Source organism: Nicotiana sylvestris, chromosome 9 (assembly GCF_000393655.2).
Source record: "Nicotiana sylvestris chromosome 9, ASM39365v2, whole genome shotgun sequence".
NCBI classification, from domain to species: Eukaryota; Viridiplantae; Streptophyta; class Magnoliopsida; order Solanales; family Solanaceae; genus Nicotiana; species Nicotiana sylvestris.
In genome coordinates, this window is record NC_091065.1 from 126,366,883 (window position 1) to 126,430,955 (window position 64,073).

Consider the following 64,073-nt stretch of genomic DNA (forward strand, 5'->3'; position numbering starts at 1 on the left):
TCTCAGTATTTTCTTCCCCACCTGAATCCATTCCGGAATGGTACCCGACTGAGCTAAGAACTGTGCCACCCAAGGACGAGCTTCCTCTTTCAATGCTAATTTCTCTCTGTACAAAGCGTCATCCTCCTCGTTGAAACCCAAATATTCGTTCAACGCCTCTGCCGAAAACACTATCGTCTTATCCCGCACTTTGGTTGTATTTGACCCTTCTTTGGTGTGGGCTACATTGAAGTAGAATTCCTTCACCATATGTTCATTTGCATCAGTCAGCACATCTTTAAAGAAATCCCACCCCACTCTAGTAAGAAATTGATCATAGACTCTGGGAAGGTAGGGTAACAAATCCCGGGTGACTATTCTTCTTTCTGGAATCAGCTTCTTCTTTAGCCACACTTTCCGAAATTTATGAAAGGCTACCTCGCTGACAAATCTGTCCTGCCATACAGCTGGGTTTCTACTTCTTTCAATTCCCCCAACTCTAGGTACCCCACTATCCGGGACCTCCTCATCATTCTTGTTTTTATCTTCTGCACTTTCCCCGGATTCTGAAGCTGTGGGGGAGGTGGAGTATTTGGTACTACCTGCTTCTGAGCCCTCAGACGACTTAGGTTGTATAACAATTGGAGCTTTAGCAGGGCCTACGGGGGCTTTCCACGAACCCGTTGAGAAATCCTGGGAGGGGAGGTACTCACTCCCCGACTGCTCTTCAGCACTCACCACCTGCTTTCTTGTTTTTAGCTTTGATTGGGGAGTGAGTTTCTTCAATTTAGCTTTACCTCCCCGGGAGGGGTCACCTCTTTGTCCGGGCTGTTTAGCTCCACGACCTCATTGTTTAACCATTTTCTGCACACAAATAATTCTAACATTGTTAGTTCAGGTAGCTGCAGAGTTTAAGTACAGAACAGAAACACAGATAGAGAATAGCTGACAGCAGTGCGGACCGCACAAACTAGGCATGCGGACCGCACTGACCAACTTTGGAATTCAACATCTCTCTGATTAGGGATCATGCGGACCGCATGAATAGGGTGCGCGGTCGCATGGGAGCCAACGCGGTCTGCACAAACTGGTCATGCAGCCGCATTGGCCATAATATTGAAAAGTGGTGCCCTCTGAACCTCACCCATGCGGACCGCGCAAACAAGGCATGCGGCCGCATGGAGCATGGCGCGGACCGCACAAACTCGGCATGCGGCCGCGCTGAGAGAATCAACCTTTGGGCTTAAGGTTTACGCGGACTGCGTAATAGACTGATGTGGCCGCGTGGGGTATGGCGCAGACCGCACAAACAGGGTGCACGGCCGCATGAGCTGAAAATACAGGGGCAACTAGGGCTTTAATTACTGGGCTCAAATCTTTCATGTTTTAGCATCCTACTTTGTCCCTACTCATTTATAACATGCCCATCATTTCAAAGAGCAACAAGAACACTATAGAACTATTCTAATCATGAAAAAATGAAAATCAAAAAGAAAAATTGAAGAAGTTATGACTAGGGGAACATGTATAAAGTTTAAATTAATGCTAAGTAAAGAGTAATGTGAGAGATACGTTACTAGGAAAGCGACGAAATTCCGTTGATATTAACACTAAGAAGGATCTCTGAAGATGAACAGTAACTTTTAGGGCTCAGGAGTGAATTTTTGCGAAAAGTTCTACTGAAGACCCTAATGGTCTATTTATAGGAAACAAGGGGGGGCCCATCACTTACCGTCCAGTGCGACTGCGTGAACACGACCGCAGGCCGCACTGGGGTTTAACCTTTTTACCTGAAGCTGCAGCGAAAGCACGCGGACCGCATAAAATAGGATGTGGCCGCATGAGTACTACGCGGGCCGCACAAAGTGGGACACGACCGCGTGAACACAGTTCAGAGACTTGGCAATAATTTCTTTGGCCGGTGCGGACCGCGCAAAGTGGGATTGCGGCCGCGTCGGTCACTGTTCAGAGACTGTTGTTTTACACAGTTGTTTTTGCACTGGTTCAATCGCAATTCCTGCAACATCTCACAAACCATTAGCTCAAAAATCCTAATCTACCACAGAAATCAAAAAGAAACAAAACGACATGGGTTGCCTCCCAAGAAGCGCCTGATTTATCATCGTGGCACGACGCATGTTACCATCAAAGTCACTTCAAATGAATGAGTGCCACCACGATACTGTCATCAAACTTTCCCAAGTAATGCTTGACACGATGCCCGTTGACCCGGAAAACTTCACCATTTTTGTTTTTGAGATCAATAGCACCAAATAGAGTTACACCGATAACTTCAAATGGACCACTCCACTTAGACTTAAGCTTTCCCGGAAATAACCGCAACCGGGAGTTGAAAAGAAGAACCATGTCACCAACTTTGAATTTCTTTCCTCGGGCATACTTATCGTGAAGATACTTCATCTTGTCCTTGTACAAGGACGAGCTGGAGTAGGCATGAAATCTAAACTCGTTTAGCTCATTGAGTTGCTCAACCCAGAGATTCGCAGCGACATCCCATTCTAAGTTTAATTTTCTCAAGGCCCACATAGCCTTATGCTCCAATTCCACCGGAAGATGACAAGCTTTCCCAAACACCAACCGGTACGGAGACATACCAATCGGGGTCTTGTAAGCTGTCCGATAGGCCCAAAGAGCATCATCTAGTTTCTTCGACCAATCGGTCCTATTGGCATTGACAATTTTGGACAGTATATTCTTGATCTCTCGGTTGGAAACCTCAACTTGGCCACTCGCTTGAGGATGATAAGGAGTGGTCACCTTGTGATTTACACCATACTTGGCAAGCAATGAATCAAAATCCCAGTTGCAAAATGAGAGCCACCACTATTAATGATAGCACGTGGAGTGCCAAACCTTGTGAAGATACTCTTTTTCAAGAATGCCACCACACTTCGAGCTTCGTTGTTGGGCAAAGCGATGGCTTCGACCCATTTCAACACATAATCAACCGCTACCAAGATATAGGTGTTCCCACAAGAACTTACGAACGGCCCCATAAAGTTGATACCCCATACATCAAAAATATCTACCTCTAGAATTGTGTTGAGAGGCATATCATCCTTTTTAGAAATCCCACCGGTTCGTTGGCATTCATCACATCTCTTGACAAAATCACCGGCATCTTTAAACAAGGAGGGCCAATAGAAACCGCAACTAAGCACCTTAGAAGCCGTCCTCACCCCGCCATGATGGTCACCATAGAGAGAGGAATGACAAGCCTCCAAAATACTCAATTGTTCTTCTTCCGTGACACACCGGTGATCACACCATCGGTGCAAATCTTGAACAAATATGGCTCATCCCAATAATAATCCAAACTATCCCGCTTGAGCTTCTTCCTTTGGTTAGAAGAGAGATCATACGGGATTATACCGGTCACAAGATAATTTTCCACATCAGCAAACCATGGCATATCATGCATAGATACCGCAAGGAGTTGTTCATCCGGGAATGCATCATTGATTTCAAGGTCGTCAGAAGGCCTCCCCTCTTCTTCCAAGCGGGACAAGTGGTCCGCCATTTGATTTTCACTTCCTTTACTGTCCACAATTTGGAGATCAAACTCTTGAAGAAGAAGCACCCATCTCATCAACCTTGCTTTTGAATCTTTCTTGGTCATCAAATACCTAAGGGCGGCATGATCGGTATGGATAATTACTTTGGCCCCCATAAGGTACGGTCGGAACTTTTCCATGGCAAACACAATAGCTAGCAATTCCTTCTTGGTGACTGTATAGTTTCTTTGAGCTTCATTCATCGTCTTGCTTGAGTAGTACACCGAATGGAACATCTTGTTGATTCTTTGGCCCAAGACCGCCCCTACCGCAACATCACTAGCGTCACGCATGAGCTCAAATGGCAAGCCTCAATTGGGTGCGGTAATGATAGGGGTTGTTGTCAACTTGTGTTTTAGCAGCTCGAAAGCCTCCATGCACTTCTCATCAAAAACAAATTTGGCCTCCTTCTCTAACAACTTGCACAATGGATTAACTACCTTAGAGAAATCTTTGATGAACCTTCGGTCGAAACCCGCGTGCCCCAAAAAGCTCCTCACCCCTTTGACAGAAGTAAGGGGAGGTAACCTTGAAATGACTTCAATATTGGCTTTGTCAACTTCAATACCTTTCTTCGAAATCTTATGACCCAACACAATACCCTCTTCTACCATAAAATGGCATTTTTCCCAATTGAGGACTAGGTTTGTATCTTCACATCGGGCCAACACTCGGTCCAAATTTGTCAAACATTCCTCAAAGGAGTTTCCCACCACGCTAAAATCATCCATAAATACCTCCAATATATCTTCCACAATGTCGGTGAAAATTGTCATCATACATCGTTGAAAGGTCGCTGGGGCATTACACAATCCAAACGGCATCCTCGAAAATGCGAATGTGCCGTAGGGACATGTAAAGGTCGTCTTTTCTTGATCTTCTGGGGCAATGAGAATTTTATTCTACCCCGAATACCCATCTAAAAAGCAATAGAATGACCGACCCACAAGACAATCAAGCATTTGGTCGAGGAACGGTAACGGTAAATGATCCTTTCGAGTCACCTGGTTAAGCTTTCTATAGTCCATACAAACTCTCCATCCTGTCACCGTCCGAGTAGGAATCAACTCATTGTTGGCATTGGTTACCACAGTCATCCCACCCTTCTTCGGTACGCATTGCACCAGAGAAGTCCATGAGCTATCAGAAAAATAGGATACACCACACCGGCGTCAAGCCACTTGATAACTTCCTTTTTGACCACTTCTTGCATAGCTTCGTTGAGTCTCCTTTGGTGTTCAAGTGAGGGCCCCGCATCCTCCTCCAATATGATCTTATGCATGCAAAAGGCGGGGATTATGCCCCGTATATCCGCCAATGTCCATCCAATTGCCCTCTTGTGCTTTTGTAGAACCGCCAAAGTGGCGTCAACCTGCACGTTAGTCAAACAAGACGAAAGAATAACAGGCAAAGTGAAATTAGGGCCCAATTATTCATACCTGAGGTGAGGAGGAAGTGGTTTCAACTCCAACACCGGCGGCTCCTCAATAGATGGCTTGGTTGGGGGAGTTTTGCGATTCTCAAGATCCAAAGATAACTTCCTAGGCTCATAAGAATACGAGCCCATACCATGCAAAGCGTTTACACATTCAACTCTCCCAGCATCATCATCAATATCCATGTTCAAGAGAACGGCTTCAAGTGGGTCTTCAACATTCACCATTGCACTTGTGTCATCCACTATCACCGTCGTGACAATGTCAACAAACGAGCACACCTCGGTGCTATTCGTTTGCCTCATAAATTTGCATACATGGAACACTACCTTTTCATCACCAACACGGAAGGTCAACTCTCCCGCCTCGACATCTACCAAAGCCTTCCCAGTAGCTAGGAAAGGTCTTCCAAGGATAATTGGAACCTCAAAATCCACCTCACAATCCAAGATAACGAAATCGACCGGCAACATGAACTTATCAACACGAACAAGGACGTCATCAATAATCCCCAAAGGTCGATTCATTGACCAGTCCGCCATTTGAAGCCTCATAGAAGTTGGACGAGGTTGTCTGATTCCCAAGGTCTTGAAGACCGAATATGGCATTAAATTGATACTTGCCCCCAAGTCACAAAGGGCTTTTGCAAAGTCGGCACTTCCAATAGTATATGGGATAGTGAATGCACCGGGGTCCTCAAGTTTCGGAGCCATAGAATGTACAATTGTGCTCACTTGATGGGTCATCTTGATTGTCTCACACTCCATTGATCTCTTTTTTGTAACCAAATCTTTCATGAACTTTGCGTATCCCGGCATTTGCTCGAGTGCCTCCACCGAAGGCACGTTGATAGTCAAACTCTTCATCATCTCAATGAATTTCTTAAATTGGTTGTCACCCTTTTGCTTGGCCAACCGTTGAGGATAGGGCGGAGGAGGTCGAGGTAAGGGTGATCGAGCTTTGGGCATCACCGGCTCGGGCATATCAATCACGTGTTCCCTAGACGGGTTCGCGGCCTCTTTTGTTTCTTTCTCAACCTCATGAATATCAATCCGCACATCATCTCTCACACTTGGTTCAACTACATCTTCAACCACCAAAGGTATTTCATTATCTCATAACTCATCTTCATCCACCGTAACTTGGTTTCCTCTTGAGGAATGCACATCACCGCCTCTTCCACTTCGCGTTGTCACTGCCATCACATGATTATTGTGCCCACCTTTGGGGTTTACTACCATATCACTTGGTAGAGCACCCTTTGGGCAAGTATTTAAAGACTGAGAGATTTGGCCTAATTGTCACGACCCAAACTGAAGGGTCATGACTAGCACCCGACCACACTTGCCGAGCACCAACGTACATTTCATCTAACTTTCATTATTATCTTTTAAGGCTAAAGAGATCAATATAAATGGTATACCTAGATCATGGACAACTAGCAATAAAATATGACGGCATGAACATACATAGCAGGGGATGACCAGACAATCAAGAAACTACATATAAGGTATGAGCTACCACGCTACTATGAAAGACTATACAACAAAAACTAGCCGACAAGGCATACCAAACTATACATGAGCCGACACCTGTCTATGAGCCTCTAAAAGAACATAAGTGTTGCAACATAGCTGGAACAGGGCCCCGACATACCCATAATGTCTATAACAAAAGTTTCATACCAAGACCAAGGCAAGTCCGGAGAAGGGATCTCGCCAATCACTGCTGAACTGGACAGTCTACTGTGGTGGGGGAGCTGCACCTGCCTGTCTATCAGGACCTGCAGCACGACATGCAGCGTCCACAAATAAAAGGACGTCAGTACGAATAAAGTACTGAGTATGTAAGGCAAGGAACCATAAATACGATCAGTAATGTAAGCAAGGATAGAGAATATACAACCTGTAACATCTTAGTACCTCTGAGGGCTACTTACATGAAATGCATGATACATATGTATAAATACATAAACCTTTAAAGCATTCGCCTCTGTGGGCATCATCATCATCATATCGTACCCGGCCATAATAGGCTCGGTAGAATCGTACCCGGCCACGTGGAGCTCGGTAAAACCCAACTGATCAGTGGTTGCACAATAGGTGCCGTACCCGGCCAACTATAGCGTGGCTCGGTAGAGTAAAATAGATACATATATATAATGCATGCTCGACTCATGGAATCACATTCTAAACCTTTCGGAGTGACGTAAGGTCGGTATCCTCTGTACACGTTATTAGGACTAACTCTTCACTATGAACCTTATAAGAATCAGGAAGTACCAACAACATTGATAACATAAGACTAAGAGAAGCAACATTAACATCAATCGTTCCATAAGAGGGAAAACAATGTAAGTACTGCTAGCTTCTAAGAGTAGAGTATCTTGGAAGATCGTTCATTACATTATGTACAATCGGAGTCGTGCAAAAGAAGGAAAGGGATAGCCTCACATACCTTGTATATACTGCCCCAATCTCAAGCTATGCAATTGTCAAAACTCCTTAGTCTACAATAAGAGAAACGATACTATCGTTATCATTTAAGCGTCATAACTATTATGTATCGACCACAACCTATTTTACGATGAAACGGACAGCACCTCCCCTATATATATGACCTCACACCATTCAAAACAATCACCAAACAGCCCAAACAACATCAATAATAAACATATTGAGCCTCCCAAAATAGTCCACACACAGCCTAATCACTCCATACATACGACGACCACCGTAGTCGTGTCAAACAACCTGGAAATGTTACGAATAACTATCAGCCCATAACCCTACATATATATGGTGTTTCTCCACACCCTTACTCCTCCAAAACTCCACAAGATAGTAGTAAAATACGCAGCCCAACAACAACGCAAAACAGTCCACAAAACAATAACATTACTTCCAAGCCTTTCGATATATATTTCACAAGTTCTAGCTTCAATGGCTTAGCTGCAACTTGGATAATCTTAAATACATATAGAGTAAGAGGTTCCTTACCTTTATACAAGAAATAACAACTCCAATTTGACCTTAAATTTCCATGAAATATCCCTCCAATGCTGCCACAACAACAAAAAAGTGAAACTAGCGATCAATTAGTGTTTTTCGGCACTAGAATCACTTTAGAAGGCTTGAAATCACCTAGGATTGATATTAAGAACATGAGGGAGTATTTACAGAACATAAACCCTTTAAAACAACCTCCCACACGAGCTGAAACGACACAAAAATGAGCAACAACAAGAAGAACAAGAGACTTACTAGCGCCACGGAATTCCCGACACTTGATTTGTGTTGTTTGCCCTTTTTTGGGTCTTGAATCTTGAGAGAACCTTGAGAGGATGTTCCTAGGGTTCTAAGGTCTGAAAATAGTGAAAATAAATGACTTAAAACGGGTTGGAGTCATCCTATATAGGCCCAAATATCTTAAACCGACTTAGGGGGCCCCATAGAGAGGTGTTTGGCGCAGTCTCGCGAAAACGCGAATATCTCTCTACTCCGAGATAGTATCGATGAACGGTTTAATGCGTTGGAAACTAGACTCCTAGATATTTAATTTTGTTGGTAGATCACCCCGTAATTCCTTGTAAATTATGAGAAAAGATTAGAAACATTTGACCCAATGTTTAAGTAAAATTATGAACCTAAGTTGCGACAACTTTTGTCGACTTTTGTTTCATAACTCGTTTGACTTCAAGACTTATGATATGGATATTATATGATTAAAATACCTTAATAAATGACCTCTTGAGTGTATTAAGCACCACTAGATTACCTGAAAATACGAGTTACAACATCCTTGATTCGTTTAACTTCTAATACTGGTTAATCACCCTTATACACTCTTGTATCACTTAAGACCAATAGGATTGACTTCTTATCATCTAAAAGATAATTCCTTCTTGGATTTATGTTAACTAATATATGGCATGAACTAACACATGTGGATATGGGTTGTAACACCCTCCCCCCCTTAGGAACATTCGTCCTCGAATGTAAGGGTTTATGGGGAGTTTAAATCATCGTGGATTCCAATGGAAATTTCCGATCAATTTTCCCCTATAAAATGGTCACTAGAAAAACTTGCGTGGATTGTTCGGTTGTTGGTACATGGGGGCCTTTGAAAACCTTGCCCCCGGTTGCCTTGATTCCCGTCATTGTTCCACCCTCCTTGATTGTTGTTGTTGCCCCAATTATTGTTATTACCATGCCAATTTCCTTGGTTGCCTTGATTAACCCCAATTGTTGTTTTGGTTGTTGTTATTCCAATTACCTCCGCCTTGTTGTTGATTGCCCCAATTACCTTGAGGACGCCATTGTTGGTTTGAAGAGTTACCTCTATTCCCTTGATAGTTGTTGACATATTGGACCTCTTCATTTTGATCATCATAGCACTCATTTGAATAACCACCACCATCATTGTTGTTGTTGTGAGCACGTGATTTTTGTTTTACGAGACAATCGCTCCAAAAGAAGTAAAATAATAACAAACGGCCCTGCTGTACAATTTTTTGGATTTTACATGGCACTTTGTTAATTATTTATGATTTTTGCCCATTTTTATTTTTTATCAAAAACAAAATACAAAAAAATGTAGGTGTCATGCGTAATTTGAACCGTAATCCGGTTTGTTAAATAGAAAATCATAAAAATACGCATTTTTTTTCCTGATTTGTTTACCTTGTTTAATTTTACCTACTTTTAACATTTTTTTATGTATGCGTGTAATAAATACATTAAGTGTTGATTAATGTTGTTTAGTTTTTAGTTTAATTAGGTTGTGTGTTTAAAATAATTTAGAAAATAAAAAAGGGGGGGTTGAAACTTGTTTTTAATTAAGTTTGGGCCAATTCCCATTGCAAAATCTGAGGCCCAAACCCCACAACCCAACCCAAAACCTGTGCTTGCCCCGGTCCAGACCAGCCTACTTCAAAGAACGTCCAAACGACGCCGTTTTAATCCAGTCTGATCTGGGCCGTTGATCTCAGATTGATCAACGGCCAAGATCACTTCCCCATAACCCACTGATGAACCCGACCCATTCCACCCGGACCGACCCAACCCCTCTAGTTTTGAAACGACACCGTTTCCTATTAGTTGAAGGATCCTGGCCCTTCATCGTGTCTCATCCGACGGCCAGGATCCGTTCATACACTCCATATATAAGCTCCCACTTGTACCCTGCCCCCTATCCAATACCCCAGCTTTCATCATCTTCACAAGAACCCCAAACCCTAGAGCCGCCCCCATCTCCCTTCACCAGAAACCCGGCAACATGAACGCCGGTGACCTCCGCCTGAACACCATAGAACCCCCTTACAACCCTGAACATGGATCTTTTAACCACTTAGCTCGAATCCCTTCCCACCTTCTCGAATCTTCATTTGAAGATTCGAGTCGGAACCTGACTTACACCGTTTGACCCCAGTTTCACACCAGACACTCCCCAGACCCCCTCGTGACCAAACCATGCTTGGTTTGGTCCGAATCTGACCAGGGAAGCATGAATCCCAGATCTGATTTTTGGAACCTTAGGGTTCCTCGTCACTGGTCCGTATCCGTTCGAGCCAAGGTATTTAGGGTCTAATGGATTTTAGTCGAAGTGTTCTCACTGAGAAGACTTCGATTAAAGTCCTTTCGACCCCAAGAAGGGCCTGTTCGAATCCAAGCCAAGACTTTTGATTTTTCGGGATTTATGGTGAGTTTTTGTTTTCCTCTTTCCTTTATTTTTAGTCCATGTGCTGATTAAAGGTCTGTTCATATTTTGTTTAATTTGTGTCCCTGAATTTTATCAACTGTGTCCTGTCCACTTTGCCTGAACCTACGTGTTTGATTAAGTCCCTCTTCTATTTACTGATAATGTGTATGTGTAAGCTGTACAATCAAATGAATTTGAATTGGTTCGTTCAATTAGTTCCCAGGGCCATTATGTATTAACACTGCAATCTGAACCCCTTGTGTGATACTCTTGGATTTCTGATTTTTGGCTACGATTGTACATGTTATGATTAATATAGTCGAGTCGACATGTGTCGTCAATTAGTTTTAACTGTCTGAACAATAACAAATTGACCTGTTGCTGTTAAGCATTGCCTGAATCTAATTAGGAACTGAGTCTAGTTACTTATAGTTATTAATTGGATTTCAGAAATCTAAGGTGGGGTCTGTAATTGCAAACTGAATTGATGGCATGTGCATTTGTGCACAACATGTGCATAAAGGCCCCCTTTCTGAATTAAAATAGTGTGACAGCATATGCTGTCAGAATACATTCTGCTGCCCATATTCTGCTTTAGTTTCAGAAATAATAAGCATTACTCAAAAGGTAAGCCTGCCAAGGGAATATCATGGGGTTGTGTTCTTATTTAAATAGTGAGTGGAAACTGAAAAGGGGTAGCACATGGGAGGGTGTTCTGATTGTCTAAAACAGGCTGTTAAAGGGGTGATTCGAGGCTTATAAAAGAGAGGGACTTCCATCAGTTTTAGGGGGGACAGGAGAGAGATCCGATAAAAGAGAAAAAATACATACACATACATACATAGACAGGCATACAGACCTTAAGATAGACATAGATACACACACACAGAGATAGAAAAAGAGAATACACAGAAAACTTAGTTTGGAGATTGAGAGTTGAAGTTCTGAAAAGCAGAAAACTGGAAAAGAACTCTGTTTGATAACACAGACAGACAAAACTAGAAATTGCATTCTTCTTGTTGTCTTGATTTCAATGGTCTTGACCTGTTTGTCCAATACTGATTTCTTCTAAGTCCAACTGAGTCTGCTGATTGTTTGTTGGTTTACTCTGGAATTTGGTCTAGCTGGGATCTTGGTTCTATTCCAATTACTTTGCTTGTTGCTGCTGCTGCTATTCTGTTTCTTGCTGCTGCTGATTTCCCTATCTTCTTCCTCTTCTCCTTTGCATTTTCAGTATTTCCAGGTACACATCTTAAGTCTCACATTGGTTTAGCTGAATGTAACATTGAAAAGCATGAATAGAAAGATTTGAAGGAGTTATAATCACCCGCTATTTACTGACTGCCTTTTCATAAATTTTGTTAAGTTGTGTAAATTTTAGTTTATAGCTAATAGAGAATACATTAGTAAGTTTGTACTTGATTAAAGTTTATGTTAATTTGAAACTGTGGTATTTGATTCGTTTACTAGCATACAGGATGTAAATATAATCAATGGAATGTGAAACTATCTAGTACGATTGTTAAAATTAAATTCACTCTTTCAGCATGCTTTGAATAAGTAGGGGCGAGTGGCTTTTAAACCTAACCAAATATGATATAGTTTTGAATCACCCAGTTCGATTTCCTTTAGGAAGTTTATAGGATTAGTTTTGAACATCATCAGTAACATCCTTTGATAAGGAATTCAATTAATCCTGCTTAAGCGAGTTAATTCAAATCCGACTTAAAGATGTTTGTTCGGATTAAGTGTTGTATTTCGTCAATCTCGCATGTAACTTCTTCGTCTAATTAAAGCAGGTTCCACAAGGTATGACGTCTCTCCATTTTATAAATAATTAATCAGAAATTGATAAGGATCCAGTTTAGGCCAAAGCATATACTTGAATTAACATGTATCTTTCTTCTTCTATTTAGACTGAACATAATAGAAATGTAGTCACTTTAGGGTATCCTTTCTAAAATAGAGACGAGCCTCGCCAAATAAAAAATGTAACATTGCGGGGCCCTCAATAACTAACCATAATAAGCATTTTAGAATTCAGGATAGGCCGTTTTAGTGAATTTCATGGCTTTCTCCGAAAATAATAATGCGTTAGACTCTTTAGGCGCGGCTTAATTTAACCTTCTTAAACACGGGTGCACATTGATGTGACCCAAATCCAAATCTCAACGGAGTCAAAATGTGTCGACGACCGCGGGTGCATTGATTGTGACGTGGTTTGAGATGCATTTTCACGACGTTGCAATTCTATAAAAATAAATGATAATAATAACAGCGGTTTAAACTTAATAAAAGCACATAAGTCACAACATGTATTTAAATCAGATATTTAGCCATTATAACAATTTAAGCGACCGTGCTAGAACCACGGGTTTCGAGGGTGCCTAACACCTTCCCTCGGGTCAATAGAATTCCTTACCTAGAATTTCTGGTTAGCAGACTTCATTTGGAAAAGTCGAAAATTTCCTCGATTTGGGATTCAAGATAAACCGGTGACTTGGGACACCAAAAGCCAAACCTTTCCCAAGTGGCGACTCTGAATCAAATAAATAATCCCATTTCGAATATTGTCACTTAAATTGGAAAAACTCCCTCGCGCATTTTACCCTTCGGGCGGGCGCGCAAAAAGGAGGTGTGACAGCTCTGGCGACTCTGCTGGGGATGATTAACCCAGAACCACTGGTTCAGGGTTCAAGAATTCGAGCTTAGAATAATTGTTATATTTGGCTTTATTATCTGATCTTTATTACATGTTTTTGCATAACGTGCTAAATGTTGTCTTTTACCGCTTTGATATTATCTGAACTGTATATAAACTGTGCCGAAACCCTTCTCTTCTTACTTCCGGGGAGAAGCTCGCTGGTCGGGACTCCCTATTCTGTTAATGTCAATACCTAAAATAAGAAAGAGGACGGACAAGTTACAAAGCCGGACGATCTCGCGGGTCCCCGGTACGTAGCCCCCTCCTCGACTCGAGTTGTCCGCTCGGGTGCACAGTCTAGAACAAATACCCAGGTTACGAACCTAGAATAACTTGACTTCATGCCGGATCCCTAGTAGGAACGCTTATCTGCATCATGTTGCATTTGACTTAGGGGACTCAACACAGGGGTTGGGTCCGTCTAGGACAGGCAGCCTGAAACGAAAAAGACCCCCTGGTGCATCCTATTTGTGTTGTGCATTTATTTGCTTCGGTTCCGCATGTCGACCGGTTCCTAAAAAGGGGAAAATAGCAGCGTAGGGGAGATAATTACTTATTCTTTTGAAAAAAAACCATGTCCGAGTAATATCAGACCTAACCGGAATTTTCTAAAAAAAAAAAAAAAAAAACTGAAAAAAAAGCTTGCCTTTCAGTTCGACTATTCCTTTTAATCACTTTCAAAATCAAAAAAAATATAAATAAAAAATAATTTTTTTTATTTGTTTCATTTGTAGCACCTCTTTAAAAGATTTTCAAAATTTCAAAAAAAAAGGAAGTTTAAAATGTGTAAATATTTCCTTGGTCTCTTTTCAAGAATAAATAATAAAATGAAAAAAGAAACATATAACAAAATTTCAAAAAAAAAATTATTCTTCTTTTCTTTCGAGGATTTTATTTTTGTTTCCCCTATTTGATCCGACCGAACTACGCCGGTTTGATTCTCGCATGGGGTGAGATACGTAGGCAACCCTCGTCGGGTCCAACCTCCCGTTTTTGCAAAAAAAAAAAAAATAAGTCTCTAAAAAATATCTAGATAATTTTAACTTTGAGTCTAATAAAAGTTTATCGCCCTAAATAAATGTGCAGGATGAGCACGATACAAAACGAACCATTTTCAATAATGACCAAGATCCCTTTTGAGTTGCGATTATGGTGGAACGACTTAGGCAAGGAGGGGCAAGGCAAAGTGAGGAAATATCTGAAAAATCTCCCGGATTTACTAGACATTCAGCCTCGGGGCGATATTATCAGATCATTGGTCACTTACTGGGATTCGGCGCACAATGTATTTCATTTCTCAGACTTCGAACTCACCCCGACGTTGGAGGAAATAGCAGGATACATTGGGGATAATGAAGCTCCTTTAAGGTTCAAGTACTTGATTGCACCTAGGGCCGTCACGGTACACCGGTTTTTGGATTTTCTGAAAATACCCCGAACATTTCACCATCCGGATCTTGCCAAAGGTTTCTGCAGTCTCCATCTCATATATTCTAGATACGGTCATGAAGGCGGGTTCAATAAGCCGGATTTCAAACTGTGTAGTAAAGGCAACCGACAAAAGTGGGACGAACACAGGCAGTTAGCTTTCATGACGGCCTTCTTAGGTCTTATAGTGTTCCCAAGGAAGGACGGCAACATCGACCTAAAAATAACTGGGGTTGTCAGTACTTTGGTCACCCAAGATAAGAGTACTCTAGCACCTATGATTATGGCTCACATTTTCCGGGCTCTCACTGCTTGTCGATCCAGGGGCGACTTTTTCAAAGGATGTAACCTACTGTTGCAAATATGGATGACCGATCACTTATGTCACCGCTCTCCTCTCTTGGGTTACGGTTCGCCTGAGAAGACTTGCATTGGAGAATTCTACACTAGAGTCAAAGGTTTCAATCTACCTGAGGGCGTCACATCATGGACCTCATTTTTCCGAACTCTCACTGCTAGCCAAATCCAATGGACGCTCGGATGGTCGTCTGTTGAGGAAATCATATACATGCCAGCAACCAGGCCCCACTTTCTGTTGATGGGACTTAAAAGCATCCAACCCTACGCACCATATCGGGTTTTGAGGCAACTTGGGAGGTATCAAGTGGTGCCGAAAGATGAAGATTTGAGTACCCAAGTGATTGAGATCAGTCCAGATGGTCATTTCCCCGAAGAAGAAGTTCGCCAAATCTGGAGTGAGTACCAACATCTGACGGCAAGCACTTGTGTGATGGATATAGCAAAAGGGGAAGTTGCCCCAGGGTATCACGCTTGGTTCAGAGGCGGCCTGTCTTGCAAAATACCAGCTAAGAGACCGCATCTCAAAGATTTTGTAGAATCATCCCAAGGGCAATGGAATTGGTTAGCAAAAGAAAAGGGGTATCGGGCAGAGATCGGTGATTTGAAGCTACAAATTGACAGTCTGAAGTTCAATAACAGCATACAAATCGCGGCGGATCGAAGCGAAAAGAATAAATTGGTCCAAGAGAATGAAGAACTTAAGGCCCAAATCCAAAAATTGAGATTGTCTCTTGATGAACAGCCCAGAAGTCGATCAGACCAGCAGTTGATTAAGGGTTTAAAAAGAGAAGTCGCGGAATGGCGAGATGGTTTAGAAGAATCGGGAAAGATTATGGCAAAGCTCAAGGCACAGTGGGGCATAAGAATAGAGAAGCATCGCCGACATTTGAACCAATCGAAACGCGACCACGAGAAAACTGTTGCCAAAATGAAGAAAGAGATGGCTATACTTGAGATCAAAGCAGCTGATCAGGCCAAGAATTTCCAAATTGAGAGCAGATACTGGTATGACTCATTAGCCCAGATGAAGTTAGAAGTACGGCGACTGAAGAATCAGCATATGCAGGATGCTCAGGTATTCAAGATATGTAGCGATCACATAAAACGCCTACTCGTAGAGAAGAAGCAAACCAGAGATAGGATCAAGGCCATTGCCCATGCCATCACCAGAAGATGTTTACAATGTGACAACATGACCAGCGTTATCGTCCTCTCGGCAGTGATGGGTTATGTCAAGCAGACTATGCATGAGCTGGAGCAACTTGAGAGGGATCTCACGCCTAGGACCGCGGCGAGGCCGAACGATGCCCCGCGAACACCAATTTTCAAAACCATAATGCACTCATAAGTCAAGTCTGTATCTTAGCATCTTCTGCCTGTTTTTCCCATCAGGGTGATTTTTAGTCTATTTTGAGTCTAGGTTTATTTTTCAAAGTTTGCTCTTTCTTTTGCAAAATGTAGTCTGTAATAGACCATTTCAACAATAAAGAGGTTGCTTCTTTTACGCTCGTTTGTGTTTTTTGAACTACGTAATGATCTGATTCACGTAGGCATCGTGATACGCAGGCAATCCTCATCGGATCCGGTCACATTTCTTTTACTGCAAAATGAAAACATAAAAGAAAAACAAAAAAAAAAGAAAGAAAAAGAAGAAAAAAAAAAGGGAAAATAATAAGAGGAAAAATGCCGGAACGACGCATGCTCTCGTAGCAAACATGTAGGAATCCACTTAACTGTATAGGTGCATCATGCCCAACGTGAGATTGCCTATCTGTTATTTGCTGCAAATTAACCGTGCGTTTGTCGTTGAGTACCTCCAGGTTTTGTTGGAAAAGATGGTTGGTTTGGTGAAAGTCTGGCCTCACACTCATACTTCACGAGGTCATGGGGAAGTGTTCAACTACCTGTTGTTAGGACCAGAAGCAGTACTCACATTTACTTCACCAGGTCAAAAGGAAGTGTGGAAATGTCTTCCGAGATTCCGTTGCAAACAATCCCTATTTCCGAGGAGAGCTCGATCTCAGCCGTCCTCACGCCCGAATCCGCAACTGTGGAGGAAAATAGAATCTTACGGCTCCGCATGTTGGAAATGCTGGACGACTGGAATAATGGGAAAGAGCCGCTAAGTGTCGTCCCCGGATTCCCTGAATTATTCTCCAGGTCAAGTGGGACTTCTAATGTCCCCATAAATTATCCTGCTACCCCATTCGGGTACCCCGCCACTTCAGCCTTCTCTGCTGGATCGCCTTCTGAGCCTCATCCCCGAATGTCAGCCACCGATGCAAGCATGAACATCTTTACTGCACCGCCTTACCCGATTACGGCACAGCCTGCTACGTACAAGCCAAGCTTTGACTCATCCTCTTTTACATTCCAAGCACCATCGTTCTCAATGGAACCAACTAGGTTCGCTACCAGCACTAATCCTCCACCGCCTCAGTGCGAGCTTGCACCCGGGCAGGATCAGAACCCCAGAATTGCAGAACAAAATGAGATTGCCAAGAGAATGAGAAGCCTTGAACAAAGTTTGAAGAATATGCAAGGATTGAGCGGACAGAAGAGCGTCTCTTACGCCGACCTATGCATGTTCCCTCACGTGCACCTGCCAGCGGGTTTCAAGACCCCAAAGTTCGAGAAATACGATGGGCACGGTGACCCCATTGCACATCTTAAGAAATACTGCAACCAATTGCGGGGAGCCGGCGGAAAAGAAGAACTGCTAATGGCATATTTTGGGGAAAGTCTAGTAGGGATAGCCTCAGAATGGTATATGGACCAGGAAATTTCCCGATGGCATATATGGGATGATCTCGCCAGAGATTTTGTGAAACAATTCCAGTATAACATCGACATTGCACCAGACCAAAATTCTCTGTCGAATTTGAAGAAGAAACCTTCAGAAACCTTCAGAGAATATGCTATTAAGTGGCGCGAGCAGGCGTCGAGGGTGAAGCCTCCCATGGATGAGGTAGAAATGGTCACTACTTTTCTCCAGGCTCAAGAGTCTGACTATTTTCAAAACATGATGTCAGCCATGGGAAAGCCGTTTGCAGAAGCAATTAAGATTGGAGAGATGGTGGAAAATGGTCTGAAAATAGGTAGGATTCTGAGTCAAGCAGCCATAAGGGCGACCTCCCAAGCCGTCCAAAGCGGGTCCGGGGGAATGGCAAGAGGGAAGAAGAAGGAAGAAACGACCATGGCAGCCTCGGAAGCAAGGGAATATCGTAATCCCAGGCCCCGTTTTCCGGAAAGAACCCCACAACACTACTACCCCCACTCAAATCTGGCATATGCTCACCAACCCTATATGGTCATGAATGCCCAGCCTTATGCCCATCCGCCGCAACAAGCCAACCGAGGCCAAGCTCCACCTCCCAGAAATCAGCCTCCTTACCGCAACCACTATAACCCACAACCTCCGCAGAATAACTTCCGCCCTCAGGAACCACCTAGAAGGCGGACTTTCACGCCCATCGGTGAACCATACTCTACTTTGTTCCCGAAGCTAGTCCAGTTGGGTTTCTTGCAACCAATCCCTCAAACGAGGCAAAACCCGACGTCACCTTCTTACAAAGCTGGAGTCAGATGCGCCTATCATTCAGGGGCCGAGGGACACGATACAAATGTCTGCTGGTCGTTGAAAAGAGTGGTTGAGAATTTGATAGAGCAAGGGAAAATAGTGCTAAGGGATGAGGAGATCCCAAATGTGACTAACAATCCATTGCCTGCTCACAATAATGGGCCGCTGATCGGGATGATTTGTGAAGACAAAGAGTTTGACCCTGCTCTGAAAGCTATAATCGCCATTGTCGACAGGGGAAAAGGCCTGAGATAGACCAGAAACCAGAAAAGGGGGAGGAGGCCAAGGCTATAAAAAGCGAGCCTGAAAAGAAGGTGGAGAAGAAAGTGATACCGGTAAATGTACAAAGGTATTCTCCAGAAAACTTTGGTAATGTACCGTGGAATTATCAGAAGACTTTGGTAATGTACAAAGGTAAAGAGGTCATGGGAGAACTTCCAGAAAATACTTTCATTGGAAGGTATTCAAATACCCAAGAGCTGAACAACGCCACACAAAGGCGCTTCCCACCAAAGAAGCCTGTAAGCGTTGAAGAAGCGGAAGTGTTCTTCCAACAAATGAAAATGCCGGATTACGAAGTGATAGATCAACTGCGCAAGTACCCCGAGCAAGTGTCCATGCTATCATTGTTGATGAGGTCGGCCGAGCATCAAAAGATCTTACTGAAGACCCTGAATGAAGCATATGTGCCAGTTGAAACCTCGGTTGAACAACTAGAGCGGATGACAGAAAGATTCTTCGCCGTCAACCAAATCTCTTTCAGCAAGAACGATTTACCCCCGGAAGGAGCGGCACACAACAAAGCCTTGCATCTAACAGTTAAATGCGAGGACTACTATGTCAAGCGGGTAATGTTGGATGGGGGATCAGGTGTTGACATTTGCCCGCTCTCCACGCTATAAAGAATGGAAATTGGGACCGAAAGAATCAGACCCAACAATGTCTGCGTAAGGGCTTTCGACGGCATCAAGAGAGATACCATGGGGGAAATAGACCTGTTGTTGGTCATAGGGCCAGTCGAATTTGAAGTAACCTTTCAGGTGCTCGACATGGATACATCCTACAATTTCCTCCTCGGCAGACCTTGGATCCATGCGGCAGGAGCTGTGCCTTCCACTCTCCACCAGATGGTGAAGTTTGAGTACGAAGATCGAGAGATCGTGGTCCATGGAGAAGATGAGCATGCTATCTATCGGGACCCATCCATCCCATATCTTGAACCGAGAGAAGGGAGCGAACATACGGTCTATCAAGCTTTCGAGATTGTACTGGCAGAGCAGCACGAAGAGGGAATACCCTGCCCCCAGCCTTTCTTGTCCAACGCCTCGGTTATGGTGTCCAAAGAGATGATCCGGCACGGATTTAGGCCAGGGAAAGGGCTTGGACGAACCCTTCAAGGAATAACAGAACCCATTACCTTGCCAGTCACCAAGAAACCTTTTGGACTAGGCTTCAAACCTACTCCAGCAGACGAAGAGTGGGCAAAGAAAAGGAAAAATGAGGGTTAGAAGTTACCTCGACCATTGCCGGATCTATATGCAACTTTCATCAGGCCAAGGTACGCCGAAGAAGAAGACGATGAGGTCTTCATAGCTGAGGAAATCGAGGAGATATGTGGGGCGATGAGAGGAATGCTCTACGAGACTCACATGGTTCAAACAGATGAAGGCACAAGAACTACTGAGATGCTGTACGTGGGGCCGAACGCCAAACTTCGAAACGGGGAGGCCACGCCATTCCCGACTAGACGGAAGTCCGGGTAGACCTGTCCTGCCACCTTTCCTGTGTCACAAGTTGTCTCCAGAACATAACTTGAACGTTTTCTTCCTTTCAATTGTTGTTTTGAATTCCTAAGTTGTAAACATTGTTGTCTTCTAATTTTCCAAAGAAAATAAAAAAAAGAAAAAAATCAATCATTGCTTTCCCATTCTTTCTTTTGTTCTGATTTTTGTTATTTTTCCTTTTATCTTTCCTTTCAGTTATAATAATGCTGCTTTAAATATGACATGCTTGCAGACTTCACGCCCAGATCACAACGAGCTATTTAACTGTGAATTAATGAACTCAGAACCAGAATATGACGAAGAAGAGGCTTTTAGGGAAATAAACCGAGAGTTGGAACATTTCGAGAATAAACCTAAGCCAAATCTGAATGACACTGAACCGGTAAATTTAGGAACCCCGGAAGAAATCCGGGAGACCAAGATAAGCATTCACACGGACAAGAAAACGCGAGATGCGATAATTCAACTTCTTTTTGAATTTAAAGACGTGTTTGCTTGGTCATATGATGACATGCCGGGACTAGGTGTTGATCTAGTGGTTCATAAATTGCCGATTCATCCTGATTGTCCTCCAGTTCAACAAAAGCAACGAAAGTTCAAAACTGAGGTCAGTGACAAGATTAAAGAGGAGATCACTAAACAACTGAAAACGGGAGTGATTCGGGTAGTCCAATATACAACATGGTTGGCGAATGTGGTTCCAGTACCGAAAAAGGACGGGAAAACTCGGGTATGTGTAGATTACCGAGATCTGAACAGAGCAAGTCCTAAAGATAATTTCCCGCTGCCCAACATCCACATCCTCGTTGATAATTGCGCCAAACACGAAATACAGTCTTTCGTAGATTGTTACGCTGGGTATCATCAGGTATTGATGGATGAAGAGGACGCCGAGAAAACTGCCTTCACCACGCCTTGGGGCACCTACTGTTATCGGGTCATGCCATTTGGTTTGAAGAATGCTGGGGCTACTTACATGAGGGCCATGACTGCCATTTTTCATGACATGATGCATCAGGAAATAGAGGTGTACGTGGACGACGTGATAGTCAAGTCCAGGACGCAGGATAATCACATCCAAGATTTGAGGAAGTTCTTCGAGAGATTAAGGAAGTATGACTTGAAGCTGAACCCAGCCAAATGTGCTTTCGGAGTTCCGTCAGGCAAACTTTTGGGCTTCATCGTAAGCAGGAGAGGTATCGAACTAGATCTAACTAAGATAAAATCTATCAGAGATTTACCTCCCCCGAGAACAAAGAAAGACGTGATGAGTTTGTTGGGCAGATTGAACTACATCAGTCGATTTATTGCCCAGCTGACAAGCACGTGTGAACCCATATTCAAGCTGTTAAGGAAAGATGTGGCGATCAAATGGACAACTGAGTGTCAAGAAGCCTTTGATAAAGTCAAAGAATACCTTTCGAATCCCCCAGTTTTGGTCCCCCCAGAACCAGGTAGACCACTTTTCTTGTATCTGACAGTCTTGGAGAACTCTTTCGGTTGCGTCCTCGGGAAACACGACATAACCGGAAAGAAGGAGCAAGCAATCTACTACTTGAGCAAGAAATTCACCGGCTACAAGGCCAAATACACTCTGCTGGAAAAGACATGTTGTGCTCTCACGTGGGTTGCTCAAAAGCTAAGACATTATCTCCAAGCCCACACTACGTTCCTCATAAGCAGGTTGGATCCTTTGAAGTATATATTTCAGAAACCAATGCCTACTGGGAGACTGGCTAAGTGGAAAATCTTGCTTACTGAATTCGACATAGTCTATGTCACTCGCACGGCAATGAAAGCCCAAGCGTTAGCAGATCACTTGGCCGAAAATTCGGTCGATGAGGAATACCAGCCATTGAGTACCTACTTTCCAGATGAAGAAGTAAACACCGTAGAAGTGGTCTCGGAGGACGTTCATGTTTGGAAGATGTTCTTTGATGGAGCCGTGAATGCCAAAGGTGTATGGATTGGGGCAATTCTGATTTCGCCTTCTGGTCAGCATTATCCCGCCACAACTAGACTTCGTTTCTTTTGCACAAACAATACAGCTGAGTATGAAGCCTGCATCATGGGCATGCATATGGCAATCGATCAGGATGTCGAAGATTTACTGATTATGGGAGATTCCGACCTGATTATCCGGCAAGTCCAAGGCGAATGGGAAACTCGGGATGTCAAACTTATCCCTTACCGACAGCATGTGGAGGACCTCGGCAAGCGCTTTACATCAATAGAGTTCATGTATATCCCGAGGTGTCACAATGAACTGGCGGACGCACTTGCTACTCTGGCTTCAATGCTACCCTACCCGGGCAACGCCCACGTCGATCCTTTGGAAATCCAAATCAAGGAAAGACACGGTTACTGCAATGTAATCGAGGCGGGATCAAATACGCAGCCTTGGTACCATGACATCAAGAGGTTCCTGAAGACACAAGAATACCCCGAGCACGCTACTGGAGATCAAAAGAGGACCATTAGGCGACATGCAAGTGGTTTCTTTCTGAGCGGTGAATTGTTATATAAGAGGACCCCGGACCTCAATCTCCTAAGATGTGTCGATATCGAGGAAGCGAGAAAGATCATGCACGAAGTACACGCAGGTGTGTGCGGACCTCACATGAACGGGTATGTCTTAGCGAAGAAAATCCTTCGAGCAGGTTATTACTGGATGACCATGGAAAAGGATTGCTTTAGCTTCGTTCGGAAGTGTCATCAGTGTCAGGTGCACGGTGATTTGATTCATGCACCTCCCACGGAGCTGCATCCCATGTCTGCACCTTGGCCATTTGTCGCCTGGGGCATGGACGTCATTGGACCAATCGAACCGAAGGCTTCGAATGGACACAGGTTTATACTGGTTGCCATCGATTACTTCACAAAATGGGTAGAAGCTGTCACTCTCAAGTCGGTCACTAAAAAAGCTGTAGTGGATTTTGTACACTCAAATCTTATCTGTCGTTTCGGTATTCCTGCGACTATCATTACAGATAACGCAGCAAACTTGAACAGTCACTTGATGGGAGATGTATGCGAGCAATTCAAGATAACGCATAGGAATTCTACTCCTTATCGGCCGAAAGCCAATGGTGCTGTGGAAGCGGCGAACAAAAACATCAAGAAGATTTTGAGGAAAACGATCCAAAGTTCCCGACAGTGGCATGAGCAGTTACCATTTGCATTGTTGGGGTATCGCACTACGGTACGCACATCAGTAGGAGCGACTCCTTATCTTTTGGTTTATGGGACCGAGGCTGTAATACCGGCAGAGGTAGAAATTCCTTCGCTTCGAACCATTGTCGAAGCAGAAATCGAAGACAGCGAGTGGGTCAAGACTCGGTTAGAGCAATTGACTTTGATTGATGAAAAGCGAATGGCCGCGGTTTGTCACGGACAGTTGTACCAACGAAGGATGGCCCGTGCTTACAACAAGAAAGTCCGACCCAGGAATTTCGAAGTAGGTCAGCTGGTACTGAGGCGTATTCTGCCGCATCATGAGGAAGCAAAAGGGAAGTTTGCTCCAAATTGGAAAGGCCCATACATCATAAGGAAGATATTGCCGAGATGAGCATTGTATTTAGGTGATATCGAAGGAAATGACCCCGAAACAACAGTAAATGCGAATGCAGTCAAGAGATACTACGTCTGAATTATACTCCGGTAGTCTTGACACATTTGAAATGACGAAGGTTTTATTCCCCACTACTCCCCAAACACTACCCAATTCTCTCTACAAACCTTTGAGCCGCTTACAAAAAAAACAAAAAAAAACAAAACATTGATTGAGGCCTGAACTACGTTTGACTTGATTCCGAAAGGATACGTAGGCAGCCTCTCCCTGAGGTTCAGTCACGCCAACAATAAAATCCCATTCACCCTGAAATTGAAACCGGGGCACGTCGAGCAGTTTAGAAGTTAGTATCATCTACCTCTCTTTACCAAGCACAAGCCTTCAGATCAATTACCAAAGATAGTGGGAAACCAATAAGCGTCACAAATGGAGACCGGCACACTCTGAATTGAGAGAGATAAAATGAGAGAGTCTCGTCGGTGAAAACCTTCGGGCACCACGAGGCGACGGGAGTAGAGAAACCAAAATGAGAGAGCTTGTTTAGTAAAAACTCGCAAAGAGTGCTATCAAGCGATGACAGGAAGAGAAATGAGAGAGGTCAGCCAGTGAAAACCCGCAAAGGGCGCTGTTGGCCGAAAAGGAATGACGCCACCCCAAGAAGGTCTCGGCAAAGTTCCACCGGTTTTGGAATCACAGATCTGTTCTGGTTCAGGAAAACGCAAGTTCATGGAAGGTCGGACGTCCAGTCCAAAGAGCATGTCATGTCATTTAAAGCCAGCGTTATCTTCCTCAGATAAGTCTTTCTCGTCCCGAAAAAGGACACTCCCTTCCTGATATTTGTTTTCTCCTTTCTTTGTTTCTCTTCGAATCCCTTTTATGTTTTAACCCCAAGTTCAGGATACACCGGAAAGGGCAGGTGGCAGGTCTGTTTTCACGGAATTCCGTTTCATGAAGGAAAACATCCCGTTTCGTTGGTACGTCTGTCCAAACTTGATGAATCATGATGTTTGATGGCGTTCGAAGTAAAGAGGAAAAAGAGAAATTTCCCCCAGCAAGTCCGCCTTCTGGCGAATCCCCACAGAGTCTCCCCTTGTACAATCCCCCACAGAGTCTCCCTAATATATATATATATATAAAAAAATCCCCATTGGAATTTCCCCAGCACATCCCCAGCGAGTCCCTTTGTAAAAATTCCCCAACAAGCTTACCCCAACAAATCCTAGAAAGCCCGCTTCGAAACAAATCCCCAGCATGCCCCATTGTACAAAAATCCACACAAAGAATCCACTTTGTAAATATTCCCCCACAGGGCTTCCTTTTGTACAAATCCCCACAGAATACCTCCAATAAAATCCCCGTTGAGAACCTCCAAGCAAAACGGGACACAAAAAAAAAAGAGCCTTACGAGGCAAATCATCACAGAATCTGGAAATACAAGCCTGAGCAGTCTAAAGGGTTTCGACATATGAATCAAATCAATGGCGGGACTTCGCAACAGAATGAAGACGCAACAAAGCAACCGGGAACGATCAAGGTCACCAAACCGACCGTCATTTCCGAACTAACAATTGTTCTTTGTCTAAAAAGTTGAAACAGGTTTAATCCAAGACAACCGTGCAAGAAGCAGGTGTCGCCCAAAGAAGAAGGTACATGGGTACAAGAAATATTTTGGCAATAAGGAATTCACTCGAAAGGTAAGTTTCCACGAAACTCATTTTTATCTTCTACTAAAACAAGAAAATTCAAAAAAAGAGAGGTCAGTTGTTGTTCTCGAATTTTGTCCCCAGCCAGTCAGCATTAGGGTTTTAAACCCTAAACTGAACTTTTTTCCATTCAGCCAGCATTAGGGTTTTAAACCCTAAACTGAGCTTTTCCATGCAATCAGTATTAGGGTTTTAAACCCTAAACTGAATTTTTCCTTTAGTCAGCATTAGGGTTTTAAACCCTAAACTGAACTTTTTTCCATTCAGCCAGCATTAGGGTTTTAAACCCTAAACTGAGCTTTTCCATGCAATCAGCATTAGGGTTTTAAACTCTAAACTGAATTTTTCCTTTAGTCAGCATTAGGGTTTTAAACCCTAAACTGAACTTTTTTCCATTCAGCCAGCATTAGGGTTTTAAACCCTAAACTGAGCTTTTCCATGCAATCAGCATTAGGGTTTTAAACTCTAAACTGAATTTTTCCTTTAGTCAGCATTAGGGTTTTTAAACCCTAAACTGAACTTTTTTCCCATTCAGCCAGCATTAGGGTTTTAAACCCTAAACTGAGCTTTTCCATGCAATCAGCATTAGGGTTTTAAACCCTAAACTGAATTTTTCCTTTAGTCAGCATTAGGGTTTTAAACCCTAAACTGAACTTTTTTCCCATTCAGCCAACATTAGGGTTTTAAACCCTAAACTGAGCTTTTCCATGCAATCAGCATTAGGGTTTTAAACCCTAAACTGAATTTTTCCTTTAGTCAGCATTAGGGTTTTAAACCCTAAACTGAACTTTTTTCCATTCAGCCAGCATTAGGGTTTTAAACCCTAAACTGAGCTTTTCCATGCAATCAACATTAGGGTTTTAAACCCTAAACTGAATTTTTCCTTTAGTCAGCATTAGGGTTTTAAACCCTAAACTGAACTTTTTTCCCATTCAGCCAGCATTAGGGTTTTAAACCCTAAACTGAGCTTTTCCATGCAATCAGCATTAGGGTTTTAAACCCTAAACTGAATTTTTCCTTTAGTCAGCATTAGGGTTTTAAACCCTAAACTGAACTTTTTTCCCATTCAGCCAGCATTAGGGTTTTAAACCCTAAACTGAGCTTTTCCAGGCAATCAGCATTAGGGTTTTAAACCCTAAACTGTATTTGACTTTTAATCAGCATTAGGGTTTTAAACCCTAAATTGAATTTTTCCTTCAGGCAACATTAGGGTTTTAAACCCTAAACTGAACTTTTTTCCCATTCAGCCAGCATTAGGGTTTTAAACCCTAAACTAAGCTTTTCCATGCAATCAGCATGAGGGTTTTAAACCCTAAACTGAATTTTTCCTTTAGTCAGCATTAGGGTTTAAACCCTAAACTGAACTTTTTTCCCATTCAGCCAGCATTAGGGTTTTAAACCCTAAACTGAGCTTTTCCAGGCAATCAGCATTAGGGTTTTAAACCCTAAACTGAATTTGACTTTTAGTCAGCATTAGGGTTTTAAACCCTAAACTGAACTCTTTCCTTCAGTCAGCATTAGGGTTTTAAACCCTAAACTGAACTTTTTCCCTTTAGTCAGCATTAGGGTTTTAAACCTTAAACTGAACTTTTCCCATTTAGTCAGCATTAGGGTTTTAAACCCTAAACTGAACTCTTTCCTTCAGTCAGCATTAGGGTTTTAAACCCTAAACTGAACTTTTTTCCTTTAATCAGCATTAGGGTTTTAAACCCTAAACTGAACTTTTCCCATTTAGTCAGCATTAGGGTTTTTAAACCCTAAACTAAACTCTTTCCTTCAGTCAGCATTAGGGTTTTAAACCCTAAACTGAACTTTTTCCTTTTAGTCAGCATTAGGGTTTTAAACCCTAAACTGAACTTTTTCCTTTTAGTCAGCATTAGGGTTTTAAACCCTAAACAGAACTTTTTCCTTTCAGCCAGCATTAGGGTTTTAAACCTTATACTGAGCTTTTCCTTGCAATCAGCATTAGGGTTTTAAACCCTAAGCTGAACTTCTCCCCAGTTGGTCAGTATTAGAGTTTCAACTCTAAAACTGAACTTCTCCCCAGCTAGTCGGTATTAGGGCTCCAACCCTTAACTGAGCATTTTTATCTTCCTTCATCAATTTTATGAACTTCCTGGCGAATAATTCACGAAATTTTCCTAGTAAAACTGGGGCAGAAAATTTCGTTCGTTTGTTTGTTTTCTCCCGCAGGTCTAACCTCGAGCCACACGGATCGAAACGGCCCACGAACTGAGTCTCAACTCAGAATCAAAGAAGAAAAAGTCAAAAAGAAGATGTCCCGAGATATCGGAGTAAATGGAAGGCAAATCGACTCCAACATTTGATTAAGATTCAGAACTCTGCAAGTCACGCCTCACTCAGCATCCCAGAGAATAAGCAAGCACCTACAACTCGCGAGCATCAAGATTCGGATCGAAGTCTACAAGCAAAGTCAGCTGAGACTCAAGATCAAGTCGCAAAAGAATCATAGATAGAGATCTTGTAACTAGCAGTTGACATGCATATAAGTATTTAGTTCAGTTTCAATTTTCCTTTGGTTGTAATAAGGCGGTCAGTAAAGCAAAGGTGACAACAGCAACAGCAGTAACAGCAAGCATTGCAGTCCCATGGTAGTCCCAGCTACCGAAACTTCCCGAACTACATTGACCTGATTCCTGTTTAGCCCAGGATATGTAGGAAATCTTTGAAGCAAGATTCGGTCAAATCTTTCAAAAAACATGCTTCACACGGAGTAGTCCATAGGCAAAAATCGCTCATATCCGCTCACTTTATCTTTGCACGAAAACTCTTCGTGTTTCCGAACAAAGAGGGGCAGCTGTGAGCACGTGATTTTTGTTTTACGAGACAATCGCTCCAAAAGAAATAAAATAATAACAAACGGCCCTGCTGTACAATTTTTGGATTTTACATGGCACTTTGTTAATTATTTATGATTTTTGCCCATTTTTATTTTTTATCAAAAACAAAATACAAAAAAATGTAGGTGTCATGCGTAATTTGAACCGTAATCCGGTTTGTTAAATAGAAAATCATAAAAATACGCATTTTTTTCCTGATTTGTTTGCCTTGTTTAATTTTACCTACTTTTAACATTTTTTTTATGTATGCGTGTAATAAATACATTAAGTGTTGATTAATGTTGTTTAGTTTTTAGTTTAATTAGGTTGTGTGTTTAAAAAAATTTAGAAAATAAAAAAAGGGGGGTTGAAACTTGTTTTTAATTAAGTTTGGGCCAATTCCCATTGCAAAATCTGAGGCCCAAACCCCACAACCCAACCCAAAACCTGTGCTTGCCCCGGTCCAGACCAGCCTACTTCAAAGAACGTCCAAACGACGCCGTTTTAATCCAGTCTGATCTGGGCCGTTGATCTCAGATTGATCAACGGCCAAGATCACTTCCCCATAACCCACTAATGAACCCGACCCATTCCACCCGGACCGACCCAACCCCCTCTAGTTTTGAAACGACATCGTTTCCTATTAGTTGAAGGATCCTGGCCCTTCATCGTGTCTCATCCAACGGCCAGGATCCGTTCATCCACTACATATATAAGCTCTCACTCATACCCTGCCCCCTATCCAATACCCCAGCTTTCATCATCTTCACAAGAACCCCAAACCCTAGAGCCGCCCCCATCTCCCTTCACCAGAAACCCGGCGGCATGAACGCCGGTGACCTCCGCCTGAACACCATAGAACCCCCTCACAACCCTGAACATGGATCTTTTAACCACTTAGCTCGAATCCCTTCCCACCTTCTCGAATCTTCATTTGAAGATTCGAGTCGGAACCTGACTTACACCGTTTGACCCCAGTTTCACACCAGACACTCCCCAGACCCCCCTCGTGACCAAACCATGCTTGGTTTGGTCCGAATTTGACCAGGGAAGCATGAATCCCAGATCTGATTTTTGGAACCTTAGGGTTCCTCGTCACTGGTCCGTATCCGTTTGAGCCAAGGTATTTAGGGTCTAATGGATTTTAGTCGAAGTGTTCTCACTCGATTAAAGTCCTTTCGACCCCAAGAAGGGCATGTTCGAATCCAAGCCAAGACTTTTGATTTTTCGGGATTTATGGTGAGTTTTTGTTTTCCTCTTTCCTTTATTTTTAGTCCATGTGCTGATTAAAGGTCTGTTCATGTTTTGTTTAATTTGTGTCCCTAAATTTTATCAACTGTGTGCTGTCCACTTTGCCTGAACCTACGTGTTTGATTAAGTCCCTCTTCTATTTACTGATAATGTGTATGTGTAAGCTGTACAATCAAATGAATTTGAATTGGTTCGTTCAATTAGTTCCCAGGGCCATTCTGTATTAACACTGCAATCTGAACCCCTTGTGTGATACTCTTGGATTTCTGATTTTTGGCTACGATTGTACATGTTATGATTAATATAGTCGAGTCGACATGTGTCGTCAATTAGTTTTAACTGTCTGAACAATAACAAATTGACCTGTTGCTGTTAAGCATTGCCTGAATCTAATTAGGAACTGAGTCTAGTTACTTATAGTTATTAATTGGATTTCAGAAATCTAAGGTGGGGTCTGTAATTGCAAACTGAATTGATGGCATGTGCATTTGTGCACAACATGTGCATAAGGCCCCCTTTCTGAATTAAAATAGTTTGACAGCATGTGCTGTCAGAATACATTCTGCTGCCCATATTCTGCTTTAGTTTCAGAAATAATAAGCATTACTCAAAAGGTAAGCCTGCCAAGGGAATATCATGGGGTTGTGTTCTTATTTAAATAGTGAGTGGAAACTGAAAAGGGGTAGCACATGGGAGGGTGTTCTGATTGTCTAAAACAGGCTGTTAAAGGGGTGATTCGAGGCTTATAAAAGAGAGGGACTTCCATCAGTTTTAGGGGGGACAGGAGAGAGATCCGATAAAAGAGAAAAAATACATACACATACATACATAGACAGGCATACAGACCTTAAGATAGACATAGATACACACACAGAGAGATAGAAAAAGAGAATACACAGAAAACTTAGTTTGGAGATTGAGAGTTGAAGTTCTGAAAAGCAGAAAACTGGAAAAGAACTCTGTTTGATAACACAGACAGACAAAACTAGAAATTGCATTCTTCTTGTTGTCTTGATTTCAATGGTCTTGACCTGTTTGTCCAATACTGATTTCTTCTAAGTCCAACTGAGTCTGCTGATTGTTTGTTGGTTTACTCTGGAATTTGGTCTAGCTGGGATCTTGGTTCTATTCCAATTACTTTGCTTGTTGCTGCTGCTGCTATTCTGTTTCTTGTTGCTGCTGATTTCCCTATCTTCTTCCTCTTCTCCTTTGCATTTTCAGTATTTCCAGGTACACATCTCAAGTCTCACATTGGTGTAGCTGAATGTAACATTGAAAAGCATGAATAGAAAGATTTGAAGGAGTTATAATCACCCGCTATTTACTGACTGCCTTTTCATAAATTTTGTTAAGTTGTGTAAATTTTAGTTTATAGCTAATAGAGAATACATTAGTAAGTTTGTACTTAATTAAAGTTTATGTTAATTTGAAACTGTGGTATTTGATTCGTTTAGTAGCATACAGGATGTAAATATAATCAATGGAATGTGAAACTATCTAGTACGATTGTTAAAATTAAATTCACTCTTTCAGTATGCTTTGAATAAGTAGGGGCGAGTGGCTTTTAAACCTAACCAAATATGATATAGTTTTGAATCACCCAGTTCGATTTCTTTTAGGCAGTTTATAGGATTAGTTTTGAACATCATCAGTAACATCCTTTGATAAGGAATTCAATTAATCCTGCTTAAGCGAGTTAATTCAAATCCGACTTAAAGATGTTTGTTCGGATTAAGTGTTGTATTTCGTCAATCTCGCATGTAACTTCTTCGTCTAATTAAAGCAGGTTCCAAAGGGTATGACGTCTCTCCATTTTATAAATAATTAATCAGAAATTGATAAGGATCCGGTTTAGGCCAAAGCATATACTTGAATTAACATGTATCTTTCTTCTTCTATTTAGACTGAACATAATAGAAATATAGTCACTTTAGGGTATCCTTTCTAAAATAGAGACGAGCCTCGCCAAATAAAAAATGCAACATTGCGGGGCCCTCAATAACTAACCATAATAAGCATTTTAGAATTCAGGATAGGCCGTTTTAGTGAATTTCATGGCCTTCTCCGAAAATAATAATGCGTTAGACTCTTTAGGCGCGGCTTAATTTAACCTTCTTAAACACGGGTGCACATTGATGTGACCCAAATCCAAATCTCAACGGAGTCAAAATGTGTCGACGACCGCGGGTGCATTGATTGTGACGTGGTTCGAGATGCATTTTCACGACGTTGCAATTCTATAAAAATAAATGATAATAATAACAGCGGTTTAAACTTAATAAAAGCACATAAGTCACAACATGTATTTAAATCAGATATTTAGCCATTATAACAATTTAAACGACCGTGCTAGAACCACGGGTTTCGAGGGTGCCTAACACCTTCCCTCGGGTCAACAGAATTCCTTACCTAGAATTTCTGGTTCGCAGACTTCATTTGGAAAAGTCAAAAATTTCCTTGATTTGGGATTCAAGATAAACCGGTGACTTGGGGCACCAAAAGCCAAACCTTTCCCAAGTGGCGACTCTGAATCGAATAAATAATCTCATTTCGAATATTGTCACTTAAATTGGAAAAACTCCCTCGCGCATTTTACCCTTCGGGCGGGCGCGCAAAAAGGAGGTGTGACAGTTGTCATATTGTTCACAATTAGCTTGAGGTTGTTGTCCTCTTTGCCTCTTTTTCAACATAGAAACACCTTCCATTGCGTTGACTTGGCGCGGGTTTTGGAATTTTTGCAATTGTGCCTTTGCCAATTGATTCATAGTTGTTGTAAGCTCGGCGATAGCTTGGCTATGATCGTGCAACTCCTTGTGCAAATGGATGACCGTAGGGTCACCTTGGGGCACGTTTGCTCGGCTTTGCCATGCCGAAGAGATGTCGACCATTTCATCAAGTACATCACATGCCTCTTGGTAAGAAAGTTTCATAAAGTTCCCTCCGGCCAATAGGTTCACGATGCATTGATTTGTGGTGTTGATGCCCCGATAAAAGGTTTGTTGAATCATAGCATCGGTCATATCGTTATTAGGAACTCTTTCACCATTGTTCTATATCTTTCCCATATCTCGTGCAAAGGTTCTGTTGGCTCTTGCTTGAAAGCTAGAATTTCATCCCGAAGAGCTGCCATATGACTTGGAGAGAAGAACTTGGCAATATATTTGTCCGCCAATTCATCCCATGTTGTAATAGAATGATTGGGGAGCCTTTCTAACCAATCTAATGCTTTACCCCGAAGAGAAAACGGGAAAAGCCTCAATCTCAACGCATCCTCGGACACGTTTGTCTGCTTGCTACCCCAACATGTATCCACGAACCCCTTCAAGTGCTTGTAGGCATTTTGATCGGAGGCACCCGTGAAATAACCTCTTTGCTCGAGCAAGGTCAGCATAACATTTGTGATTTGAAAGTTCCCCGCCCGGATTCGGGGAGGAACAATAGCACTGGCGTATCCTTGATTTGGTAAAACTCTAGGAGCCACTCTCGGCGGTGCCGGAGGAGGGTCTGGAATGTTGTTGTTCTCATTTGCATTTATATTGACATGTCGGCCTCTCCATGGAAGTTGAGGTAAGACCTCATCTTGTTCTAGATCCTCTACCTCCTCCCCCGCTATCACATTATCGAGAGGGTCATTTGCATTAAGAGCCATTGTACCTGATTGATCGACACAAACAAAATTAGTAAACAAGAAGGAAACAGAAGCAAAACACAATTCTAGCTACACAAATAGTCAACACCGTAAGCTCCCCGACAACGGCGCCAAAAAGTTGATCACGGCAAACTCAACCTCATACAACAGTAGGAGGAGCGGGCGCTAATACTTTTAACCGAATAGTGGTATCGGGGTCAATTTCCACAGGGAGCTTGGAATGGAGTTGCGTATTTGTTTAGACTAGGAATGCGTGTTTGCTCCTAATTGTACTTCTACCATTTTTTGGGTTTTTGTTTAATCACTACTATTATCAACTACAAGTTTAAGCTAATTTATGCTAAAAGGGTATGTTCTAAGTTATGATTAATATAGATAAAGGCACTAGGGTCGTGGCATCACCTAGGTGGTTAACTAACGGGTAGAGGTTACTAATAATAGATTGACATATTTGGGATCAATGTTATAGCCGTGCACATTTGTACTCACTCTCACACCTCTCGGTAGAGAGAGCGATTTTGCTCAATTGACTCTCTCGAGATCAATTGGGTAGGCCAATTAGACCAAGCAACTAGGGTTCAAGTAGGGTGATTACTCTCTCGAGGTTTAACCCGTTAATTGGGACTACCATTTCTTATGGATCCACCCCAATCCCTTGTTGGGTCAATTCTGGGGTCATAGACTCTCTTTCTCAAGAAAGGTCAAGACCCACTAAGCTAGAATCAATGTTTGCAACCATCAATCCTTAATTAAACCATAAAATTAACCCAAATAACAAACACCCAATATCAATCTATCAGTAAGAAGCAACACCCATTAATTACCCACACTAGGGTTGAGCCACAACCCTAGCTAATGGGTTTAGCTAGACATAATTAAAGCAGAAAATGAAGAAATAGAAGATGAAACAACCATATTAATTAATTGCTAATGCTAAACTACAATAATCTATGATGAAACTAAGCTAAAAATGCCCAAGATAGGCCAAAACATAAGTCTCACGAGTGCAGCAGCTGTCAATTGTACAAAACTTAACCTAAAAATGGTAAAATGTTCTATTTATAGTGGGCTGGAAAACTGGACAAAAATGCCCCTGCGGGGTTAGTGCGGACCGCACAAAGATGGCACGCGGTTGCACTGGGTTGCTTGACCTCTAAATCTTGCTCTCTAAAAATGGTGATGCGGACCGCACAAAGTTGGGGTGCGGCCGCATGAAAACTGGCGCGGACCGCACAAAGTTGTTGTGCGGCCACATGAAAGGTTTTGCAGCTTCTCTGAACTTCACTGATGCGGGCGGCGTGACCATAGAGTGCGGTCGCATGGGGGGGAGCGCGGGCCGCATGAAGTTGAACGCGGCCGCGTGGTTTGCTTCTGGAATATAATACTCTCTGAACTTATTGGACGCGATCGCATAGCAAAATTATGCGGCCGCATGAGTGAGATGAGGGCCGCATGATTTGGGACGCGGCCGCATTAGGGCATGGCTTGTAAGTTCACAGTCTCTGAACTTCTATGGTGCGGCCGCATGACAAGATGGTGCGGTCCGCACCAAGTTCTGAATGTCTTCACTCTACTGATCTTTGGCATTTGAGCAGGTTTCACTCCAATTTGAGCCGATCTTTGACGATTTGTCACTTTATAGCTCAAACCTGCAATCAAGCGCAATCTGTAAGCTTTTTGGGACTATTTTATAGCAATTTACACTCAAAGCGCAGGCAAGTATGGGTATAAAACATGTTAAAAATCCTACTTATCACATCCCGAGATCATTCATAGCTCCTGATGTCAAGGACGCCAACAAATTGATGGTTGAAGAGTTGGACCAAGGCATATTAATTGAACACCTACCGGATTGAAAGGTATACTTGGGTGCGGAGTTAACCTTGGAGCTTAGGAAAAAACTTATTGATTTCCTTAAAGCTAAGGTCGATTGTTTTGCTTGGTCCCATCTTGACATGATAGGATTTCCACAGGAAGTAACCACTCACAAGATGAGTTTGGACCCGAAGTTCCATCCGGTTAAGCAGAAGAGGAGTCCAAAGTTTGAGATCAAACATGCGTTCATCAAGGATGAGGTATCCAAAAGTCTAAAAATAGGATCCATCCGAGAAGTTAAATATCCGGACTAGTTAGCTAACATAGTGGTAGTTCCTAGAAAGAGAAATAAACTAAAAATGTGTGTGGATTACAAAGACCTAAACAAAGCATGCCTTAAGGATTCTTTGCTTTGCCTAATATCGATCGAATGATCGACGTGACGATCGGGAACAAGATACTAAGCTTTCTCGATGCCTACACTAGGTACAACCAAATTCGGATGGACCTGGACGATCAAGAAAAGACTTCTTTCATTGCAAAATTTGGCACCTACTGTTATAACGTGATGCCATTTGGATTAAAGAACATCGGTGCCACCTATCAACACCTAGTAAACCGGATGTTTGAGGAACAAATAGGGAAATCAATGGAAGTTTATATTGATGATATGCTGGTCAAGTCCTTGTGAGCAGAGGACAATCTGAAATATTTGCAGGAAACTATTGACATATTAAAGAAATAAAACATGAAGCTAAACTCGTAGAAGTGCGCATTAGGGGTCAGATTGGGCAAATTCCTAGGGCTCATGGTATCCAATTGGGGATAGAGATCAACCCCAACAAAATAAATGCCATAGAGGACATCACCGTGGTGAACAACGTCAAGGCAGTTCAAAGACTGACCGGGCGCATTGTCGTATTGGGATAGTTCATTTCGAGATCCTCATATAAGAGTCATAGATTCTTCTCACTATTGAAGAAGAAGAACTTTTTCTGCACCCCAGAATGCCAGCAAGCTTTGGAAGAACTTAAATGATACCTGTCGAGCCCCTCCCCCCTCCCCCCCTTGCACACTCCGAAGGCAGACGAATACTTGTACCTCTACTTGGCAGTTTCTGAGGTGGCAGTAAATGGTGTCTTAAACTGGAGGAAGAAGGTACACAATTCTCTATTTACTATGTCAGTAGAACTCTATGCGAGGCTGAATCAAGGTATCCTCACCTATAAAAGTTAGCGCTCGCTTTGCTAATTGCTTCTAGGAAGCTAAAGTTGTACTTCCAATGCCACCCTATATAAATCGTAACCTCCTACCCACCGAAGAATATCATCCATAACCCGAGCTCTTGGTCTGGTTGGCCAAATGGTCCATGGATATTAGCGGGTACGAGATCGAGTACCTACGCCGAACCCCCATAAAATATCAAATTTTGGCAGACTTTGTTGCCGATTTTATGTCGGCCTTAATACCCGAAGTCGAAAGGGAACTACTGCTCAACTCTAGAACTACTTTGGGAATCTAGATCCTCTTCATGGATGGTGCCTCCAACACGAAAGGGTCCAATCTCGATATCGTATTAAAACCTCCTACAGGAAGTATAATCAGCAATCTATTAGAACTGTGAAATTGACTAATATTGAGGCTGAGTATGAGGCTATGATTGCAAGTCTAGAATTGGCTAAGAGCCTTAGGGCCGAAGTGATCAAAGCCAAGTGTGACTCCCTCCTCATGGAAAATCAAGCCAATGAAACGTTCGAAGTAAAAGTAGAACGGATGTGTTGGTATTTAGATAAAGTGCAGGTAACCTTACACCAATTCAGGGAATGGACCCTGCATCATGTACCCCGATATCAAAACAATAAGACCGATGCACTGGCTAACTTGGGGTCATCGGTCGATTCTGATGAATTCAACTTGGGAGAAATGGTGCAACTAATGAATTCGATGATAGAAGAAGGTCATGCCGAAGTGAACTCAATGAGTTTAACTTGGGATTGGAGAAACAAATACATAGACTACTTGAAGACAGGAAAATTTCCTTTACACCAAAGAATCGAGAGCCATGCACACCAAAGCTGTCAGATTTAGCTTGGTCGAAGGGGCATTGTTTAAGAGGACTTTCTTTGGCTCACTAGCTAGATGCTTAGAACCGGGAGAGACTGAATATGCCATGAGAGAAGTTCATGAGGGCACTTGACGGAACTATTCGGGGGCAGAATCGTTGGTTAGGAAGCTCATCAAAATAGGCTACTATTGGACCGAAATGGAGAAGGATGTGAAAGACTTCGTACGGAAATGCAACGAGTTCCAAAGACACGCTCTGATGATCCATCAACCAGGAGAAATGCTCCACTACGTCCAGTCTCCGTGGCCATTTAGGAAGTGGGTAATGGATATCATCAATCCCTGCTATGGACACCCGGTTATCTTAATTCATATTGTTCATGACCGACTATTTTTACAAATAGATGGAAGCTCAGGCATTCGAGAAGGTCCGAGAGAAAGAAGTCATTGGCTTCATTTGGGATCACATAATATGTCGATTTGGGATACCGGCCAAGATTGTTTGCGACAACAGGAAACAATTCATCGGCAGTAAGGTAAGTAAGTTTTTCAAAGATCACAAGATCAAGAAGATACTATCAACGCCTTACTACCCTAGTCGGAATGGGCATGCTTAATCAACGAACAAAATTACACTCCAAAACCTCAGAAAGAAGTCGACCTATTCGAAATGAAAGTGGAAGGAAATCTCGCACGAAGTCTTGTAGGCATACCGTACGACTTCGAAATCTAGCATCGGGGCCACCCTGTTTTCTTTAGTCTACAGAGCCGAAGCATTAAAACCAGTCAAGGTGGGGGAATCGAGCCTCAAGTTCCAGTATACAATCGAAGAGTCAAACAGCGAGGGCATGATCACGAGCCTATCTATTGGATGAAAGGCGGGAGGCCGCCCTAGTCCTATTGACTGCTTAGAAGCAGCAAACAAAAAGGTATTACAAACAAAGAGCCAGCCTCTAACACTTTCAAGTCGGGGACTTGGTATTGAGAAAGGTAACACTACATACCAAGAACCCAAACAAATGGAAATTGGGCCGAATTGGGGAGGACCGTATCGAGTTGTTTGGTGTACAACTACCAAAGAACTGGAAGGTGGAACACTTAAAATGGTAATACTACTAAGGTACATACTTAATTCCTTTATTATTTTGCTACATTACAGACTAACGTATGCAGGTACTCGGCCAGGGGAAGATATTGCTATTAGGTCTGAAAGCACGAGTTACACTCTTTTTCTCTTGAACCGATGTTGTCCTAAAGTGGGTTTTTTGGCAAGGTTTTTAGCGAGGCAACTGCAAAATGTGCTACCTTAGATTTGAAGACCGAGCTTAGACTAAAATCAATGATCATTTGCATCAGATCAACCGTATCTGAGCCCTCATAAGTTCCTACATTACCCCTACATTAAGATGTTTAACAATGGGAAAGAAAATTTTATGTGCCAAAAGCTAAGGCTTGGTGGTTAGGATTCATTGTAAGGGTCAAACGGTCATACGAATCGTGCCCACATAGTCCACTCTAGCCGCAGCACAAGAGTTATATGCATTCGATCATGTACCTTGCATATTAAGCAATGAAAGAAATTTCTACTTCCCTTACACTTTATTAATATGCAGTTTGTTTCTTAGATCTTGGATCCTAAATCCCACGGGCTATCCCTACCGGGGATTGTCAAACCCATGGGCTACCCCCACTCACAGACTGTCGTCCGATGAAAATTCGGACGACTGCTACCGAATCCCGGAGGCACCAAGCCTATTACGCAGTACCCGAATACAAAAGGCTATGGCCACCCTGAAAATGGCTTAGAGACATAGAGAGTCTGTACTCAGAAAGTAAGACGCTTACGAAAAATCGAAATCTATTAAAAGGTTACCCTCAACAAAGAAGTCGTCTAAGATACTTAAGCATCTTAAAGGCCTCTGAAAGAATGGACACTCTAGTCTACATTTGATTCTATGCTAAGGCATTAAAAACAACACATAAATAAAAATTGCAAATAGATGCTGAGAAGTAAAGATACGATATTTCCAAAAGGGAAATTTATATATTCCAAAAATAGTTACAAAGAAACGATAAAACGACATCAAAATAAACAAAAAAAATACACAAAGGGAAATTAAAAAATAACTAAGGCATTTACGCGGGTCTTCACCGGGGCTCGACTCGTCGTTGGAACCGTCGGAACCCTTGGAATCCTAAGAGCCTTCGGGACCCTCAGGATCGTAGAGTTCCTTTGCCTCGGCCTCAAGTCTCTTGGATTCCTCAATCTCGACCGACAAGTCAAAGCTTTGAGCATGGATCTCTTCAAGGGTCTCTCTTCGGGATAGCCACTTTATGTACTTGGTTTTTGTCTTTAAGCGGGCCTCGTCCACAACCATATCAGCTTTATACTGGGCCAACATTTCCTCGACGTCAGAAGAGGTTGCATCCAACTTGGACCTCAGTGCATCATATTATTATCCGAGGGCATCCAATTTCGTGACATCCGAACTTAGTTGTGCCCGGAGATCATCATTTAGCTGAGACCATTATCGGCTTTATCCTTTGCCACCCGGAGTTGGTACTCAGCCAATGCCAACTCCATTTTTGCAGCTTCTTTCTTCAAAGACAGAAGGTCCATCCTACCCTTCACACCTCGGTCGAGGCCTTGACCTCATCCATCTCAGCCCGAAGTTGGTCGATTAGGTCTATCTTCTCTTGGACCTACGAAGTTGTATTGTTAGTCACCACGACTAGCTTCTTGTTTTTAGCCTCAAATATCCTTACCTTCTCGACCAGGTCATTGTGCTCCCCTTTCAAGGACAAAGCCTCCTTCTGAGCCTTTTCCAGCTCGACTCGTAGAATTGGGAGGTCTTTGAGGGCCTCGTCTTGCTGCTCACTAATAGCTATGTACATGTACTTCTGCTGGAATTGCTCTTTGAGATCGAACTCGAGCTTGCTGATCTCCAAGAGGGACTTAAGAAAGCTTTAATGATGAAGCACAAAAGCCTGAAAAATAATGAAGTTATTAGGACAAGTTAGAAACTAATCATGATTTACATAAAGAGTATGGAGGGTAAACACCTTACACGGTTCATCGCCTATTGTGCCTTATTGAAGAGCCTCAATGTGCCTACTTCATTCATCTTTGTCAGGTCCTCTCGGTTGCCATGCATCGAATGTAGCTAGCTACACCCATCGGAGCGGACAAGACATGGGCATTATCCGACTCGTAAGAACGACCTTATCTTGTGCTCGGGGTCCACACTCGGAGTGGGGAATTACTTCACCAATTATGGACTCGAACTTGGCTCGCTCACTCTCGATTGTACATCCCTTTTTTAGACATACAAATGGCCAAGCCTGGAAAATTCCTCCAGTACGGCCATATCCATGCCATCAAAGAACGTGTTGAGGGCATCATCTGGGCACTGTGCCATCTCACTTGATTTCTCTTTGCCTGCTTGGGCCTCTTCAAGCATGGACTCGGTGTAGGAGGGGTTTTCCATGTGGTTAATGACATCAGCTATCTCTGTCAAGACATAAGCGGCTTCTCGGGAGGCCGCGACCTCCATCTCTAACTCTAGTTCCCGAACTAGAGAGGGATCGACCTTGTGGTCACTTTTCCGATCGCCGCTTGCTCCCTCTCATTGAAGGTCGCCCCATGAACAATGAACTCAAGGTCGTCATCCTTAGGATAATCCCTGAGCAGGTAGAAGGAATTAGAGTCTGGTACCCTGGACTTGGTGCACTTTTTTTATTTTTCGGACCCGAATGGTCACCTTTTTCTTCTTCGCCTAGGTATCCGGGGAACCCAGAACTTTCTTTTCTTCTTCTTTTTCTCCTCTTTGCGGTAGCCCCGGTCAGTCCCAAAGCGGAGGGTTCAACAACCGAGGATGAATCCTCGTCTTCATCCAATGGCATGAGTTCCATGGTCTTAGAAAAACCTGTAAGAAAAAAAAAAGACTTAGTAATGTGTAAGCTAAGAGTACGAAGTTAATTATTCGGGAAAGAACCTCACCATGGGAACGGGCCTCCCATTTTCCCTTCGAGAGCCTGCGCCATGCATGCTCAAAGTATAGCATCTGTTTGCAGATCCCCTCGATCCACACCTTGAAGTGGGGAACTGTATTAGGAACTTAGGCAACAGTTGCACAATAACAAACACGGGCAGTGAGAGAAAAAATAAAGGGAAACGACAAACAATCGAGAAGGAAAATACTTACCGGTTGCATTCCACTTCTTGGGGAATGACAGGAATTTGAAAGGGATGAGGTCTTCAATTTTCACCCGAATGAACCTCCCCTACCATCTTCGATCTCGATCCTCGTCGATGCTCGAGAATGAAGCCTTGCTTGCTTGGCGAACGAGCTTGATTAGCTCCCCTCAAAAGATTCGGGGATTATATAGGCGAAGTAGATGGTCAAGGGTGAACCAAGGGGTTTTGGTGTTGTTCACAAAGTGTCATAAGAGGATTACAATCCTCTAAGAGGACGGATGGATATTTCGAAGGCACACCTTGTACATTTTGCAAAAATCAAGGACAATGGGGTCCACCGGGGCGAGCGTGAAAGGGTAGGTGTAAACACTCAAGTACCCCTCCACATGAGTAATGATGTCATCATCAGGCCCGGGGACGACCACCTCTTTGCCCTCCCAGTTACAGTCCACCTAGATCGTGGTTAGTGTTTCCTTAGAAGATGTACCTCCATGCTCCCTCGCCTAGGTCCTTTTGTCTGGAGAACTTCTCGACGTTAAAATGATTCCCGATGAAGTAGCCTTCTAGTATAAAGCTCTTCAATGGGGGCTCCTGAGCCACTTCCAGAACGGCCACCTCAGCATCTGCGGTCGGGTTGGAAGATGAAGGAGCAGTTTATTGAGGGACAGACTTAAAAGTTTTTTCCATTGTAATTTGGGAAATATGAAGGTTGAAGGAAAAATATGAAGGTTTGAAGAAAAAATATGAAGATTTGAAGATCGAATGAAGGTTTGGGTTAAAGATACAAAGAGGATGTATGAGGATTGAAGATATGAAGGTTTAAGGAACAGTATATGAAGATTTGGAGGAGTTAAAAGCAATTAGAGAGTTCGAGCGTAAGTTCTAGAATCGGAAAGTAGAAGAAGTGAAAAAGGGTCGGAGCTTTTATAGAGGAAAAACAATCACTGCGCGACGTTTTACATTCGAGGACAGATAATGTAAAGCCCCGTAAAATTTTACCTAAAACCCGGGGTTTTATGATGCCAAGGTGGGCTTATGTGTTTGATGATTGTAGAAAGCTCGTCGTGGTATAGACTTTTTGGGTTATAAAGTACATCGAGGATTTGAAGGAATCATTTTGCAGACCATGGCATTTTTGCGGTCCGTTATGCGACCGCAGAACAACTTTATAGGCAGCAGATCAGATTCGGAGTGAAGCAGGACTTGAGCTAACTTTAAGGAGCATTATGCGGCTGCATAACCATTTCGAGGGCAGTACAATCCACTGTAGAACCAGCATGAGAAACCTTCGGAAGGAGGTTTTGTGGTCTATTATGTGACTGCAAAACTAATATGCGGACCGCAGATCTATCGCAGAGTCGAGCCCTGCCTAGTTTTTGGGATTCTTTCTGCGGGCCCCATACCTATTCTGCGATCCGGCCTGTGACCGTAGACCCATCATCATAGAGTTTAAGTTTGAAAATTTTCACCCGATCCAATTTTTATAAAAACAATTTTGGGGTTATTTTAGGGGTGTCCATTTGATTTATCGACTCGATTTTGACCCTTACCGATAATTACTTATCGATTATCGATTTGTACACATGCTTGTCGTTATCGTTTCAATAAGGTTTTGATTTTTTCCATTTTGATTTATTGATTTTTGGGGCTTATTGATTCAGTTATTGATTACGCCAATAAGAAAATTTGCGGGATTCTACGGAAAATATATCGCTATAAACACGCCTAACTAATATGGACAAAAAGAAGCTAAAATAAGATGAACACCGTTTATAACATAAAATTTGTGTCAACAAGCACATGCAATGAAACTAAAGTGAGGGATCAAATGTATGCCACCAACACTCCAACGGTATAAAAAAAATAAAAATACATCATCACGGCTAATTCTATTTTCCATTAATTTGAACTTCATTCCCTTGAGCTTTAAATATGATCATTCCTTAAATGTGGTAGATGAAATAATATGGTTAGGGACTTAGGGTAAAGGAAAGGGTATTATAGAATAAGGGTAAAAAAAATTAGTAGATCTTATCAGTTTATCGATAAACCGATAACCGAAGAGTACAAAATCGAAATCGAAATCGATAACTCGATAAGGAAAATTTCGAAATCGAAATCGATAAATCGATAACAAATAATCGATTCGATTTATTGATAAACCGATTCGAATGCACACCCCCTAGGTTATTTTGCCAAGGTAAAACACATGAGAAGTAATTTAGAGAGAGTGGAAGGATCCCCAAGTGCATTGATCATCAATCCCTGCCCCAACCTTGAAGATTCAAGGGAATCATTCACCAGACCATCATATACCCAGATAAGACTTTGTCCTAAAACTTTCGTGCGAGAGGTTATGGGTTTAAGTATGTTGTGGAGTTGGAAATAAGCCGCACATGTGACACTAGGTGATAGTATGTGGGTTTTTGAACTATTTTAGGTAGTATCTTGTTGAAATTGGTTGAGGGAGGAAGGGATTACCATTGTCGAGCTATGTAGTCTGTTTTGCATAGTAAATGTTTGACGAAATTCCCAAGAGAGCCATACCATGAGGATCCTTCTAATTATTATCCGATTTTCGTTTTCTTCCTATAGGTTGATATTGCTAGAAGTGCTGGGACATTGTAGTAATTTAAGGAATCTCAAAGCGAGGTATATTGGCTAAACTTCTCTCTTAGAATTGAATCCCACGGTATTCGCGTAAGTCTCAAGTATGATGGGTTAATTACTTACTTCTCATGTACTGAGTTATTTATTATAAATTTGACTATTGCGAATAAACTCTATGTCGAAAGATACATGTTCAAAATGTATTCCGAATGCTCTTATCATATTGTGTTATCCTCCGAGAATGTATTCAAATGTGATCCTGTGTCAAAATATTATGAATTCAATCATGTCTCAATCGCTAATTTTTACGCCAAAATGTGTAAGAAAGCTCAATGTGACTAAGATTCTTATTTGCTCATTCGTGTACTAAAAGTCGTGATTAGTGATGCTTTGTTGTTAATAATCCGTTATGGTGCTTGAAAGTGAAAAGGGTGAACATGAAATACGAAATACGACCAAAGTGCGAAGAATGATATTACATTTGTGGCCACTGGTGCCAATGAAATGAAAAGATGAGTAAAAGACTATGAAATGAGTTGAAAGCCCTTTATATAATAAACATTTGGGAGTATCATTAGTCACCGAGGAAGGGTAGGTTGAAATAACCTAACCCTGAAACTACACGTGCCGGTGTATGAGTGGATTGTGATTATTCCCCTTATTTGGGCCGAGATTGATGTGATGAGATTATTCCCCTTAATTTGGATAAGATGATTTGCTAGCGAAGGGTGATGTCAATCCACATGGCATTGTGGTGGGACGGCCTAGCCGATCGGGGCAAGATCGGATGCCATGCCACACACATGGTGGTGATTGTGCATGAGATTGTGATTGAGATAATGATTGAGATTGTGATTGTGATTGTGATTATGATTGGATATCTTTGGGTAGATGGCCTAGCCGATCGGTCCGTGATCGGACTTCGTGCTAAAGACATGGTGGTATATCGGTGCTAAAGATCTCTCAACCTAAAATATGAAAATTTACTTGAAAACTTGTCTTGCTCCTAACTTGATGTTTTGGTATTGTTTGAGGCTCCCATTGATTCTATGATTTTTTTTCTTGTATTATTACTCGTTCTATTGAGAGGGTGTTTAGTCATTCGTACTAGTACTATTCTATATGTACTAACGCCCCTTTTGCCGGGGGAGATGCATCTTTGATGGATGTAGGTGGTTTGATAGACTTTAAATACTCTTGCCTTATGTTTTGATGATCTAAAAAACTTACTGTTAAGAACCAGATAGGGAACCTGACCTACTTGGATTGCTGCAAGCTTTAACGGATTCCAGCTAAAGGTGAACTGCAAAAGCTTCAGGAGCTAAGAACCCACACAAGAACCTGATACTCTTATGGTTTCCTTACAGCAGTACAGAGTCAATTGGACACAGCTGGAAATGAAGTGACTGACGGCACTATTTTCTGCCGCACTGCACTGTCCGCCCACTCATTCTCTAACCAAACAAAGTACTCACATCATTTCAAGTGATGTGATCAAGATGTACCCACAATGAGCTTTATACAAAACATCACTGGAAGGTTTCTTTTTCTCATTCAAGCATCTTGCAAAAACAGAAGAAATTAATCCTCACAAGCTTGAAGAACAAGGTTGAACACAACTACGGACCAGTTCCAAAAAGATAGCCTATTGTTGTCCTAGTTGAGTTGTAACCTTGTCGTTGTACTTATTGTATCTCCTAAACTGCTTACCTAGAAGTGTTTGATTAGGAATCCTCTTGAAAATCCGTAAACTCCTTGAGTTTATACTGTGACTAGATTTAGTCATAAAGAAAAGTCTTTGTAATTGTAGAGTTACAAAGTGGCTTGTGGTGAGAGCATCACAAGTTAGAAAAAGCCTTTGTAACTAGAAAGTAGCAAAGTGGCTTGTGGTAAGAGTACCACAAGTTAGTTGAGTAAATCCTTTGCAATAGGAATTATTGTAAAGTGGCTTGTAATAGGTAGATTACAAGTTAGTGAAGTTAAAAGCCTACAGGTATAGGTCGTGATTTTTTGATCCCCTTGTGTGAGATTTTTCCACGTAAAAATCCTCTGCCTCATTTACATACTATTTTATTAGCATTCTCAGCAGAATCTTGTAGAGGACCAGGTACTCTACAGTTTGGTGGACCCATACAAATTAATAATTGGTATCGGAGTAGGTTCCTCATATCAAGTTAACACCTAGGAAGGATCCTCATGGCGGCTCCACCAAATTTTGAAGAAGGTCATTCCATATACCAACCCCTCAAGTTTAATGGACAATGTTATTGGTGGTGGAAATCTAGAATGCGCGATTTCATCATGGATGAGGAATATGAGCTATGGGATATCATTTGTGATGGTCCTTATGTTCCAATCAAGGTACTAGAAGAATTTCCATTTTCAATGGCAAAAACCAGCAAAGAAGACACTGAAGAATACAAGAAAGCTATGGAGAAGAATTTTCGTGCCAAGAAAATTCTAGTATGTGGAATGGGACCTGAAGAGTACAATAGAATATCTACTTGTGACACTACAAAGGAAATATGGGAAGCTTTGCAAACAACTCATGAGGGAACTACACAAGTAAAACAGTCTGAAGATAAACCTAATACTGGTGATAGTTCCATGATGGCAGTTGAAGGCAAGAAGATTGGATATGACTCAACTTTTTCTTTGATGGCTCAATCAGATGACGATGAAGACAATGTCAACAAAGAGGTAAACTTCAGGGATGTTCAGAGAAATCTGAAATCCTATTCTCCAAAAAACTCATGTGTTTAGCTGATGTTTTAATCACTACTTTTTGTAGTCTTGTGGAGGATAGGGATTCTTTGATCTTAGAATTAGAAGAATCTGAACATACTAGAGAAGATTTAGTGGTTGGAGTTACTGACCATAAGAAAACCATTGAAATCCTTAGAAAAGAAAAGAGTAATCTGTTGGCAGAAATTGTAGACCAAAAGGAAACAATAGTAAAACCATGGACTAAGTCAAAACCTGAAAGTTCTGAAAGAGGAAAGGAGATAGCAAGTGAGGAATACATTAGGCTTGAAGATGAGGTGAAAGCTATGAGATTTAGGATTTGTGCTGAAATTGAGAAACGAGCTTCTCCAAACCAATCTAGAAAGAGTAATGAATGATCTTGAAAAGTCTCTAAAGTGGACCTGGTCCTCAGAAGCTACCACTGCCTTACTTACTAACGATTGTGAAAAAAGGCAGGGAGCAGGGTTCCAAAGGGAGAAAACTCCTCACAACCCTCACAATAAGTATGTCATTGTCTCTGATAACTGGCACCATACCCAATGTGGGAACACTGGGCGCTTCAAGAAAGGTGTCTAGGCCAAGAATCAATCAGTTCAGAAAGTCAAAATGACTGCTAAAATCGTGACCAAAAAAGAGGGACCAGGTTCTACTCACAAAAAATACACATTACCTGCATGGACTAAGGGAGCTCTTATTCATCATCTTGCTTACTACAAGGGACCCAAACTTGTTTGGGTTCCTAAAACTAACTCCTAATCTCTTGTGCAGGAAAAGTGAAAGGAAGCGGTCAATAATGGTTCGTGGATAGTGGGTGTTCGAAACACATGACTGGGAACACCACAGACTTTCTTTCACTAAAAGCCCTGCAAGGAGGGAGTGTATCCTTTGGCAATGGTAAAAAGGGGTACATTCTTGGAATTGGAAAAGTTGGGAAGTCACTCGCTCATTCTATTGAAAACTATGTCAATGGGTTTAAGTACAGTCTCCTGAGTGTTTCTCAAATCTGTGATAAAGGAAACAAGGTGGAATTCCAAAATATGTACAGTCACTGACCCTATGACCGGTGAAATAGTATTGGTGGCCAAAAGATACAAGAACATCTATATTACTGACTTCAAATCTTTATAGAATGGTGATCTGAGTTGTCTGAAAGTTGTTGACGATGATGCTGAACTATGACAGAAGACTAGGCCATGCAAGCTTTTCCCTTATGAACAAACTAATTCTGAAGGACCTGCTCCATGGTCTGCCTTTGTCACAATTCAAGATGCAGAAAGTCTGTGATGCATGTGCTAGAGGAAAACATGTGAAGTCCTCATTTAAGTCTAAAAGAGATGTGAGCACCTCAAAGCCGCTTGAGCTTCTGCATATGGATCTGTATGGACCTATGAGGGTACAAAGTAGAGGAGGAAAAAGATACATTTTTGTAATCATGGAGGACTATTCCAGATTCACATGGACTCTGTTTCTCAGAACAAAAGATGAAACTGTTGAAGTGTTTGTGGCCTTTGTGAAGAAAATCCAAGTGAAGATGGAGTCTAGAGTTGTATGCATTAGATCAGATCATGGGATAGAATTTGACAATGTCAAATTTGATGAATTCTGTAATGCAAATGGCATCACTCACAACTTCTCAGCTCCCAGAACTCCCCAGCAAAATGGAGTAGTAGAAAGGAATAATAGAACTCTAGAAGAAATGGCAAGAACAATGTTGATTGACAGTGGAATTGCAAAGAACTTCTGGGTTGAAGCTGTCAACACTGCCTGCTACTTAGTGAATAGGTGCATGATCAGATCACTTCTGAACAAGACCCCGTATGAATTGTTGAATGGAAGAAAACCCAAGCTGACTCACCTAAGAACATTTGGATGCAAATGTTATGTTCTCAACAATGGAAAGGATCAGCTTGGTAAATTCGATGCAAAAGTGATGAAGGAATATTTCTTGGTTACTCCTCTCAAAGCAAGGGTTACAAGATATATAACAAGTGGAGTCAATGTGTTGAGGAAAGTGTCCATGTTATTTTTTATGAATCCTATCCATCATTTGAGAAGAGTGTCGAGGAAGATCAAGATGCAGAACCCTTACTCTTTCTTGATGAAGTCATTAACATGACAAATGGAAAGGCAGATATGATGAGTCAGGTAAAGGAGCCAAATGAACGCAACACTATCTCATCATCAACAGAACCAAGCACTTCAATTACAACCACTGAAACTGAAGAAAGGGTGGTTGATGCAGTTCAGGGAACTCCACTAGCACCTAAGAGAAAGATAGAGGAAAATTAGCCAAACATACCTTCCTCCTCTCAAAATGAACCTCGGGCGTCTAATTGGAGACACCAAACCTCTCACCCTATAGATAACATCATTACCCCTGTAGATTCCGGAGTACAAAACAGGTCAAGAGCCAGAAATTCACTTGCCTTCTGAGCCTTTCTCTCCCAAGGAAGCCTTGAAAGATGCAGATTGGATTATAGCCATGCAAGACGAGCTGCATCAGTTTGAGAGAAACAATGTGTGGCACCTAGTACCTAGACCCCCAGATCGAACCATTACCGGAACCAGATGGGTATTCAGAAACAAGCTTGATGAACATGGAGTTACCACAAGGAACAAGGCCAGGCTAGTGGTCCAAGGCTACAATCAAGAGGAAGGGATTGACTATGATGAAACGTTTGCTCCAGTGGCTCGCATGGAAGCTATCAGAATTCTAATCGCTTTTGCATCTCATATGGAATTCACCTTGTTCCAAATGGATGTCAAGAGTGCATTTTTGAATGGACTCCTTAAGCAAGAAGTCTATGTGAAGCAACCCCCAGGGTTTGAATGTCATGAGCACCCTGAATATGTGTTCAAACTAGACAAAGCTCTGTATGGGCTAAAGCAGGCTCATCGAGCTTGGTATGAAAGACTGTCAAAGTTCCTCTTAGAAAAAATGGTTTTAAAAGAGGGAAAATTGACAACACTCTTTTCTTAAAGAAACAAAAAAGAAACCTGCTCATCGTTTAGGTTTATGTTGATGATATCATTTTTGGAGCAACAGCTGACTCTCTTTGTGAAGAATTTGCAAAACTTATGGGAAGTGAATTTGAAATGAGCATGATGGGAGAATTAAACTTCTTCTTGGGTCTTCAAGTAAAAGTCACCAAAGGGTACTTCCAATTGTCAGCAAAAATATATCAGGGAACTCTTGAAGAGGTTTGACATAGAAGCATCAAAGGTGATAGACATTCTCATTGCAACTACCACTCGACTGGACATGGATGAAACTGGATCTCCTGTGAATCAAACAATGTATAGAGGCATTATTAGGTCTCTCCTCTATCTCGCTGCATTGTTTTCAACGTGGGGCTATGTGCGAGGTTTCAATCAAATCCCAAGGAATCTCACTTGAAAGCTGCCAAAAGAATACTGAGATATCTCAAAGGAACACAGGACCTGGTGTTGTATTATCCATCAGGTGATAGTTTTAATCTGATTAGGTATGCTGATGCAGACTATGTAGGTTATTTGGTGGACAGAAAAAGCACTTCTGAAATGGCTCACTTCTTAGGTTCATGTCTTATCTCTTGGGGAACAAGGAAGCAGAATTCAGTGGCTCTATCAACAGCTGAAGCTGAATATGTAGCTGCAACATCTTGATGTACTCAACTTCTATGGATCAAGTAGCAAATGGAGGATTTTGGGGTACTCACTGAGAGTGTGCCCCTTCTATGTGACAACATCAGTGCACTCAACATGGCCAAGAATCCATTTCAACATAAAAGGACAAAACATATTGATGTGAGGCATCATTTTCTGAGAGATAAATGTGGAGGAAGGGTTGATATGTATGAACTTCTGCAACACAGAAGCAAATTGCAGACATTTTCACCAAGGCACTAAGTAGGGAATAATTTGAAAGAAATAAAGTTGAGACTGTTGAAGCCAAATTAAGAACCTGTTTCCTCTTTGGCTGACTCTTATCCTTAAGAAATAACTAGCTCAAAGTGTTTTTTGGCCATGTCTAACTCACTTTAATATCATTGCAAGTAAACACGCATGATGAGCATAGAGGCGATAGATGCAGTGCATGAATGATAAAAGAGGATTGATTCTTTTCAAAACAAAAAAAAATTAAGAACCAGGTTCATGTACTAAAGGTTAGTAGTTCTGTGCATCCTTTTAATATACGTCTTAAAAAGGGTACAAAATACAACTGCCATGTCATCAACTTTTCAGATCTTGATGTCACGTCCTTCAATTCAAAATGTTCCATCTCCCTCTGAAACATTGCAATTTTGCATGCCCAATCGTTGTTTCAGAACCAGTGCTTATTCCTCTCCCCTCATAACTATCCTCTCCTTTTAGAAACCCTCTCTTCTGCTCTTCTTAACCATAAGTCCTATACTAGAATCATCCAAAAGGGACGGATTGTCACACCACTTCTTTCAATGGCTGAGAAAACTTCCGATCTCTCAACCTCAGCTGTAACTACCACTGACCCATCTATGGAAGCTTTCATTTTGACTAAGCCTTCCTCACTCTCTATCACTCCTGCTGATGCAGTCACACCTTCCCCAATTTCCCAATCTCTTTCCAACTCAGAAACCCTTGAAACTACTATTTCGTTCTCCCCATTGTCTCTTGTTCCCACCAGTCAAAACCTAAGTGGAGAACAAGGTCAAAATATTGAGTTCACAAAGGGTTCTGCCATCATTGCCACCGATTCCATGGTTGTGGAAGCACCGGTTGAAGAAGAAAAAGATGTTTTAACTGTGTTTGTAGTATCCACTGATGGGGTATTGCATGAAATTACATCCCGGAAAAATGAGACACACGGTGTGGAGGAAGAAGGAGCCATTGTGGCTGTTGAAGGGGATGTAGTAGCAGATACTACTGGGGCATCACATAAGGAACCTGATCCCTCACCGAAGGACCCAGGTCAGGGCTCTCATCCCCAAGACACTATTGTTCCTATATTCGATGTTGTGCCCTGGGAATTCAAGCACCTGAAATGCAATCCAATAATGAAGAAGACCTGGATAATGTGGCTCTTGATGCATTCATAAGTAAGCGAAGGGTTGTGTACATCCCTGAGTCTAAAATCAAACGACCTACTACCAGGCTTCAAGTCAAAGTGGCCTACGACTCTGCTCTTCAAAAGAGCAAGAAGAGTAGTAAGAAGAAAAGAAGAAAGTTGGTGAAGGATGGTGTACCTATAAGTGATGAGGCTATCCCTGTAGTCGAGGTGGAAGAGGGAACTCCAGAGGAACCTGGTTCACTTGTTAGGCGGTCCTCGAAAAAGGCAAAGCCTATTTCAATGGAGAAAGGGTCAACATCTAAGTCTAAGATGAAGGAGGCAGTGAGTGAGTTTTCCATGTGTGATGAGGATGTACTAGTCAAGTCCAAGGGAAAAGGCAAAGTCAGTGGAGAGAAGTTTGGGAAACGCAAGTCTGAATCTATTGAAGAATCTAGTTCTGTGAAGAAAATGAGAAGTGAAGTCAGCCTTGGCTCTAAGTGCCTGAGGCATCAAAAAGTTCTGCTGGGTCGTACGTTTGACCCAGCAATCTTTGAGATGGACGAAATGCGCCAAATTCTGGAAATGGTCGAGTTTCAACAATGGGTGCATCTATTTCACATTGATGCACCTAAGGTGTATGAGGAGGAGGTACAAAGTTTCTTTGCTAGCCTCTTTCCAGTTGATACTGACCATGTCTATGCTTTGGTCAATGGGGTGGACTCGTCTTTGATGTAAAATTGCTTGGATAGATTTTAAAAGTTCCTACAGTTGGGGTGTCGAGTGTACGAGATATTTGTCAGTATATATTCAGAAATGCAGTGGTGAAAGACAATGCTAATCAGAATGGGGACCAAATCCATAAGAAAACACTACTCCCTATTTACCAGTTGTTGTTTGAATTGGTTAACAAAGTCCTGTTGCCTAGAGCGCAAAGGAGGTCAGTGACTTCTAAGTCCGACCTATTCCTAATGGAGCAACTGGACGGTTTCAATCTTGTGAGTCTGCCTACTATTATGATAGAACACATTGCCACCTTCAAGGACGATAATCATGGCCTTCCCTATGGATTCTTGCTTACTCCAGTGTTCAAATTCTTTAAAGTTCCACTAGGAATAGGTAAAGTGGGGACTCGAAGCAGACCTTCTCACAGACAACTTTGGAAGAGTGCGAGTGTGTGGAAAAGTATGGAGGGCTAGGAAGTACATCAATCATTTCTCAGCTTATCAAAAACAATGCAGCTGAGGAAATTCGTCGGTTAAAGGCCAGGAATGCTATCCTGGAAGGTCATCAAGCCCGAGGGTTTCCCATGTCGAATGATGAAGTGGCTCGTTTGACACAAGAGAATGATGATCTCAAGGCGCAAGTTGAGAACCTGAAGGCAGAACTGCTCAATGAGCAAAAGTCAGGAAACTCCTGAATAGACCTCGTTCTATAGACACTTGCTGCAGCTACCAAGCCTTTTACTCCTAATGCCCCCTAAGTACCCCTTCAATGACCAATTTTCTGGATATGTTTCTTATGTTTTTTTTGGTTCTTTGTTGATGGTTTGGCAGATGTCTTTTTTGTTTTCTTTTTTTGATGGTTGGGATGAAACGCTACTACTCCCATTAGCAAGTCCAAATGTTACCTCTCGCCTTTTTCAAAGACAGAGGCATATTAAATCGTTATTAATATAAATCCTCATTTTATTATGTCAGTACTCTCTCTCTGTGTGTGTTCTATTCTCTATCATGATTGTGTGCACATATGTGGCATGAGTTTGCTTAGCTGAATTCTTTGTACTGGTGTTCTTTTTAATGATGCCAAAAGGGGGAAATAGGACTCAGGGGGAAACACATGGGGGAACTGGTTCTTAATGCTCTGACCATGTAAACTATTGTTACGATAAAGCATAGTCTCAAGGGGAACTCTGTGTTCTCCTAAGTTCCCTGATACTTTGAAATTGGTTCTTACTGCTCAAATTCCACCCTATAAATGTTAAGTTTGCCATCATCAAAAAGGGGGAAGTTGATAGACTTTAAATACTTTTGCCTTATTTTTGATGATCTAACAAACTTACTATTAAGAACCAGATAGGGAACCTGACCTACTTGGATTGTTGCAAGCTTTAACGGATTCCAGCTAAAGGTGAACTGCGATTGCTTCAGGAGCTAGGAACCCACACACGAACCCGATACTCTTGTGGTTTCCTCATAACAATACAGATTCAATTGGATACAACTGGAAATGAAGTGACTGACGGCACTGTTTCTGCCACACTGCACTGTCCGCCCACTCATTCTCTAACCAGACAAAGTACTCACATCATTTCAAGTGATGTGATCAAGATGTACCTACAATGAGCTTTATACAAAACATCACTGGAAGGTTTCTGTTTCTCATTCAAGCATCTTGCAAAAACAGAAGAAATTAATCCTCACAAACTTGAAGAATAAGGTTGAACGCAACTACGGACCAGTTCCGAAAAAATAGCCTGTTGTTGTCCTAGTTGAGTTGTAACCTTGTCGTTGTACTTATTGTATCTCCTAAACTGCTTACCTAGAAGTGTTTGATTAGGAATCCTTTTGAAAATCCGTAAACTCCTTGAGTTTATGTTGTGACTAGATTTAATCATAAAGAAAAGTCTTTGTAATTGTAGAGTTACAAAGTGGCTTGTGGTGAGAGCATCACAAGTTAGAAAAAGCCTTTGTTACTAGGAAGTCGCAAAGTGGCTTGTGGTAAAAGTACCACAAGTTAGTTGAGTAAATCCTTTGCAATAGGAATTATTGTAAAGTGGCTTGTAATAGGTAGACTACAAGTTAGTGAAGTTAAAAGCCTACAGGTGTAGGTCGTGATTTTTTGATTACCTTGTGTGAGATTTTTCCACGTAAAAATCTCCTGCCTCATTTACATATTGTTTTATTAGCATTCTCAGCAGAATCTTGTAGAGGACCAGATACTCTACAGTTTGGTGGACCCATACAAATTAACATGGTTCCTTAGCAGGCAACCCACGCTCCAAAGCCGGATTCACATTTGAGTGAGCAAACTCATAACCCATAGCAATTTTAACAGTTCTCAAGTAGTAGCATTTTTCATGTTACCTTGTTTAGTATTCATGGTATCTCACATGCTTTACTCGTATACTATTTTATACTTGTATTGCTTTGTATTACTTAAGTATGCATTATCAAGCAATTTTTAAAGACTTGTGTGAGGGTTAAGTTCGGAGATCGAGTGGATGATCTTGCCGGATCTTTTTAACTCACAATTAATGCATGTGTGCAGGTTCTATTGAGGATGATCCAACAGCTGAACTTATCTTAGCCATTATTACTTTTTCGCGAGGCAATATTAGTTCTATCTGTATGTTTAGTTTAGACCTTAGTTTTTGAGTTGGGTCTTGTACTTCGTACTCATATTCTAGTACTCCATAACTAAGCTTTTCATTGGGTTGTATTAGATGTTTTGATATTATGCTTCGTTTTCACATTTTTTTTTTATCTATATAAGACATATTTAGTAGTACTAGCCTTTGGGTACGCGCGTTGCGTGTGTATACCGTCCCAATGAATAAAAAAATTTAAGAAAATTACATAAATATTCTATTAAAATACTTTTGCTTGTTTGTTTTCTTATGAAAAAGTTTTTACCAATTTTTCCATTATGTTGTATTTATATTTTAACTTCACAAAATACATGTATATATGGTTTTCTATCCATCAAAACCTTGGTTTCTTTTTACTTTTTTCCCCACGTATAAATGGCAAGTGTTTCATATCACTTAGATATTTGCATTAGTTTGTACACAAAAAGTTATATTGCTAAAAATATTTTGTTCTAAAATATTCTGAAAGAAACAGAAAATTACAGTTGGAACCGTCAATGGTTAGCATTTCATACGAAATTATGAAAGAATAAAAAATGTAATTCATAAAAAGAAAATTATTTTCTATATTAGATTGAAGTTCCGAAAATATGTATATTCCAAATGAGTATCACATAAGCATTTCAAGTATTAGTAAAGTAAACATTATTATTGAAATTTGAATACCACTAAATCAAGCATTTCTTAAATTTTATTTACTCAATTCCTGGAAGAGTACCATATATATTATGTATCATGATGTATATGCATATAATAAGCAATGGAAGAGACTCAATAGAATAAACAACGAAACAAACAAACATATTGGAGGAATGTATATACCTCATAAGAATTCACAAAATATTTGTCAAAATACCTAGCTTCTTCAGTTGTTGGCTATGCTCAAATCAGAAACCAAAATTGTCTTGTTCTTCCCATCTCAATTTACCGCAAGAGTTATTTAAAAAGGGTAACATATGTGAAACGTAATATCCCTTCCAGATCATTAATTTTTTTATTGTAGAAGGAACACGATCGAGTTGGAAGAATATATTGTGAATAATATTGTGGTGAGCAAGAGAATTCCAATTGAAGAGTGTATTTTTTGCATTAGAATCTAGAATTCTATTATTAGTTGACTTCCTTTTTATTTACGTCTAAATTTTAGGAATATATACATTTCTTACCTTTTCTGTATTTACCTAGGATTCTAAGAATTTTTCTTCTTAATGTTGGGTACAGTTTCATTGTTTATAAGTTTCAAAGCTAATAAATCTACATTTATAAAACAAAAGTTAGATATCAAAGTACTAAATATTAGAAAAGTTGACATGAAAAGTTATTACATAGTTAAAATATGGAAAAGATTTATATAAGGTCAAATAACAATCAATTTTAAAATTCTAAATATTAAGATTTTTATGTATCAAATAAGGAAAGATTTAATAATAAAAATTTAATAGATTTCAAAGTCATAAATATTAGAAACATAATTCAATTGCTATGTCCAATGTGAAAACTAATTTAAAGGGTAAAAAAGATGAACGACGGTTCGCTAAGAGGCTTCGTGATATCGAGTCATGTAATACATGTTTCAGATGATATATAGTAAAATTTAATAGAACATAGCCGGTGATGTGCAGGTTCAATTAATAGAATCAGTAGAGAGTACCTAATACGATTGGAGAACATAAAAAGATTTTTATTTCAATAACTTCATTGTTAATGGTGGTAAAGCAGAGTAGCATCGGTTACTATCTTGTATTTGCACATTTTTTATGCGTCTATATTTTAGAAGGGAAACTATTTCATATAAATATTATCTGTATTTTATATAGAGGTAACATAAAATTAGCTGATGATAGAACGTAACTCGTAAATCACAACAACAATAACAACGACCTACTAAAATCCCGCAAAGTGGGGTCTGGGGAGGATAGTCTGTGTGCAGACATTACTAAGAATGTTAAACGGGTGGGTCGGGCCAGGCTGGGTTGGGATTTTTTGGACCCGTACGGGTTATGGTCCGGGCCAGTTACCGGTTGAGGCTTACCGAGTTTAACGAGTTCGGGTTCATTCGGGTAAAAATTGAACCGTAAGGGTTACGGGTTGAGAGGGTTGGGTCAGGTTTAGTGTATTTTTTAATTTTTTTTTTGTATTTTGTATAATTATTGTAAGTTTTATATTAATATAAAGAATACAAGGAAGATAGGAAAAAATTGCACTTATAAATTGCAAGTGCTACATTTATTTCAAAATTCAAACTTACAAATTGAAAGGTTTACATTTAACAACAAGTAAATTAACCAAAAAAGAGTAAATCAAAGGTCATTGCCTTAGTAAGTTCTTCATAATCAATATGAACTGAGTGACCTTCTTCTGGAGTGTTAAATTCGGATGGGTTACCATGTGTTAATATATCTCCAAGTTCCTTCGTCTTCTGGGCTATCAACATCTTCACGTCCTTGATTTCTTTGTTCCGATCTAATCCAATCTCTGAAACATACTAAAACTTCCAAAGCATTGCTTCCCAATGAGTAACGGGTGTCTCCAAGTTGTTGTCTTGCTTGGCTAAATTCACTTTCTGATGCAACAGTTGAAATTGGCACATTCAGCACGTCCTGAGCCATAGCGAAAAGAACAGGAAATTGCTTTCCATTCTCATGCCACCATCCCAACGGTGAAAATTCCTTTGTGCGAGGCTCTTTTTGCTTTTGCAAGTAGAATTGAAGTTCATCAATGTTCCTGCTACTGATTTGAGTGTTAGAAAATGTAGAAAAAATATTAAAACTATCAAGGCCTTCTTCATCATCCCCAGTAGCAGAAGTGGTACAGTGCATAGTGGGATTAACATTGCCTACACTACGAGCAGCATCATCAATTATATTTGCATAATAATTATATAATTGTTGTAAATATTCATTTAGCTTGTTCATACAAGTATATAAATTTGGGGTTTCAATTGGTCCATTCTCCATATAAGTATATAAAGCATTTATTAATTGGTGACAATCAGACATCTTAATAGAAGGATTTAAAACAACACCAATTAGTAAATCGGAGGAATTGGAAAGAAATATTTTTTGAATTTTGCTTGCATTTTTTCAACAACATCCCTATATTTTTCTTTCTTCTTAAATTCAAAGAGTAGAAAAGAAATTTCAGCTATATGTACTAAAGTCATAGTAACAGTAGGGTAATATGCTCCAGAAAACTCAACAGTAGTTGTATAAAATTTATGTAAAAATTTAACAACATCATTAATGACCTCCCAAGTAGTAGTTGTTAACATACGGTTTGGATCAGTACAATGCACATTAGCAACTTCAGTTATTGGGAATCTATATTTGTAGCAACATTTTAAAAATATATATGTATAATTCCATCTAGTAATAATTTCGTCTGGCATGAATCTGGGTTTAAGGTTATACTGAACACACTTATTCTTAAATTCCTTTATTCTAGATTGTCTATTATTTCCTTGAATAACACCATCTGTTCTTCTAACATGAGTAATCTCAGTTGAAAATAAATCAAGGCCACTTTTAACAATTAAATTATAAATATGACATGCACACCTAACATGAAAAATTTCATCAAGAGGTGGTTTCAAATGCAGTTTTAATATTGAAATAGCGGTTGTTAGAAGCATTATCAAAAGACATACACAATACTTTTTGCTTGAGATTATAAAATTCAACAACTTCACAAATAGTACTACTTATAAACACAGCAGTATGACTCTGATCTTCATCATATCTAAAAGCGATAATGCGTTTTTGCATATAAGTAGTATCATCTATCGAATGACATATAATTGTCAAATAATCATTTCCATTAACATCATGGCCAATATCAGAAGTTAGAGAAACTCTACAAGGAAGGTGGCTAAACAAATAACGTATGTATGTTTGATATTGTCCATGAACTCTAAAGATATCAGCTCTACAAGTACTTCTAAGGATACCTTTAAATAAAGGATTGCAAATCCTTTGAATATACATAATAAGATATGATGAAGAAGCAAAAGAAAAAGGTAGACAACCCAAAACAATCATTTTTGCTAACTCCTCACGATCCTTCATTTTATCATATTTCACAAGACCACCAGTAGTAGGGTTTAGAGTTGATTGATTTCCATCTCTATCAGATCCTCATTCTATAGGATGCTCAATTCTCATATGTTTACTAAGTGTCCCAGTCCCCCCTAATTGTCTCACAGTCTTATGTTTAAAAGTATCATTACAAAGTTTGCATTTAACTCTATCAGTACCTTCTATTTCCTCAAAATATTTCCAAACCTTACTTCCTTTTCTACGATTACTAGTCGGGGCCACAGGTGATCTACTACTAGCACTACGACCACCACCCCTGCCAGCAACTCCAACACTACTAGGTGTAAGTGGTATCTCATCTTCCATTTCTAATTCATTATCATCTATACCCAAATCTTCCTGCAATTGTTCATAATCTATATTATTATCAGGTAACGTTTCAGGAATATTTTGAGAGGTATTTAAATTACTACCAGATACTGAAGTTGAAGTACTGCCTCTTTTTTTATTTCCCCGATTAGTAACCTTGTTATAAACTCTTTTTGCAGCATTAAACATATTGTAAAAATTTAACTACTAACAACAAAATAAATAAATACGCAAATAAAATAGTAAATAAGAGAATGAGTTGGAGGGAGTGCACCGAATTCGGCAATAAATTGAGCATTTGATGATTTCTCAACTTCAATGTTATCACGAAGAAACGTCAATTGTTCCAATTTTGAAGTTCAATTGTTCAAACTTCAAAAAATAAATACTATAATAAATTAAATTCTAAAAAAATAGCCAAATAGTTGATTGCACTTTAATAGGTGAATAATGAAGAGTGAAGAATGAGAGAATATGAGAATTGAGAGATGAGTGAAAAAATGAGGAAGAAGAGGGGTATTTATAGTTTTTGAAAGGGGGGGTAATTTTTTTAAAAAATCCAAAATTGGGATAATTATGCAATTCACCCGTTGGGCAACAACCATTTTCTGAAATGGACCATTGCTAACGGTCAGATCTGGGCCCAAATTTAAAAAAAAATTAATTTTGGGTAGGTGTCGCGCGGCCCCGGAACTCACCCACGCGGTCCACACAAAAAATGAGTGTGCCCGCGGTGAATGCTGTGCGGACCACACAAAAGTGGGCGCGGTAGGTGTCGCGCGGACTGCACAAAAGGGGTCGCGGTCGCGGTGAAGAACCTTCCCACTGGTCCAACTTCGGAAGCACATATCTTTTGGTCTACAAGGAATTTTGAGGTGATTCAAAAACGAAAGTTGTAACCCTTCATGTCTAGTTTCCATAAATGTAAAGATATCACAATTTGGACATATGTAGCGAAAGTTATGGCCAAAATACAAAAGTCTGTCACTGCAGAGGAAGGCTTGTGCGGCCGCGGTTGTTTTTGCGCAGACCGCACTGGCTTGTGCGGCTTGCGGTCATTTTTGTGCGGCCCGCGGAGGCTGAAATCTGAGGGGTACCCTATAAATACGAGGTTTTGGGTTTTATTTAATATTTTGACCTAGAGAGCTCGGATTTTGGCGATTTTTCGAAGGTTTTTCAAGAAATTCATCGGGGTAAGTGATTTTAACTCAGATTTGGCTATAATACATGAATTTATTACTGAATTCATCATTTAATTCGTGATTTGGGATGGAATTTGGGAAAAAAATTGTGAAACCTTTCAAAAATATAAAATGATGATTTGAAGGACCAAATGGTATCGGAATTGGATAATTTTGATATGGTTAGACTCGTGAGGGTATGAGGATTCTGAAAACGTAAATTTTACCCGATTTCAAGACGTGGGCCCAGGGCTCGGGTTTTGCTAATTTCGGGTTTTTTGATATTTTCGAATGTTTTCGCTTGGGCTTTGTTCCCTTAGCATATTGTGACGTATTCGTTCTGATTTTAGATAGATTCGAGTGCGTGGAGGCCAATTCGAGGGGCAAAGGCGCCGCGAGCTAGAGAATTAGCCAGTTCGAGGTGAGTAATGGTTGTAAATGATGTCCTGAGGGTTTGAAACCCCATATTGTACATCGTAGTGCTATATTGAGGCAAGATACGCATTGGATGATGAGCGTGGGGTCTTTTACTACTGGGGATTGTGACTTGGTCCGTCCCGATTGATGATTTTACCGCGTATTTGACTGAAATTCATTTGTTATCATCATGATTTGGGCTGATTGCCATATTTGGGCTTCGTGCCAACTATTTGAACCCTTCGGGAATTTTTATCACTGTTTCCTCACTGCTTGACTTATTATTTGAACTCAATCCTGTTGATATCTACTGTTTTACAAACTCAGCCACTTTTACTCAGATTTGAAACTTAAATGATATTTCTACATCATGTTTTGGGCTGAGAACTACTGTTTTACTAATGCCCAAGGGGCTTGTGATGATTTTTGGACTGAGTGAGGCCGAGGGCCATATGTGAGGATATGCTGAGTGATATGGGGCCGAGGGCCTGAGATACTTTATATGCCACGAGGTGGCTTGAGTGATGTGAGGCCGAGTGCCGAGTGATGTGAGGCCGAGTGATGATGCCACGAGGTGGCTTGATATAGCGCTTGGGCCGTAAGGGGCCCCTCCGGAGTCTGCACACCCACAGTGAGCGCGGGTACCTATTATGATCTGAGAGTGAGCCCGAGGGGCTGATACTGTTCTGAGTGATTGATACTGAGCCCGAGGGGCTGATACTGTTCTGAGCGATTGATACTGTGCCCGAGGGGCGGATTTCTACTTGTTATTTACCTGTTAAATTACCTATTTTACTTGTTTTAAAAAGGAATATCATTTGATTTTTTCACTGATTTATTGCTTTAAGTGATTTTACTGCTTGATATGGAATTGCCTTGTGCCTTTACGTGTTTTCATACTTTCAGCCATTATTTATAATTATTACTCACTGAGTCGGAGTACTCACATTACTCCCTGCACCGTGTGTGCAGATTTAGGCATAGCAGAGTCCGCACCTGAGCGCTGATTCTTTCCAGGCTAGGCAGTGATTTGGAGTTACGAGGTAACTGTTGACGTCCGCAGCCCCTTGTCTCTCCTATCCTCTATCATTTATGTTTTCTTCAGACTTTTGTATCGGATTCCGTACTTTGTAGACCTATAGCAGATTATGTAGTAGCTCATGACTTGTGACACCCTGGTTTGGGTTGTGTCGTGATGGTTTCCACTGTTGTTATCGTTAAAGTTTTCGCAACCTATGGATATTATATTATGTTTATTACTGTTTATGATAATTAACTGTTTAAAGAGGTGTCCCGTTTTGGTCTGGCTGGTCTTGTCTTCACGAGAGACGCTATCACGACCGGGTTCGGGAATTGGGTCGTGACAGGTCATGTCCTCGGAAATCTGCAATCGTGCCATGTTCTAAAATTGTTCTAATACCGAAAGGGAAAAAGCAATTTTTCTTATATCGATCACCTTTTTTGTACTAACTGTACTTGAATTGGGTTAAACGAATTTGTTTTATCTTACATAATATATATGAAAAACTTGAGTAGGCATAGCTATTAGTAGGTATACTTATAAAATATAGGCAAAAGTAATCTTGAATTAATAAGAGCTTTAATTGGTATGAGTTAAAATACCAAACCTATTTTCTGAATAATCACTTTTGAATTGACAATTTATATGAAACATTGTTTATCAATACGGAGGTCTATTATTACATAAATCCAAAAACAGACTAAAAGTTAGAAAATTTACCTTAAATTACAAGTAAATTTACCTTTACACACCTTGGCTCAAGAGTTTATGAAAAGAATGTGTCATGTTGGCTTCTTCGACAACGTCAATGACCCTATAAAACTGGTCTCTCCCCCTAAAAAAAATTACTGGATCTTAAATCTAAACATAGAAAAGAAGCGAAACCTAAATAAATAAAAGACACGTCGATAAAATCTAATTGCCAACAAATTCTAAACCTATAACGAATCCTAATTAGTTGCAGAATCTTAAACTTTAATAAAGAAAAGTTGCACTCAACAAAAAAAAAAAAGGGTAATAAAACGGCACTTTTTTATTTTTCTTTGAAATTTTGTTTATTAGTGTTTGTAATTACAATTTTATCTGGCATAAAATTTACTTATGAGAGTAAAAAAGATGAATAACATTTTGATAGGGGTTTCGTGCTTTTAATATAGTACTAGTCTTTAGGGTACGCGCGTTGCGCGTGTACCTCGTATTAATGAATATTAAATTTTAAAAGAATAACATAAATTTTAAACTGAAAATTTTGATTGAGTTATCATAAAAGAAAAGTTAAAACAAAGTATAAGTTTACTAATATAGTAATTGTTTGGTGTATTCCAATATATAGGTGGTATTTTCCTATTTTAAATTTGTACATGAGTGTGCTCTTATTTTAGGACTCCTTTATTACATACATAACTGCAATGTTTATTTATGTTTCTTTATTAATCATATAAGAATTAAGTATAATTTAATGATTATTCTATCATTTCAAGTCGTCTTATATATGTAAAGTAACTTGCGTAAGTTCATATATTTAAGTTGGTGTAATTTTATGTGTTTATTGGCTTATATCAATGAAGTGGTAAATTCTCAATAGATTATATATATAGTAATGGTTCATATTAGGAATTTTTACCTAATTTGATAAGTAGTGGTTCAAATCAAATTCATTCCTATTTATTCTCTCCTCATTTTTTTA

General features: G+C 40.9%; 1 protein-coding gene across 1 annotated transcript; it reads left to right on the forward strand.

The window, feature by feature from the left end:
• Nucleotides 1-16,014: 16,014 nt before the first annotated feature.
• LOC138878188 (uncharacterized) lies at nucleotides 16,015-37,463 on the forward strand. Its single transcript, XM_070157854.1, has 3 exons — nucleotides 16,015-16,218; nucleotides 18,999-19,222; nucleotides 36,968-37,463. Exons 1-3 carry the CDS (start codon nucleotides 16,015-16,017, stop codon nucleotides 37,461-37,463), a joined length of 924 nt encoding a protein of 307 aa, XP_070013955.1.
• Nucleotides 37,464-64,073: the final 26,610 nt, after the last annotated feature.

What these genes read in the sequence shown, in the direction of transcription:
- LOC138878188 (XM_070157854.1), top strand. Translation starts at nt 16,015, where the DNA reads ATGGCAAAGCTCAAGGCACAGTGGGGCATAAGAATAGAGAAGCATCGC. An exon ending in TAGCCCAGATGAAGTTAGAA is followed by an intron (nt 16,219 to 18,998) that starts GTACGGCGACTG and finishes CATTGTCGACAG; the next exon opens with GGGAAAAGGCCTGAGATAGA. An exon ending in GAAAATACTTTCATTGGAAG is followed by an intron (nt 19,223 to 36,967) that starts GTATTCAAATAC and finishes AACCTCCTACAG; the next exon opens with GAAGTATAATCAGCAATCTA.